The sequence below is a fragment of the Benincasa hispida genome, chromosome 1 (genome assembly GCF_009727055.1).
Source record: "Benincasa hispida cultivar B227 chromosome 1, ASM972705v1, whole genome shotgun sequence".
Taxonomy (NCBI): domain Eukaryota; kingdom Viridiplantae; phylum Streptophyta; class Magnoliopsida; order Cucurbitales; family Cucurbitaceae; genus Benincasa; species Benincasa hispida.
In genome coordinates, this window is record NC_052349.1 from 33,332,506 (window position 1) to 33,387,814 (window position 55,309).

General features: G+C 34.8%; 1 protein-coding gene and 1 long non-coding RNA gene across 2 annotated transcripts; one reads left to right on the top strand and one right to left on the bottom strand.

The window, feature by feature from the left end:
• Nucleotides 1-2,418: 2,418 nt before the first annotated feature.
• On the bottom strand, nt 2,419-10,186 carry LOC120085543 (importin-4). The gene is made up of 21 exons (XM_039041571.1): nt 9,792-10,186; nt 9,348-9,480; nt 8,954-9,090; nt 8,827-8,872; nt 8,352-8,564; nt 7,705-8,208; nt 7,484-7,618; nt 7,144-7,359; nt 6,970-7,059; nt 6,643-6,887; nt 6,443-6,531; nt 5,889-5,929; nt 5,581-5,611; nt 5,369-5,491; nt 5,054-5,271; nt 4,868-4,963; nt 4,389-4,501; nt 4,037-4,172; nt 3,835-3,939; nt 2,880-3,204; nt 2,419-2,786 (listed from the first exon to the last, which is right to left on the bottom strand). The coding sequence occupies exons 1-20, from the start codon at nt 10,064-10,066 to the stop codon at nt 3,004-3,006; spliced, it is 3,147 nt and encodes a 1,048-aa protein (XP_038897499.1). The 5' UTR covers nt 10,067-10,186; the 3' UTR covers nt 2,419-2,786; nt 2,880-3,003.
• A 5,121-nt stretch (nt 10,187-15,307) lies between these two features.
• LOC120088577 lies at nt 15,308-19,736 on the top strand. Its single transcript, XR_005484967.1, has 8 exons — nt 15,308-15,395; nt 15,520-15,580; nt 16,750-16,863; nt 17,055-17,087; nt 17,197-17,402; nt 17,497-18,565; nt 18,797-18,911; nt 19,508-19,736. It is a non-coding gene; the product is annotated as an uncharacterized LOC120088577 (long non-coding RNA).
• The last annotated feature ends 35,573 nt before the right edge of the window (nt 19,737-55,309 follow it).

Consider the following 55,309-nt stretch of genomic DNA (forward strand, 5'->3'; position numbering starts at 1 on the left):
ATGATATTAAATTTTCGTTGAGACGTCGATATTTTCATCAATATTTCTATGTTTCCATGAGTTCGATATTGACATGAAGGGTGAATTGATATTTCCATTATATCATAGAAAAATCCACTAAACATAATAATTAAACGATAAAATATCACTATGTAATATAATATAAATAACAGATATGTTCGGATATGTTAACTTGTTTAAAAATTATTAAATATTTATTTACTAATTTAAATTTAATTTTTTAATTTTTTGTTTTTATAATTTTTTTTGGAAATATTTATCAAAATTAACCTTTTATTACATCGAAATTTTCATAAAATTAAGACTTTAATATTTGTGGCGACATCGATATGTTTGATAGAAAATACTTTAGACTGAGCCGTACAATTAAGGTATTCCATTGCCAAAGTTCCTCGACTGCAACAGACTTGCAAACTAGTGTGATCTACGGCAGCCCTACAAAGCTTCCATCGACGGTGATATATGGAAAGATTTGCTCACCAACTCATTATATATGTAATTTAAATCTCTATCTTTTAAATATTTTCCAATTTTTAAGGTCCCGTTCGTAACTATTTGAATTTTTGTTTTTGTTTTTGTTTTTTAAAGTTAAGTCTATATCATCAACATTTCTTATAATGATTTGCAAAACAACTTAAACTATTTTTTTAGTTCTCAAAATTTGGCTTGGTGTTTTAAACTATTGGTAAAAAGTAGATAACAAATGAAGAAATTTGGAGGTGAAAGTAATGTCTGTAGGCTTAATTTTTAAAAATAAAAATAAAAAATAAAATAATTATCAAACGGAATTTAAAGAATCAAATAATAGATTAGGACATTTTTTAACCAAAATCTATTTAATCTCCTAGCTTCAAAAGAAACGTTTAGAGTGGCGATTGGAGTAATCAAGGGCCAATCATACTCAAACCACGAGGTACCTTTTTTGTTTCCTTTATTGATGATCGTCTTTGAAATCCATAACAATGTCAATCTTGTATCTAAACTAGGGGACAAAAGAGACAATGACAAATGACGAATGGCTATGTTAAAAATGACACTCCAAAAAGTGGTACCAAAAAGAGGAATAAAGATGATTCTATGTAGATGTGAAAGTGCAATAAAAAAAAAAAAAAAGGTAAAATATGTTTGTATTTTAAAATTTTTTATAGTAAATAGTACTAGTAATTAAATATCTAAAGCATAATGCAAGAGGTGAAAATGATGATGGACCCTCAAAATAAAAAGGTAAAACAAGTAGAGGTCGAACAACAATATGATGACATCGAAGAGAAAAATGTAATTGATATGACGAATATTCGTTCTTATTATAAAATAAAATACAATGTACTTGTGTCATATGTATAGTATCTAATAAACTAACAAATGGACATGATGAAGCAACAAGTAAACATTATGAGGAGGATGAAGCTAATATTGAAGAGACAAAGAAAACATAGAAGATGAAAGCAGTTATACGGGCACAAATGATTCAAACATAGAAAAAAATAAAACTGAATCTGATATTAACAAATGAAAAAAAGAACTTACATGCACAAATTGAAAAAACAGAAAATATGAAAAAGATAAAATTAATTTGATAACCATATGTATAAAATAATGGATTTTTTTTATACAACTTAACCTATAAACAAATATTTAAACAAATAAAAATTAATTAGATAAAATCAAATTTAATAATAAAAAATAATTTTGATTATAAATTGGAGGAGAAAATTCAAGAAAGATCGTTTATTAAATCAATTAGGTTATATTTGATAACGAGATTTTAACAATTATTCATAACTTCATCCCAAGTTGAACTACAAAACTCGTAAAGGACAAATCAAACTTTTGAAAAATGACCACATGATCTGCACGTAATTTGTCAAAATTCTTATTAATTTTGAATTCTACCAAATATATCCAAACAAAACCTAAAACTTTATTTTATCTTCTAATTTCTCAAAGATATATCGGACAAAATTATGAAAGTCCATAAAAGAAAATTGAAATTTGACTTTTCAAAAAGAATTTTTTTTTTTTCCGAATTAATGACACTTTCATGTTTATATTAACATGATTTCAAACCTTATAAGTTAGAGATAAGGAAGACGAGTGAATATTAATTAGAAAAATAAAATAAAACTAAAACCGTAAATTTTTAAATGTTGAGACTTAATGGGCTATTTTCAAATATAGTAAAATGATTTAAAATATAATAAAATGTCACTGTTTAACACAAATAATGGTCTATTAGTGATATTTTGCTATTATTTATAAATATTTTCAGCAATTTGTTCTTTAAAACAACTTCTACCTATTTTACTCAATATAATACAAATAAATCAACATGAACGACCATCGTTCTTGCTTGCTAAACCACAAATTTCAAGGAAAAGTAGAAAACAAGATAAAATATACAAGAAGCAAAGCACAACCATATATTTTCTTTAACTCAATCTCAATGTAAACATAAACATTGCTTAACCACGAAGGGAGGAAAAAAAAGACAAAATCACTATGACTGTGGATGCATTGCAAAATTCACATCCACCCAAGAAAAACAAAAAACAAAAAACAAAAAACAAATAAATAAAACCTCTTCTCTAAACCACTTCACACCCTAAACTGGGAAGTACACACCATGGTAAAAAATTATTGAATCTAAGAATAGGGAAGAATATAATAGAACATGATATTAAAACAAATGAATCTAAACAAAAATCGGTATTGTCTCCAGGGGGAGAAAAAGAAAAAAAATGGCACCCCGAGTGCCAACGACCGACCTGTACAATCAAGCGATGATATTAATGTTAAGGAAACAACATATAAGGTAGCAGAAAAATAAGCAAAAGATAGATGAAGATATTTCAGCATACCTGATGGGCAACTTTTCATCTTACAGAGTTCGTTCTCGAAACTATCAGACTCTATCTGGGAAAGAAGGCTTGTTGAGCAAACAAGTTAGATAAGGGAAGAGGAAAATGCAGTCTGATGTGATCGTTAGCATTTAGGTGCATATGCAGCTAAGGCATTTGCATGTGCGGGTGGGAGATTGCTCAAAAGAGGTTGCATTTGTTGGCCATAGAGTGAAAGTAGATGTGAGAAAGCTCTGCCTACTTGAGCTTTTACTTCTGACGTTTCGATAGGCGAAGCCACAACATGAGCAAAGATATTAACCAGCTCCGGAACCAAAGAAAGGATCTGCAGTTGGCACACTAATTAGCAGAACTATATTCAACCAGATTTCTTTTTCAATACTGAACAAACTTAGTTTGTGCCTTTTAGTTAATCTCAAATTCGATTACCCCTCTGCCTTTTCTCCTCGCTTTCCCGTTTCATACCTCCCTAACTTACTCGGTTAAACATTATGTTAGGCATTAAGGTTTAATTAGGGCACTTAAACTTCTTCCCCCATGCCGTCCAATACATATACAATTTGGGTCCTATAACATAGATCAAGTAAAAGGTTTATGACCCCAAATGTATGTAAACCGGGAAAATACTGGTAAAATTTTAACAAAAATGAACATTTTTCCACCAAGGTTTCATGTAAATTTTGGAAAGTAATGAAGTATGCATAATGTCCCTCGCACACTACAACCTTTCCCCCAGTGTTACTGTGCACTACGGGAGACTTCGGAGTCAGAAATCAACATGATATGAATTCCCGTAACAATCAATCACAGTATCAAATGTTACAGAGTTATCCTCACAATGTAATTGGGACGCTAACAAAAAGTGTATATTCCTGAATTATCTCCAAAAACAAAACTATGCTCTCCATAAATAAGCATTTTCAAAATTCGTGCTAAAGACCAACAGAACAAATACCTGGGGATTAGATGACAAAACAAGAGTAGACACACAACCATAGACAGACATGGACTCCTCGTGATCTTCTTTTAAGGGTAGAGCTTTCAGAAAAACTTGGAGGACCTAGGTAACAAGATCAAAATAAACGGTTGAGCCAGGACCTACGGATACAGAAGGAAGAAAACTGGGGGGAGAGAAGAGTAACTAGAGACAAACTAACCTGATTCAATGGGACAGCTTCAGGGTGCACCATTATCATTCTTGCGACTGCACCAGCTGCATTATCCCTAACAGCATTGTCTGACTCAGATTCCCCAAATAATGGGTAGAGTCCCCGAAAAATATCATTATAATATCTGATACCGATTAAGAAAAAGGGTGGTGTTGACTATAAAGAAAGTTCAAAGCAAAAGTTAAATGTGAAAAATAATATAAAAGCATATGATCAGTACATCATAACAATATTAGGTTCCTAGGCAGGCAACACAACAACTCTAATGCCAATAAAATGATCAAGAAGAGAGCAACAGATGAAAGTAAATAAACTAATAAAATTGCATAGATAAGGATACTTCAAAGTAGACTCGCCCCCATTCTTGCAGAACTCTCCAACACAAAATGCAGCATTCCTTCTATTAGTTGCCTCTGATGACGCCAATTCTTTGAGAACCAAAGGCATTACTTTCTGAAAGTTATGCATACAGCATTAGAAAAAAAGCCACTTGAAATGTTCTCAATCGTTTACATGTCTTTTGAGAAAAATATTTTATGTGAAGTTGGGAAGGATACTTAAATGTTTTCCCTAAACATACTATTAAGTATTTTTATAACTATTCTTAGAGAATTTCAAACCACTCCCATTATTGAAATCTTGGATTTTTGAACACTTCTAATTAGCGAGACGCACTTTTATATCACAATTTAGATCTTTTAACCAAACACTGTCGAATTTTTTAGATCACTTAAAAAGGTATAGTGAAAACGCTTCTAAAATAGTTGGTAAAGAACACGAGGAAGCAAAAATAAATTATCTGCGGTAATGAATACTTACATCAACATAAGCAGCAATTGGAGCTCCCATGTCCTGAGCTACTTCGGCAAGACAGGCGACCACCATCGTTCGATCTTGAGGAGGTCGTGAGGCTCTCTGGATGGACATGAGGGAAAGTGAGGCAACAGTTCATAAGTTACTCTCTTGTAAATCTTGAAGTACTATCAAGCCCAGTCGCTTACTCACCGAAAATTTCATTAATGGTTCAAATAGCTTTGCAAAGATGGGTGCAAAATAAGAGCCCATGGCCTTTGCGAATGCAGGAAGCAGATCAGACACTGCATCCATAAGTACTTCATCATGTTCAGTATCATCCTCATCAATTTCACCATCAGATTCCACTTGCTGACAAGCAGATTCCTCACGAAGCAGAACTAATGTTGCATCAATTAGCCGAGGCATATCTAATGTTTAGACCATAACAGCATACCATAAGATTCGAATAGAATAGTTGAATAAAATCCATTTCACAGTGATCTGAAACTTAATATCAAAACTTACAAGGTTCCACTGCAACATAGCCATAGTCCTTGATAATGTCAGCCATGCTTGTACAAGCTTGAGCAACTGCTTCTTTGTCATCATCTTCAACCATGGTCTTGATATAAATATTCATCACAGTATCTAAAACAAATGAAGTGCTCAATAACCACCACTTAAAATAAAAATTAAACATGTACATAGAGTCCTATAACATGTTCTTCCAGTCTTACCAAAAATTTCTTTTGCCCTTGTCGATGCATCCTGAACAATGGGAAAAAAGAAGGGAAAAGTGAGAATGCAAATAACACATCAGGTAAAAATAAAATTTTCCTCTAAAAAGAAGGTAAGCAATATCCTGTTGAGGGAAGAAGGGCCATAAATTCATACAAGTATATGTCAAAAACAAGTATACATAAAATTTAAGAATTTATAATTCACCAATAATCATTCATTGGATATTCAATTAAGAAATTAACAGGAAACATGGGGCATGACAACCGCTCCAAATGCAAGAAGAATTGTGTTAATAAGTACTCACGTTGTAACTTTGGGAGACTGCATGAGCTGCCTTCAGAATATCTGCAGTTGCATTCAATGAAAAATGTATAAAGACGTAGTTCCTAGAAAATTTCTTTTCTTCAAGTAAAAGTATGCACGGGGCGGGGCGGGGATATCTTCCAGAACGGCCAAAGGAAGGTTGCAGAAAATAGCACCAATTAATAATTCAATCTCCTAAGACTAATCTAAACGGCCCCAAACAAGTATAAGGATATCAAAATGAAATGTAAAATCGATCCAAAAATAAATAATAAATAATAAAAAATGATAATAGACAAGGCTACTGATTCCCTCACATTCTAATGCTAATAAAATAAGCGGAAAACATAACAAATAAAAGCACATTAAAAAGTTTATGAGTTTAACGCTATTAATGCTCCCTCAGCATTCATTGTTTATTATAAATGAGTTGCACCGATAATAAAGTCTAAGAAAAGAAAAGGTCGATTTACCAATCATAAAGAATAACTTGAAAAAGACGAGCTATCCAGTGGCTAAAGAATAATTTCAAAGAAAGAAGTGCTAGCAACTCACGTTCCAAAGAAATGATTGCTTGAAGTCGGACATCTTCATGAAAATATCCTGAATGTTGAACCAAAATCTTTAATGTTTCCTCCAAATAGCTTAGTATAGTTAAAGAACCTAAAATAGTAATTGATGACGCTGGGGTTCGAGGGGGAATCCAAAATAATAATAATAATAATAATAATAATAAAATCTATGGCAAGGGATACGGTGCATAAGAACTCTTTGTGTGCAGTGCAAACAAGCCAAGAGCTTGTGTTGCAGCTGCCTTTTCATCCAGCACCCCTGTCCTGATACTTATGTTTCGAACTCTGGGCTCATCATGAGCTTCATCATCAGATGAAACTCCTCCAAACCCATTTATATTTTCATCATCCGATTCATCTATATCCACAGCAGAGCCATCATCCAGATTGCAAGAAGAGAATGCAAGGGGTACAACATGAGGAAGATACTGTTTACAGAACAAATTTTAACATCAAAGATGCTGTAACTATGAGAAAATGATTGACGATGAACCATACAAAGATCATTACCTTCACAAATCCATCATCCAAAATTTCCGCTACGTTGCTGAAGAATCCATGAGTATACTCACGCAATTCACTGAAGTCCAAGCCAAAACCCTAAGAGAAGAGGAGGAATGGATCAAGTCTTGGAAGGTAAAACTAGAAATCAAGACCAGCCAAAGACAAGAGCTTAGGCATTACAGCAATTGCCGCCTCAATAAAAGGAGGTAGAATCTGTTCCATCCGAGTTCTCCCAACAGACATGGCAACTATTCCAACCAACTCGGTTGCTCTTGCTCGGGAACAAAGCTCCTCATCCTTGGTAAGAACCATAAATATTTTCATCAACTCCAACACTCTCTCAGCATAAGGCAAGAAAGCTTGTTCTGCAGCAGCTGCTACTGAACCGATTGCGGACTGTAATTCATTTGACAATTTTCAAGTCATGGGAATACATTTGGTGCATAGAAGATTAAGAATTCATCTCAAAGTTTAGATGGCCAGGTGGAAGAAATTTTTTGAAAGAGAGTATATGCTGTACCATGCATGTTTCCTGCAGATTCCGGGGGCTTGTCTGAAGGGCAGACAGCAGTTTACCCATCAAAGGATCAAGAAAAGGAAGAATTTCCTCACCCATGTTCTCACAAAATGCAGCCAATGCATAGTATGATTTTTCCTGCAAATGAAAATTCACCACTAAAAACTTCTGCACAATCCATTATTTAATCATGACATCATTTCTCCTCCACGGATCCACCATACCTTCACTTCATCAGAATTATCTTCAAGGGCATTTAAAATGCAAGGAAGCACAGTCTCATAGAGTGACACTATTTCTGGCTGTAAATGCTCAGCAAATTGACCCAGGGCAAAAGATGCAGCCCCTCTTACCATTTGTTCAGGGTCCATTAATGCTCCAAGGACAATATGAAGAACTGGTTCTAACTTACCCTTTACATGTTCTGAACAACCTTCTGATATGACCCCTAAAGATGTTACAGAAGCTTCACGGAACTTTGGATTTGCACTTTGACTGCTAAGAGAAGCAAATTCAAGCACGGGAGGAAAAACGTGCTTTGATAGATTTAAGGCCATTGTATCAATAACCTCAGCAGCAGCTCGATCAGAAGCAAGATCATCGTCTCCATCTCCATCAGATGACTCTGCAAGTAATGGGCACATAACTTGTAGAACAGGGACAATCAATTTATGCTTTTTCAGGGAATTGGGCTTGTACTTTGCCAGCCACGAGATTATCTGAATTGCCTGGATTGAACAGGGAAAAGAGAAGGAAAGATTAGGAAAGAAAAAGGGAAAGAAAGAAAATTATCACTATTTCTTGAAAAGGAAATTCCAAATATTTGTAATATATATATTTTTTTAAAAGAAAGTTAGACATACAGCCCTACCTGATGACGAGTGCTAGATTCCAAATTTTGGCTAGAACAAACTTCAAGTGAAAATTGAACAATTGATCTAACAGATTCCCCAAGAAGCGGAGCAGGAGATTCAATCAGTTCATCAAATATCTCAAAAGCTATTATTGCAACATCCTCCTCGCCGTTAGCAAGGCACTGCCTGGCAACATTTAGAATGCTGGGAATGAACTCACGAAATTTGGCCTGCATTAATAGATATGAGTGAATGATTGTTGCATAAGCTGGAACAAAATAATATAGAAGAGCCCAGGAAACATTGGTATTAGACAGGACCACCTGAAGGAAATGATAAAACAACTTGAAAGCTGAGGCACCGAGCAGACCTAGTTAGCTATAGTAACATATTTATATGCCATCAACAGGAGGGGAAAAAATCCCATCACACAAGGAGCTCAAAATAAATAAACCATAAATTCCATTCTAACATAGTCATATTCGGGCTTACCACTTCAGGTCCATCATTAGTAAATTCCAGAAAAGATCCCACTGCCCTGAACATTAGAAGAAAATATTCACGTAAATAACAAAGCTATTTAATGGTAAGGAGAGTGAGTAAAAAACAAAAACATTACTTCAAAGCTGCAACTCTGACACGGCTGCTAGTCTCGTCCTGCAAGCACTTAAGTAGGAGAGTTTGCAAATCTGTAAAATGTGGTAGGAAGGTATTTCCAATCGTTTCTGTCAGGGAGCTGAATAGAATCAAAGCCACCTACTAACACCAGGGGAATCATACATTTTAGCCAGTGAAACAATTGGGTTTAGTCCTACCAATTACAGCGTTTAATAAGACTTCAAATCTTCAACGAACATGTACCGCCAGTTAAAGTACATGAAGAAGATAGAAAAAAATGCACATTCTAAAATTATTTAGTCATGTTGTGAATTATCTGGTGTCACTACTGTACAAGTACATTCACACCGATTGATTACAGATTAGTAAAAATTTCTTGTCGGGTATGAACTTACTTCTCTATGATCTTCCTGAGAACTCTGACTACATTGGAACAGAAAAGGCAGCAAGTCCGGCCAATCCCCTGCTGGAACAGCATATTTTGCAACAATACTTACAACATTCGCACTTGCTCTTCTCACAGGTGGACTGCAAGATCACAAGTATACATATTTGTTAATAATAGAACACACAAAGAATCAATAGCAACATATACGAAAAAAATTCTACACCCTCAACGAAGTAATGACCAATAAAATTTCGATAATAAAAGCTAAGTAATGCTAGGAAGAGACCAAAGACGTAATTCCACGAATTGGAACACACCCAATTCCCTTTACACCGAATCATTTGAACTCATTCCAAGCATTCATCTCATTCCACACCATGATAAAGAGAAAGAGCTCAAAACCAAAATACAATTCAGAATTCACAAGGAAGAATGAAAAATCCGAGAAGACCTGTGCTCCATAGTGATGCTCTCAATCAATGACTGCTTAACAAGCTGCTTGAGTTCAGGAGAAAGCTTAGCCCAATGACCGGTGATCTTCTTGCGGAGCAAAACAGCAGCTAACTGGCGGACGTTGGGAGTCTTGGCGGTGCGGAGATGCTGAATAAGAGCAGGCACCACCTGCGGATCCTTGGCTAAACGCTTAATCTGCTCTTCCGCTTGCCGCCGGGCATCATTGTCGGGCATAAGGAATTGAATGAGTAAAAGCTCCAACGACTGCGACATGGTGATTGGAGAAAGAGAATTCCGATGACCGTCGCAGAAATTCTCCGGCAACAGAAGCGGAGGGGAGAGTGGAGCAGATGTGGGTATTCCAATGGAGGCTCTTTTCCGAGGGTTTTTGGGTTTTGCTTCATATCTAAGATTTTATAGTATACGAAAGTTTCGGCGTTGAACTGTACTGTACTCAAACACCGTAATGTTGGACTCACGCGCTTTTTTTCACGCGCTTCAAAATGGGAATTACGATTTGTCCGTTTTAATGCAACAGAAGGAGATCCGGGACGTTATCGTTAGACCATTTTTTCCCCTTTTCTTTTTGCAAACGTTAATTTATAACCAAATTATTTTCAAATATAGAAAAATGAATAGGTTTATTTAATAAATAAATAAATTATTTTAAATTATAAAATTAGTAAAAATATTTACAAGATAGAGTGAAATTTTAGAAATATCAATAATAGATACTAATAGACATTGATTGATTTCTATCCGTGTCTATCAATGTCACTGATAGACGCCGATAAAAATAGTTCTAAAATTTTGTTATATTTTATAAATATTTTGATTTATTTTTCTATATTTGAAAATAACCCTAATAAATATAGTATATTATCACTACCTATTGATGATAGATCGCAATAGACATTTATCGCAGTCCATTGATTATCCGTATTACTAATAGATATCTATCATGGTCTATCATTGATAGACAATCACATTTTACTATATTTAGTAAATATTTTCAACAGTTTTATAATTTAAATAATTATCCTTTTTTAATACAAATTGGAGTGAAAATTTTGAACTAAAGACGTCCTAGTTGAGCTAAGCTCTTATGGACCAATTTATAACAATTTAAACCTTCACAACTCAATAAATTTAATTTAGGTCATTCATTAGAATTTTGTTATATTCTTAGATGTAGGTATAATTGTAAATTAAGTGGGAATGAATATATAATATTAGCTTTTCATTAAATTGGAATGATTGAATCGACTTATTTTCTTCTAATTTCTTTACTTTATTTAAAAATAATTACATAGGATTTTTTAGGATGGTTTTCAAATAAAGAAAATGAGTTAATTTATTTATAAATATAAAAAAAATGTTACTATCTATCCGTGATAGATCACAATAGATTGCGATAGACATCTATCACGGTCCATCAGTATCTATCAGTGTTAGTGATAGATGTCTATCGTGGTTTATCGCTAATAGATAGTGACATTTTGCTATATTTGTAAATATTTTCAATAATTTAATGGTTTAAAAGAATTACACCAATTTTTATTGCTACCTTAGTATAATTTTGTGGAGAATAATATTTTTATTTAAGTAATTTTGAATTTATTTTAAATAGAATCAAAGTGAAAGAAAACTATAAGGGGACGTTTGGGGCAAGGACTATCCCAAACTATAATAATCATCTCTTGCTATAGTAAATACTATTGTGTAGTACCTAATTAGCTACAGTTAACCCTATTTCAAAACCCCAATTTACTATCGTATTTGTTACAGTTTTTACTATTTTAGATTCATCATTTTTTTTATCTTTTGCTACCATGTTTACTATTTTTTTCTTAAACTAAAATATGATTATAATAACCAACTCTTACCCAAACGCCCCCTAAATTACTAACAAAGTAATTAAATGTTTCAGTTATAGAAGTTTAGACTTTTGAATTAATTACTTAATTGATTTAGAATTTTAATCAATACAACCTAAAATTTAGAAATGTAAATAGTTAAAACTCTATAATTTACTATTAGTTAACCAATTTTTGAGGTGGTTTAGATCTCTAAAGGTAAGAAGATAGATTAAGGCCAAGACAATTCACCCTCTCATTATTAAACTAAATGAAGAGTTATAAACCAAAGCGAATAACTTAACATATGAATAAGAGGTTTATGTTTTAAATCTCTATTTGTATTAAAAAAAAAAAAGATATAATGATAATAATGAGAAATTGTATAACCCAAATTTTAAGATATATGTTATATTTTATAAACTAAGTGATACCTATTCTTAAAAAAAAAAAAAAAAAAGTGAGCTATTCTAAGATTAGATCTAATAGCTATTCTAAGATTAGATCTATCATGCTTTTATATACATTTAGGTTAAAATCGAAAGCCAACCTAATTCAAGTCAAATTTTTTCACATGAAAAAAAAAACACCTAATTCAAGGATTTTTTTTAAGAAATAATGTTATTTAATTAAATATTAACAAAAATAGGATTACCAATGTGTGGATGGGATACACTTTTACATACAATTGTATACCGTCCATGTATTAAGCAAATGAAACGTGGATGGGGTATGTGACTTTGCCAAAATTACATACCCTATTCACAAGTTAAGTCTACATGGGGCACTCAAAATAGTGAACTGTACCAGGTAATTTTGAGGGAACCGGTAGGTACTCATGAGGTGTTGTCTATTTTGCATGGTTATACAAAGAATTATGTCGAGCTAGTCATGCAACAACTTTGGAAATACCAAGCCCATTGATACTACTACAAATATGAGCTTTTGATTAGTTTTATACTTCACACCACAATGCGAGTTAGAGAATTTTGATCATTTTGTTGAACATCCACTCAGCATGTCAAGTATTAGACGTATACACCAAATATTATGACATTGTTGCCTAAATATTGCCATGATGATCAAAACATTTGGTTGACGATGAGCCCTTTTAATGCTTTCATATCATAGAGTGACATCACCTAGATCAAGTGTTCAAACAATTCGACATGCGACAAATGGTGCTATCGTTGTGTTAAACAACCATCAACTTGAAGGAACTCATATGGAAGAGATCCTTGAGTGGAAGCAGATCGTCCAAATTTCATTAATTATTGAAAACATAATTTACAGTACACATACAAGATATGCATTCAAAATAACAACATGCTTGATATAAGAAATAAAGGGTTCAAGATACATTACCCTTGAAGAACCTGTCTTCACATAAAACTCCCTTGAACAATCATGAGCCTCGAAAAGAAACAACAACTCTTGAAGACCTTCTTCAAGATACCTCATATTAAACAAGGTGGACACTACCACAAAGAGCCTTTGATATTCTCAGGGTGAGAACCCAGGACTGGTGGGATCTGACTATTTTGGTTAGGAGGGAAAGTTTGAGTGGAGGAGGTAGAAGATTGAGGAAACACACAAAACTTTTTTGCAACTCTCAATCGTTTGGCAATCTCAAAATTGCTAGTCGTAAAGGAAGAAAGAAAACACTTTTCTTTTACTCCTCTTGCCACAAAATCAATAACCACCCACTAAGGTGGTTGGAGAGAAAAGAGGGAAGATATTATTCAAGTAATAATAAAATAATATAAATAAATATGATAACTAACTTATTATATTATATTTATATTAAATTATATGTTATATCAAATATAACTTATAACCTATAGTTTTAATATTGTATCACATACAATATAAACTATAGTTTCTTTTCTCTATTTTATGACATTTAATATAAATCATATTTATATTAAATTTAACAACTATGAACCACATTCATAGAAAATATATTTGAATCTCATTCAAATATTTATTTCCTCCCATTAAACTATAATGTATCAAATACATTATGANATTAAACTATAATGTATCAAATACATTATGACAATTATATCATATATAATTGAAACAATTTAATTATATCATATATAATTGAAACAATTTAATTATATCATATATAATTAAATCCCTCTTATTAATTTCAACAATTCAAATTAACCCAAAAACTAATTCTCAACTAAATCCTTTTGAGCTATCAAGGGGATCTTATGGACCTGAAACTCCAACGGTATATGAACAATTAAATAAACTCTTTAATTACATTATCCACCATCCGTTAGATACTCCACTAACCAATTAACAGTACGATGACCCTTCACAAATTGCTCGTAAGTATAACTAGGCCAAATTACCGTTTTGCCCTTATAGTTACATTTAACTTCTTAAGTACCATTGATTCCTCTAATGAACAATAGATCATAGTACTACTATGACTAAACCCCTCTCGGGCCAGGAGAGGATGTGGTGCCACATTGTTCAAGACCTGAAATCAGTCTTTAAGGGAACAATTTATCTACTTACCCTTGCTTCGGGAAAAGAGTGAAGTCCATCTTGTGTAGCTGTGTTCCCAGCTCCCCAATCAGACAAATCTCCAAAATGGTAGGCTTGTTGAGTCGGCGATCTGGCCATTCTCACCCATACAAATCAAAGGACCGCTCTCATAGGCAAGAGTTCATAACTCACTCAGGATTTAGATCATGTTACCTATGGTCATCCTGGTGAAATGTAAGTCTCTATTATGAATGGTGTTATATAATGATACCGAACATTTTGTGGTCCGGTCTTATACAAACTCCTTTGTATAGAATATCTCCACTCACATGTCTAATACATGAATGATCAGGATCAGATCATTTGTAGCACTTTACAACAATTGTAACACCTACAAAGTGGGCCATACTCGTAGTGTCACCAAGATAAGGTACCCAACCTTATCCATCTACTACAGACCATTTAGGTTATCACTTAATTATGATCCACTTGTATGTCTCCACATACATGTTTAAGTTACAATAATAACCTTGGATGTTAGATTATTGGTTTGTGGTTAATGCAACTAAAATATCACATATATTTATAGACAAAGTGAATAAAATATAATATATTATTAATCATATAAGAGTTTGTTCATACAATATTACAAACTATAGAACCTTACGAGATTTAGGGCATCAACCCCAACAATCTCCCACTTGTCCTAAAGCTAGTGGGGTGTACAATATAATAAAGTACAATATAATTATCATTCTCCACTAAACAAGAAAATTTGGCTACTGATTTTATCTAAGTGTTTGTTTAATTTGCTAAAAAAGAACTCTTGTCTTTGATGATTAAACAACTTTGGTTCAAGTCTTATTAAACTCTTTAACAAAATTTCATCAAATTTGTATGCATGTAATAAATCTATCTAATTCACCTTTCCAGGTAGGTTCACTACAAGAATTTTTGGTTTTAATGTCGGTTGGAAAAAGTGAAACCGGATGTATAATGAGTTTTGTTTTTTTTAAAAAAGCGGATCTTTAATGTCTGTTTTAAACCGATATTATAGGTATACCTTTAATGTCGATTTAAACCGACATTAAAGATCCACTTTTCTTTTTTTTTTCTAAAAAAAACAAAACCCATTCCCTTTTTTTTTTTTTTTTCATTTCCCGCTTCACCCCCCTCCACGCGAAACCCACAACCCGGCCAAGCATCCGGCCATGGATTTGGTCATGGATTCAACTGTTCAGGTGCTGTTTTGATAAGAAGTCTGAGAAGAAATCCGGCTTATTCAAGTTTACTTTCTGTTAATCTCTTTTTTTATATATAATTTTTCTAACTGATTACTTGATTATTATTTATAATGCTTTGTAGACTATTGTTGTAGTAGCAGTTGTTCCGCATGGGGTTTTACAGCTTGGATCTTTAGATAAGAGTAAGAGCATTTCCTTGCGGTAGATTGTGAAAGTTTGTGAATTATGTTCCTTGCTGAACATCAACTTTTTGTTTTGGGATGCCGTATACATAATTGTTTTCAATACTAACTGTTTCTGAACTTGTTACATGTAATACTATTTTAATAATAGGCCTTCTCTGATATTATAATTTATTGTAATTTCTTGTAGCCTGACATTCCCTACAATTGTTTTAGTATTTGACTGTTAGGTTTAGTAGCTTTTGGTACAATGTCTAAAAAAATAGGTTTCAAAACCTTTATGTTTTTCTATTTGTGAATTGGAACAGCAAAGATAGTCTGGGACCTATATTTTATTTCCATTATTCGTATTGTTAAATGTTAATATGTATTTATTTCAGTAATTTTTACCCATGCTTTGAATAATGGGTTAAAATACAGGTGATTTTTTTATTTGTAAATTGGAGCTGGAGACCTCATTTTTGTTTCATCACATTTTAGTACTTTCATTAAGTTCACAAATGAAGTATACTTGAGAAATCTAAGGAGACTACTTATCGACAATTTTTTTGATAATGTTCTCTTAATTGCTTTTTCTTGGTGTAAAAGTAAATTCACTTTTTTCCTCTTATACACTTTCCTCTCTTTTGTCCAATTGGAGAAGTTTTATTGTAACTCCTTTGGATTTGGGATCTCTCTTTTCCCTTCTTTTGTAATTTCACTCATCAATGTAATTGTTTCTTGTCTTAAAAAAAAGTTCACAAATAAAGTATACTCGTGATGCTTTGGGTTTTTTGATGGGTGTCCTTTTGTTCTTCATCTTCACTAATGATTTTCCTTTTTATTCTGCTGACCTCAATTTATAAAGTTGTGTGCTTTTCAGATATTTTCAAATTTTAGGTTTATCTTCGATGCTCTTGTATTGCTGATGGATTTCTTCCTAGACAGTCAACCTGTGCATTCTATTTGGGCTTCTTATATTAGAATTTTCTTTCTGATATATTTTACAGTTTTGATCTCATATAACTGGAATACCAATTTCTGGCTCACTGTCTAGATTTAGGGTTACTTGGTTTAACTTGCATGGATCAGTGCAGAGATTATCCATAAATATTCTGTTCATTCCTTAGATATAAATGTTATCTAACTTTTGTTTATTGTATCCATGTTCATTTTATTATTGGAATTAGGTAACTGAGGATGTCAATCTTGTGGCTCGCATCAGAAATGTTTTTCTAACTCTCCAGGAGTCATCAGCAGGGCATATTAAGCCAATGCAGTCATGTAAAAGCTCAGGATACGTGGTAATTGTCTTTCTGTGTCTCTTTATCTTTCCTCTCTCTCTTTTTCTGTTGTTTAGACAATTAAAGAATTTGTTGGCATATCAAAAAGATTGACATCAAAAAAAGCAATTAAAGAATTTGTCTGTGTTGGTTTGATATGCTAGGGTATGTACTAGTTACACTAATCATATCAAAATTTCCTTTTTCTGTAGGCAGACATTCCATCTAGAAGCTTAGCAACACAGGTGAGTGAGTTGTTGGTTGTTTTAACAACTTAGACACTTTTGAAAATTACCTTAATTTTCCTTCCTGTGATAAAAACAGGGATTTTTCTTAAATCTACTTCCTGTACAGAAAAGTGAAGATGAAAATGTCAGCAAGAATGTGGGGATAGAGTTGTCACGATCTGAGGGCACTGAATCTCTAAAAACAAAGCCAGATGCTATCAATGTGGAGAGTTTTAAATCACAAGTGAGATTGCTTGATGACAGGATATGTGGAGGGGAGTCTAGTGGGTGCAAAGAAGCAAAATTCTGCCATGGATATGGTTAATATATGTGGTAATTTACTTCCACCTGAAAAGATAGTGACAAATGATGCATACTTCCCTATGAATACTCACGCCTCTTCTGTATTTGTTGGAATTAATCACAGTGGGACGTTTAGCCGAACCAATCCTACAGAAATGTACTTTCAAAATGATATGGAAGCATCAGAAACTATTGATATGTATCCGTCAAACACATCGTTGAAGTTCCCTGCTGGTTATGAGCTGCATGAAGTACTTGGTCCTGCTTTTCTGAAAGATGCTCTTTATCTTGACTGGCAAACAGAGTATGTTTTTGGTGGTAAAGCTTTTGAGTTATATGAGAGAATGAGTGGTAGCCAGTTGACATCTGATTCACCGACAGAGCGTCTTCTAGAAGCTGTAGTCGCTGATGTTTGTCACAGTGGTTCTGATATTAAAAGTGACACATCCCTGTGCAAGTCTGGACAGTCTCTGTCAACTTGTGTTTGAATAGTAGTTTCCTATTAAATGAAAAGAAGATGTTGAGATCATAATTGATTTGTTTGCTGGTGATTCTATCTTGTGTTTGAATGTTGAGGAAAAATGAAATTATTTTGTACAAAGAAGGAAGAGAAAGGTTGAGAGCGCTCAATGCTTAGCAATAATGGCGATTTTTTTAAGATCAAAAGACTTATAATGCAGATTTACGCATGCAAGGTAAGGGATGAGAAGTAGACAACAAGATTTTAACATGGTTTGGCAAGAGGTGCCTACGTCCACGAGAAGAGCTGAGATTTCTTGAGAAGTAGAAAGGGAAAAATATTACAGATAAATTCGTCTAACTCATTGATTTTTCTCTTAATTCGTCTAACTCATTGATTTCTCTCTTAATTCGTCTAACTCATTGATTTCTCTCTTTTTTTTTATCTCTCTCTTTTAAATCTTTTATATATAGGATGTTTACAATTTTGTTGAGAGATAAAAGTAAGATAAAATGTCTGTTTCACTTTAAATAGTTACTGTTTTAACACTTTTCAATATATATGAGGAAGAACGGTATGTCATAATCAAGCATGGAACACAATCATGAGAGAGTCAGTGTGCTGCAACACATGGGATGCAAATATCTCAGTTCAAGAAGGTACTTTGTTATGCTCACAATTGCTATTCTTCTGAGGTTGGGAAAGAAGTGAGTTACTAAACCAACTCAAGAAGGTACTTTGTTGTTTACTCAAGTCCCTTTATGAAAAATATAATATTCTTATGCTTTGAGTGTTAAATTGCAACTAGATAAACTAGCTATTTCAGAGTAAGATTCTTTTGGAAACTGGTCGAATTAGAATTTGGGAGCTAACTCATTTGAGTAATAATGAAATGACTTTGAGTGAAGTTTTTCATTTTGTTAGGTTCAAGTTTGATGTATAAGGTTAAATTTTGATTCTTAAGGATTTGGAAGGAAGATAGGAAGATTGCATTGGACATATTTTAAGAAGGTTGATAAGTGGAGAAGATGCACCAAACACAAAAAGGACTTCATAACAACATTAATAACAAGTACAAGGTAATATTTATAAGATGCTTATCTTAAAAGTCTATTTGTTCTAAAGTTTTGGAATAGATTCTTAGGCATCCTTTGGTAGTTTATAGTTTGGTTGGTTTATGGTAGTAGAATTTCTTAGGCATCCTTTGGTAGTTTATATTTAAGCATTATTTGTCTAAATGAATCCGGTTGCACTATGGTAGTTTGTGGGTTATTCATGCATTGTGGGTTAGGTTAATTCTTCATTATCATTGTCGAATCTTTTGTTACCTCTTGTTTAACCATTTATTGTGCTTCTTCGTCAATTTGAATCAAATTCTTCATTATCTAGGATTGACCCTCGATAGCATCTTTTAGTTGGAGATGTTTTTTGTGGTTTCATTTGATTGAAGTCTTGTATCCATTAGTTGCTTTTTTAGATGCTTGAAGTTTTGGTGTTGCTTTAGGGGGCTTTTTACTTTTTAGTTATATGGATAATGTAAAACTTTTTAGTTGAATATGCCAGCCTCGTACGTAAATTATTATTTTTTATATAGTACTAGCTTTAATTTAATAAATGGACGTAAACTTATGTTGAATTATCTTTTTTTTTTTTTTTTTTTTTTTCCTTTTTGTAGTTCAATACAAAAGATGCATATACGCAAGGAGAGATCGACGTAATTCGGACCCAATGGGCAAGTTGTATTGGCCGATTTGTGTAAGGATGTAATTCTTGTTTTTTATCTCAATAGAATGTAAATGCTAGCTTAGAATGAATGTAAATTTATTTAACTATGATCTTTGTGAATGGAATTAGTACTAATATGATATTTGTGAATGAGAGAAATGATGGCTTGATGTAAGTATTTTATGAAAGTCTGGTTCTGGTATTGTGATTCTTGTTTGTGGATAAATTCATAGGTGGAAGACATGATCTGTTTATTATTGGAAGCTGTATTCATGGTATTGTGATTCTTGTTTATTCATGGAATTAGTACTAATTGATATTTGTGAATGTGAGAAATGATGGCTTTGGTATAAGTATTCTATGAAAATCTGGTTCTGGTATTGTGATTTGTTTGTGGATAAATTCATAGGTGGAAGACATGATTTTTTTTATTATTGGAAGCTGTATTCATGGTATTGTGATTCTTGTTTATTCATGGAATTAGTACTAATTGATATTTGTGAATGTGAGAAATGATGGCTTTGGTATAAGTTGTATTCTATGAAAGTTTGGTTATGGTATTGTTTTGCAAATTTTGGTGGATAAATTCATAGGTGGAAGACAAATATTGATGAGTATATGTAATGGATTGGAAATATTGATTCTTGTTTGTGGATAAATTCATAGGTGGAAGACAAATATTGATGGGCTCGCCATGCAAATTTTTTTTTTAATACTTTTTAATATAAAACACGGACATTTCCTGACCCAAACACGAGACATATAATGTCGTTTTTAACTTATTTGACCAAAAAAATGGATTCGGCAATGAAATTTTAAAAGAAGGGACAGATTCGGGCTTTAATGTCGGTTAAGAATTAAAAAAAAGGCTTTAATGTCGGTTGCAACCGACATTGAAGGCTGTGTTATTGGTGTTATTGAAGGCTTTAATAACACTATCAACCGACATTAAAGCCCAAATTTCTTCTAGTGGTTCTCAGGTAGGGGTACGACATTTCCATCGACTTAAGTACCCTAGCCTAGCCAGAACCAGCCTTAGACAAAAGGTCCTTTATAGATACATTTCTTACAAATTTAATATTTTATCACGAATCAATTTAATCCTATTAAATCGATTTAAAAAATTAAACTTAGATTTCTAATCTCATTAGAAACGTGATCATAGGTCTATCTCAATCAAATTTTAAAATAATTTAAAAAAAAGATTATAGCCTAAGGTTTGCATTCAACTCTTTATTATTGATTTTAATTCTAATTTCATTTATTATAATAATTATAAATAAATGAAACAATTAAAATCAACCATTACATGAATGATATACATAAGTTAATTGTAACATTTATAATTTAACCTAAGGTAGTGGCATGTTTCATGCAATGTTCATTCATTACTAATATATAAATTTTATATAACTAAGTAATGAACTATGCTATAACATACACTCCATACAACTATTCAACCTTATATTATAACATTTATAATATAAATCATGCATGGATATGCTATAATGCATGCATACATATACTATAACTCTTATATTATATGATACATGAGTATGCTTTATGTAATTTAAATCATGCATACTAATATATTATAACATTTATAATATAAAATGATGCATGAAAATAAATGCATAACCTATGGTGGGTTTTAAAACTATATGACATACATTATGACAATAAAATAAACATACATCACATGTATATTTAAACTAAAGTTAATGGACCAGGATAGAACATCTCTAAAACGGAAATTAAAAGGCTGTTCTATTACAAAATTGAGTCCACCGGTTCGAAACAAGTGACTTGGGTCTTGAACCGCTCGCCTCGAACTACTCCACAAAAGAACCCTTGCAGCTGATCCTATAGCAAATGTCTGATCATCGAGCAGCAAGGCATCGAGTATAGATGATCGTTTATATGCGATCACACAGCTTATGACTATGTGATGAGCATGAAAGTCTACGCGATAGTGTTGTTAACATCCATGTGTCGAGTATCATATACTGCGCAATCGTGTAGCTAATGACTATGCAATAAGCATGATAGTCTACACGATCGTTTAGAATGCAAGGATGCGTCGAGTATCTAATACCCCACAATCGTCTGCCAAGTGAGCGCCTGCGTGATCATGCAACCAATGTAACACGATTGTGTAGCAAACTCTACACAATCGCGTAGCATTAGCTATGCGATCATTTAGCAAATGCTACATGATCTTGTAGTAAAATCTACACAATCGCATAACAAAAACTAAACGATCCTTGAGCGAAACCTGGCTCTGATATCAAATAAAGGAACTCCTATTGAAGAGATCCTTGAGCGGAAGCGGATCATCCAAATTCCATTAATTATTGAAAACATAATTTATATTATACATACAAGATATGCATTCAAAATAAATTACAGCTCTGGTGCAAGAAATAAAGGGTTCAAGATACATTACCATTGAAGAACTTTTCTTCACGTAAAACTCCCTTGAACAGTCACGAGCCTCGAACAAAAACAGGAACTCTTGAATGAAGGAAATTGAACACAAGGATTTTCATGAGCAACGGAAAGATCATTCCAAATTAGAATCATATATGAACTTTACAATTACAGTCATAAACAGAAACATACGGTTATGCATTAATTATAGAAATTATAGCATGATAATACAAAAGATCAAGGACAAATGCTATACACTTTTATAGACTCATTGCCAAGATCCTTGATCACAAACGCTCGATCATAGCAACACAACAACCACGAACGTTCGTCCAACACGACCGCTACACTACACGAACACCGTGCACTCGAACTCGCCTAGGTAACAAACAACTCGAACAACGCGAACGACCTCCACAGAACCTCGACAATGTCGAGTTGAGTATGATACCACCAAGAAGGCTACCTTGGTATTCTGGGTATGAGAATCCAAAGGGTGGGCTCTGTGTGGGCTTGGTTTGACGCAGAACAACAGAGAAAACAACAATCGTGTAAACGATTGAGCAAGTGGGAGATGACAGAACCTATCGTATAGGTCGATGCCCAATCGTTTAGCAAAAGCTATACGATCGTCTAGCAAAAGCTATGCGATCGTTTAGCTCATCGCTTAGCTGAGTGTCTGTCGCTTACTAACACTCCACACTCGTTTACCTCATCCAATCTGTCACTTAGTAAATCCCATTTACTTGACAACTTCCGTGAGAATATTTCTGAGAGAGGAAATCTCAAATTCACAAAATTCAATATTTATAAAATTAGGAAAATATTTTTCCTTTTATCTCACGGTTATCATGAAACCACCAATAACCTCTCACTCAATTGGTTATTAGAGAAAAATAGTTAATTATCCAATAATTAATATTATTATAAATATGAATGATAACTAATTTACCATAATATATTTATATCCTATAGTTTTAATATTTCATCTCATGAAACATATAAACTATAACTCTTTTTTCTATTCCATGGTATTTAATGTAAATCTCATTTACATTAATCCTCCACTAGATGTATCTCATACATCATATCGATCATATCATATATAATCGAATTACCTCTTGTTAATTTGAATATTTCAAATCAACACCAAGAACTGATCCTCAACTGAATCCATTGAGCTACCAAGGGGACCTTATGGACCTGTAGCTTGAAGCTTTGACGGTACGTGAATAACTGACTAAACTTTTTAGTCATGGGATCCACCATCCATTAACTGCCAGGCACTCCACGAAAGATCGACAACTGAACTCTCCTTACCACAAATATATTATGTGTCCATCTTAACCAATCAACAGTACGACAACCCTTCACAGATCGCTTGTAAGTACAGCTCGACCAATTAACCATTATGCCCCTGTAGTTACATTTAACTCCTTAAGTACCACTGAATTCTTTAATGAACATAAGTCATAGTTCTATTGACCGAGTCCTCTCTTCCAAAGAGAAGTTGTGGCCATTATGTTCAAGCCTTGGAATCAACCCTTAAGGGAGCAATCTTTCTACTTACCCCTGCTTTCGGGAAGGAGTGAATTCCATCTTGTGTATTGAGTTCCCAGCTCCCAAATCAGACAAGTCCTCAAAAGAGTAGGCTGTTGAGGTCGTGTCACCTATGGTCGTTTAGGTGAGATGTAAGTCTCTAGTATCAACGACGTTATATACAGAGTCTAGTCATCTCATGGTCCGACCTTATACAAACTCTTTGTATAGGACACCCCCGCTCGCACGTCTCCACATGAATGGTCAGGATCTACCATCTGTAGTAGTTTACAATACTTGCAAACCTCTACAAAGCGGGCCGTATCCATAGTGTCACTAGGATCAAGTATCCCATCTTAATCCTTATACTACCTGTCTCTTATACACATCTAGATGTGTATAAGAGACAGGTTGTGCTCCGTTGCGATCTTCGTGACTATCACATCACCACGATGCACAATCTCCCTGATCAAGTGGTATTTTCGCTCTATGTGCTTACCCCGACGATGACTCTGAGGCTCCTTTGAATTTGCCACAACCCCTTGTTATCACAATAAAGAGTGATAGACAAATCCATATTTGGAACAACTTCCAAATCTGAAAGAAATTTCCTTAGCCAAACAGCCTTCTTAGCTGCTTCACAAGTGGCTACGTATTCGGCTTCCATAGTGGAGTCTGTGATGCATCCTTGCTTGATGCTTTTTTAGACTACAACCCCTTCATTCAGAGTGAAAACTGATCCCGATGTCGATTTGCAAGAATCTCTATCAGTCCGAATGTCAGAGTCCGTGTATCTTGTAAGGATCAGATCCTTATCTCCATACACAAGCATGTAGTCTCTCATTCTCCAAAGATTCTTGAGGATCATCTTGACCACCATCCAGTGGTCAAATCCTGGATTGGACTGATACCGATTGACAATCCCTACTGCATAGCAAATATCGGGTCTGGTACACAACATTGCAAACATTAAGCTTCATACAGCTGAAGCATAGGGAATCCGTCTCATCTCCTTAACCTCTTGAGGTGTCTTAGGACATTGATCCTTAGACAAAACGATTCCATGCCTGAAGAGTAATAAACCCCTCTTGGAATCTTGCATCCTGTACCTGATCAACATTTGATCGATGTACGATGCCTGAGGCAGGGCTAACCGTTTGTTCTTATGATCCCGAATGATCTGGATCCCTAGAACATACTGTGCCTCACCCAAATCTTTCATTTGGAACTGGGCAGCTAGCCATTTCTTAATGTCAGTCAGATACCTTACATCATTCCTAATGAGTAGGATATCATCCACAGATAGTACCAAGAAAGGTACTAAGCTATTGATGATCTTCTTGTAAACACAAGGCCCAAAACGTTATTAAAGTACGTAGACTTCATTTCCTGGTTCATGGCCTTAATCCATTCATCTTTGTCAACATCCTCCATTGCTTTCTTAAAAGACAATGGATCCTCGACCCCATCATTTGAAATGACGTTTTGGGCTTCAGTCAAACCCATGTAGCGATCCGGTGGGTTCATAACCCTCCCACTACATCGAGACAGTCTCAACTCTTGAGCTGGTTGACTAGATGTTCCGACCTCAACAACTCTTGTTGATCTATCGGCCTATTCAAAAACTCTTGTTGAACCCTCAATAATCTCAGTCTCACTAGAAATCTCACGCAAAACGAGCTTACTTTGTGGCTTATGATCCCAGATGTGGTCTTCTTCTAAGAAGATAGCATTTGTAGAAATAAACACTTTGTTCTCATTCGGATCATAGAAGTATCCACCTCTCATTTCCTTGGGGTAGCCTACAAAGAGTCAAACCTTCGAACGCGGTTCCAACTTCTTTGGGTTAGTCACGAGCACATGTGCGAGACAGCCCCAAATCCTGAAGTGGCATAAACTACCTTTACGGCCTCTCCACAGCTCAAAAGGTGTTTCAGAAACACTTTTCAAAGGAATGTTGTTCAGGATATAACATGTAGTCTGCACTGCAAAACCCCCAAAAAGAGTCTGAAAGATGAACATAATTCATCATAGATTGAACCATGTCCAATAAGGTTCTGTTTCTCCTTTCTAATACACCATTCTGCTGAGGTGTACTAAGGGCCAAGAGTTGGGACGCAATTTCATGTTCTATCACATAGTTCTGGAATTGGAGGTCCATATACTCTCCAACATGATCAGATCGTAGTGTTTTTATCTTCTTACCTAACAAGTTTTCATCTTCAGCCTTATACTCCTTGAACTTGTCAAGGGCTTCAGACTTATGTTGCATTAGATAGAAATACCCGAACCTCGAATAATCATCTATAAAAGAGATGAAATATTCATACCCACCCCGAGCTCTAACATTCATCGGACCACAGAGGTCTGAATGTATAAGCTCCAAGGCTTCCTTGGCTCTGTAACCTTTTCCAATAAAAGGTCGTTTGCTCATCTTGCCTTTGAGGCATGATTCACATACCGGCAAGGAGTTTTCTTCTAAACTCTTTAGAAGTCCACTTTTCACCAACTTCTCAATCCTATTGAGGTTGATGTGACCTAACCTTAGATGCCAAAGATGAGCGTTTTCCTTAGGAGAAACATTTGGTCTTTTAGCTGTTGTTGTCGTACTGAACATTTCAGTGTTAAACAAGGCTTTTATGCTAACGACCTTAGTACATATAAGTTACTTTTCATTGAACCATAACCAATCTCCATTCCATTCTTGAAAATAAACACTTTATTCTCAGAAAAGGAGACGGTATACCTTTGTTCAATGAGACAAGAAATCGAGATTAAGTTTCTCTTAATATGAGGAACTACGAAAACATTATCTAGTAACAGATAACGTTTCTTGTCAACAAATAACTTCAGCTTGCCTATATCAACAGCTGAAACAACCTCACCAGTACTGACTTGTAGAGTCATCTCTCCTTGTGGCAACTTTTGCCAGGAACTGAATCCTTGGTAAGAGGAACTGACATGGTTGGTAGCACCCGAATCTAAGATCCAGGCAGAATCATCATTCTCTACCAAACACGTCTCTAAGACCAATAAATCAGATTTACGGTCTTGTCTCCTCTTTTGGAGAGTAGTGGGATCAGTGTCAGAACAACTGACACTACTGGTTTCATCATCCATCCCTTTATGCTTGAAAAGTAAGAGCTGACATTCAAACATATCTTGCAACGAGTCCATGATCTCACGTGCAATGACCATGTTCTCAACCCTTTTGGCCAAAACATCAGGTATGTTAGCCAAAATGTGAAGTCTAGCCAATGAATTAGCCTTCATCCATATCTCATATGCATTGCGAACACTTCGTGATGCATCAAGGGTCGGGACTTGAGGACATTCCTCAACCATGAAAAATTTGAGGTCGTTTGCCACGAAATACGTTTCACACGATTCTTTCCACTGTATGTAGTCAGTCATATTAAAAACACTAAATGGAAATACTAACGAGTTGCTGAAAAGGAAAAACACATTGACCTACGTTAGGTTTTTAAACAAATACTCGTTGTAAAACAAACAACATCTAATAAGGTTTTAGCAAAACTAATATGAACCCTGTGTGGCATCTAGTTTTTCAATGACGCTTCAAAGGTTTAGGATAAAAGCCGCCGAAGGGAGGTCAATTATCCCTCCTTTGAATTGAGAAATTCTCAACCAGTCATTAATACCAGAACAACTCTTGCTCCTATAATGACTAGCCATCATTGATTTGGCCAAGAGATCATTAACTTACTCAACAATTTCCCATAAGTGTGACCTGCCATTTTAGGCCCTAGAGATCTGCCCCAAGCAGCCAATCTGAAGGGAAAAAATCTGATTGGGGTAAAACCTAAAACGACTCTATCCATTTCTGGAGTTCACCTTGATCTTGACCAGCTGCACAAAACCCATATGGATGGGGACGCTCCAAGGCGCCACGAGGGAGTACAGAATGATCTCACGGTGTGATCCAATGACAGAGACCATAGGACGTGTTGACACACACCCTTCACCCACTTACTATAAACACTCTCTCCGTCCACCTTGATATTGACTCATGAAAACACCATTCGAAGGAGGAAGCCTGTCTCTTATACACATCTAGATGTGTATAAGAGACAGGTTATACAGTGTTGACAGAGACCATAGGACGTGTTGACACACACCCTTCACTCACTTACTATAAACACTCTCTCCGTCCACCTTGATATTGACTCATGAAAACACCATTCGAAGCAGGATGCTCCCAGGGCACCACGAGGCCAAGCATGAATCTCACGGTGAGAACGTTCAGAGAGAAACGTGAGTGGAATCATAGACATATCAGATACATCTCTTCCTCTTATTGAGTATTTTATAATCTTGGGTATAGCTTACTTAGAAAAAAAACGGCTAAGGATTTTAACTAAGTGACTTTTAGGTTTGCTTAAGAGTAACTTTTACCTTGGATAGTTAAACAACTTTTGATCATCATCCATTAAAATCTTTAACGGAGTCTTTGACCAAATTGTCGCATGCTTGTTGAAAATCTATCTAATTCACCTTTCCATGTAGGTTCCCAGGTAGGGGTGTTACGTTTCCGTTAACTTATGAACCCCAGCCTAGCCAGAACCCGCCTTAGACAAAAGGTCCCTTATAGATAGATTTAAAACAAATTTAATCTTTTATGCCAACCAATTTAATCCTATTAAACTGATTTTAAAAGATTAATCTAGGTTACTAAACTCTTTAGAACCATTTGAACTTAGGTCTATCTCAATCCAATTTTAAAAAACTTGAGTTCACCTTAAATCCGCATGTAACTTTTTCTTATGGATTTTAGTTCTAATTTCCTTTATAACACTTATAAACGGAAACAACCAAAATCACAATGCTAAGCTAACACATGCAAGACATTCATAGCGATTATAAATAGCCTAAGTGTCATGCTCAATGCATTATTCATTCATTGCTACTTCTTTTATATAACACTTATATAAAACAACAATGAAACAAGCACAACATGCTTCCATTCACCCTTAGGCTATAACACTTATAATAAAAGGATGATGCATGAGGATTTCCATGACTCGGGTGCAGAAGATAACACACTTCTTTCCCGATTGTTTAGCATTAGCTAAACGATCATTTAGTAAATACTACACAATTACACAACTGGGCTTTGATACCATTTGAAGGAAATCGAACATGAGGATTTCCATGAGCAACGGAAAGATCATTCCAAATTACAATCATATATGAACTTTACAATTACAGTCATAAACAGAAACATACGATTATGCATTAATTACATAAATTACAGCATGATAATAAAAAAGATCAAGGACAAATGCTACACACTTTTGTAGAATCATCGCCAAGCTCCTTGATCATGAACGCTCGATCACAGCAACACAGCAACCACGAACGTTCATCCAACACGACCACTACAATGCACGAACATCGCACAATCGAACTCAACGATTGCCTAAGTCACGAACAACCCGAACAACACGAACAGCCTCCACAGAACCTCGACAATGTCGAGTTGAGTATGACACCACCAAGAAATCTACCTTGGTATTCTCAGTGTGAGAATCTAGAGCGTGGGCTCTGTGTGGACTTGGTTTGAGGCAAAACAACAGAGAAAACAACAATCGTGTAAACAATTGAGTAAGTGGGAGATGGCAGAACCTATCGTATAGGTCAATGCCCAATCTTTTAGCAAAAGCTATACGATCGTCTAGCAAAAACTATGCGATCATTTAGCTCATCGCTTAGCTGAGTGTCTGCTGCTTACTAACACTCCACGATCGTTTACCTCATCCAAGCTGTCGCTTAGTAAATCACATTTACTTGACAACTTCCGTGAGAATATTTCCGAGAGAGGAAATCTAAAATTCACTAAATTCAACATTACTAAAATTAGAAAAACATTTTTCCTTTTATCTCACGGCTACCATGAAACAACCAATAACCTCTCACTCAATTGGTTATTAGAGAAAAAGAGTTAATTATCCAATAACGAACAATAGATCATAGTCCTACTATGACTAAACCTCTCTCGGGTTTGGAGAGGGTTTGGTGCCACATTGTTCAAGAACCAGAATTAGCCTTTAAAGGAGCAATTTATCTACTTACCCCTGTTTTAGGGAATGAGTGAATTCTATCTTGTGTAGTTGTATTCCCAACTCCCCAATCAGACGAATCTCCAAAATGGTAGGCTTGTTGAGTTGGCGATCTGGCCACTCTCACCCATATAAATCAAAGGACTGCCTTCGTAGGCAGGAGTTCACAACTCACTCAGGATTCAAGTCATGTTACTTATGGTCATCTTGGTGAAATGTAAGTATCTATTATTAACGGTGTTATATAATGAGACTAAACATTTCGCGGTCCGGTCTTATACAAACTCCTTCGTATAGAATATCCTCACTCGCATGTCTAATACATGAATGATCAGGATCAAATCATTTGTAGTATTTTACAACAATTGTAACACCTACAAAGTGGGCCATACTCGAAGTGTCACAAGGATAAGGTACCCAGTCTTATCCATCTACTACAGACCATTTAGGTTATCACTTAAACATGATCCACCTGTATGTCTCCACATACATGTTTAAGTTACAATGATAACGTTGGATGTTAGTTTATTGATTTATGGTTAATGCAACTAAAATATCACATATTTTATAGATAAAGTGAATAAAATATCATATATTATTAATCACATAAGAGTTTGTTCATGCAATGCTTACAAACTATAGAACCCTACGAGATTTAGGGCATCAACCCCAACACAACTACACCAGTTGACTTAAGAGATAAGCATGACAAAGACTGACGATGACTTCATGTGGGCTATATATTGTTGTGATGTGCATGTCATGATCATTGTGCACAAGGGGATATAATAGATGAGCTAGTTGAAGGATCGAATCTCCAGTGGAAATGTTTAATCGCCTTTTCTTTGACTTTCTGTTAGATGAAAAAGATCAAAAAAATAAAAACTAAAATACAGAACAATCAACATGTTGTATTATCAAGGTTAAACATAAAATAGAAAGGAAAAATACCTCTGAATAACTCTCATTTCCAATAATTTGCAGTAGTCTCCTTTGTGAATCTCCTTCGTAAATTCTTCCTTATGTCTATCGGCAAGGTACGGAATGGTGGGAGTCCTTCTTGAAAGAGAGGAAAATTTTAATGAGAGAGGAAGAAGAAGCAGTGAAGAAAACTTTTCTTTGTATTCTTGTGTTAAGAGAGTGTATATAAAAACCTAACCCTCAGAGAAAAACCCTTTTTCTTTTTGTAATACGTTGTATTGTTTTTAATGTTTAGTTACCGCTATCCCACTCCTCTTTAAGAAAATGAAGTTTAATTAATTAATAACTTTAATGAAATAAATATTTGAATAATATTCAAATGCCAATTCTTTTGTTAACCTATAGTTTTAATGTGAATGTTATTCGTATTAATTCCAATTCATTTCTTAACCTATAGTTTTAATATGAATGTTATTCGTATTAATTTACTAACCTATAGTTCTAATACGAATCTCATTCATATTAATTTATTATTTGAATTATTCAAATTATTCTTTCAATGCCTTGGTCCTTGTTGATCCGTCTTATGAGCTAGCAAGGAGACCTTAGAGATTTACATATTATAAGCTTCAATGATTTGAGATTAATTAATGAACCTCCATTTATTAACTATGGAGTGAACCACTATAAACCCGTAGTTGCACTCTTATGCATTGTAGGACAAGTTTTTTCCATGGATATAATCACTAAACGCAAGTCGATCCTTCATGAGTTGTTCATAATTACAGTTGAATTAAATGTCCATTTTATCCCTGTAATCACCTCTGTGTTCTTAAATACTACTGATCCTCTAATGAACAATTTGTTTATGATCGAATCATAAACTAAGTCATTCTTAGGCCAATGAAAGGGTGGGGCCCCATTGTTCAAGTCCCAAAATCAACGTTTAAGAGAACTACTCATCTACGTACTCAATGTGGGAAGGAGTGAGTTCCATCTTATGGAATTATGTTCCCAACTCCCTATTCAATAAAGTTCTCAAAATGGTAGGCTTATTGAGTTGGTGGCTTGAGTCATTCTCACTCATGTAAATCAATGGACAAACCCTTATAAGCAGGATTTCATAATTCACTCCGGAAGTTCGAGTTACTTATGATCATCCTTTGAAATATTAATCTCTTTAATTAACGGATTTACAAAGAGAGATTAATTAGTTCATGGTCTAGTCTTATACAAACTTTTTATATAGTATACCCCCACTCACATGTCTCCACATGAACGGTTTAGATCATATCATCTATAACTAGGGGTGTGCTGGTTTAGTTTGGTCCGATTTTGAGCAAAACTAGTGACCGAACCGAACTAATTGATTTTCAATACCTTTGAACTGCCAAAAACCAGATTTGCTCGATTTTTATTTTTGAACCGCACCAATCTGGTTCGGTTAAGATTGATTCGATTAGGTTAAAACCATTATTTTTTCTATCTTGTTTACATGGTATCGCACCCTAAATACAATCTCACTTTTGTATTTCCTTTTAAAAAAAATGTATAAACTCAATACACAAATCCTACACAGCCATGGAAGGTGGAGGTGGAGCATCGTGTTGCCTTGCTGTGGATTCGTGCGTGCTGTTGTGGATTGTGGTAAAAAAAGGTGAAGGTTGTCTAGTAGAAGAAGAAGAAGAAGAAGAAGAAGGTGAATGTAACAACCCAAATTTGTACGCATACACTACAAGAAATTAGATGTTAAATGTTAAGAAGGACGAAATTTTATTTAAAGGGATGGTAAATGTAATACCCTAACCCTAATTTAGAAAGTAGGAAAACAAATAAAATATATAATTAAGAATGAAAAATATATAAACTTAATAGGAAAGTTGGGTGAAAATTTAGAATTGGGAAAAAAATAAGAAATTTATTAATTATCTAAAAATAATGAATAAGAGGGCAGAATCAGGGAGGATTAATTAGAAGCTGGACGCTAGCTAATTCAGGAGACAAAGGGAAGTAGATAACTTTTTGTTTGAGCACTGCTCATTGAAAGAATTGGAGATGAATTAATTGCCCTTAAAATTTGAAAGAGTTAAAAAGGGGAAGTGGAATCCACAAGCAGTGAAGGCAACCACGCGTGAAAACTAGAGAGATTGGAGAGAAAATTGGAGAGAGCGAGATTCTCAGTGAGACAGTGGAAAGAGAGGGAGCGAGAGCGAGAGTCACAAGAGCCAAACCAGCGAGAAAGCTCGAGAGAGCGAGATTCTGAGAACAAAGAGAGCGAGATTTGGACAGAAGCATGGATTATGCGTTGAATTTGGCCACGATCTTATAGATTATACATGGAAAACCCTAAAATTGAATACAAACAAAGGTTGAAGACGTAAAGGCAAACATTAGCCAAAATTAGGTGTCTTATTAAGAGAAATTCTTAAACCTAAGTAATTTTAAAGAAGACATTTGTAGGATGAGTTGTCACACTGAGAACCACTATAAATAGAACCCTTTGCCTGAAGATTTAACCTATTCTCAAACAAATCTCAGTAACAAAGAATCGTGTGAAAGAGTAAGTGTGAGTGAGGAAGTTCTGTGAGGTTAGAAGAGATAAAGCTGGGGTGAAGTGCTACCCAAATTTCCTTCTAGTTTAAGAGGGAAAGCTCTACTGATCAAACCATAAGGTATAATAAGGAATAACTAGGATCGCAGTCAAGGTAAGTAGTTATCTTACCAGTGTTTCATGGTAGTGTACCTTTAATATGTTACATAATTATGTTATTGTTATGTTGCATTACATGTTTAAAATACGTTTATCGACAAGGGACCCCATGCATTATGTTTGTTCATAAGATTAAATTTTAATTAGATAAAGGTTATGCTTCTAGGGCTAGTAGAGCATGTATGGTTGCACCCCTCTAGACCCAATTCTATGTCAAGATTATTCTAGGGCTAGCAGGGCATGTATGGTTGCACCCCTCTAGACCCAATTCTATGTCAAGTTTATGCTAGGGACTAACAGGGTATGTATGGTTGCACCCCTCAAGTTCAATCTTACGTTTATGTTAATGGTTGATGTTGGATGCGACTCTGGCTCTACTGAGTGCATAACCCGCTAATCATCAGATGTGCTAGTTTTCGCCTAAGTCCTTATCTTTCTATCAGGGCGGAGAAATTTACGTTAGTGATGTTGGTTGTGACTCTGGCCCTACTGACTGCATGACCCGCTAATCATTAGATGGGTTAGTTTCCGCCTAAGTCCTCATCTTTCTATCAGGGCGGAGAAATTTTCGTTAGAAGCATAACTGACCACCACATGTTATTATATGTTTTCGGTCCCAATCATATGTTTTCAGGACATGTTGCATGTGATTGTGCATTTGGTCACTACCTTATGTGAGAACTACTTACTGGGTATATTATATACTCATTCTATTTTTACAGACTTTGTAGGTAAGGACACATCGTAGGTGGCAGAACTGGACGTCGCTCAAATGGCCAACCATCAAACTCATTATTATAGGCATATGAATTTTTGTATCACTACGTTAGTGTTTTATGGATCCTGGTGTTTTGTAAAATAAATTTTTTATATATTTTTCTACCTAATTAATAAAATCTTATGTTCTTTTGAGATTTTTGTCTAAAACTCATCTCATAATAGAAAAGTCTAAGCATGCATGTCGTAGCGGTCGGACCGCAGTATGTAAGGATCCGATCGTTATAGTGACAGTGTGTCCAAAAGAAGAAGAAGAAGAAGAAAAAGGTTGCACGGAGAAGGTTACTTAGTGTGGGTGGTGATATAATGGAATGATGGGCGACTACCTTTTTTTAGAGAAAAGATGGGATGGGTGGCTACACTTAATACCTAGGGTTTTCTTTTGTTTAATTCTTTTCTCAGTTGAGCTAGCTTGGGAATTTGGGCTAATGGGCTTTTAAAAAAACATGGGTTGTTGGAATTTTTAATATATATATATATAAAATTTGGTTTGGTTCGATTTTTTATGATTTTTTATTCCATTGAATTGAGAATCAGACTAAAAATCAGTTCTTTCAGGCAGCAATAGAGAAGTCCAAAAAGTTAGTTGGTTCGGCTTAATTCGTCGGTTTGGACCGAAATTTGCACACTCGTGGTTTGTAACAATTAGAAAGTGGATTGTATCCATAATATCACCAAGATTCTACCCAACCTTATCCTTATACTATAAACCTGTCACACCCCACATCAGATTACCCTCCTAACCTGGATGGAATGATGACTGCAGCAGTTACCAACCCTTTTGCTGGCACTTACTGCCTATCTTACTTGTTAAAGTTTGCTCAAACCTTGAATACATACATATTAACTCAGAACTTAACACATTTACATTATAGGGTTTCGCAACATTGTTTATACATGGATATTACAACTTAGTGAGCCCTATCAAGAATACTAGTCACTAGATAGACACATGTGTACTAACTAATATAGGTCTTCAATTATGCTTCCTTCAACCTGTTTCTTTGAGTGGTAGAGCAGCAACAAAAAAGTCTTTTGGGAACTGGCCGCTACCTGAAAAGGAAAACATTTGAAAACGTGAGCTAGAAGCTCAGTGAGTGACTTAATAAAAATATAAATCTCATGCTTAAACTAAAAACTTGAAAACATAACATTGGAACTAAAATATACCAAGCAAACGTGTACAAAAAACCTTTAAAACCATTGGATCTGAAACCTAAATCTTAGTTGAGAATGAACATTCATTGCTCTAATTCCCAACGGCAAGCCATGGCCAGATGAGACCTCTACTTCGACCTGTTCACACTAAACTATGGCTAGGAGAGATCCTTACGTCGATCTCTTTAAATATATCGATGGGCATCTCAAGCAACTTCCTTTAAACATAAACATTGATAACAACTCTTAAACACCAATCATTATTCCCTAGTTAAGAACGAGCATACATCACTCTAGCTCCCAACGTCTGTTATCGGCCAAGAGACCCATACTTTAGCCTCTCATTCAGACCTGCCTACGTGCACATGGAGTTTTCTATGTACCGTCAACACCTTAGGTACATTTATTGAGATACCTTCTTTACCTTCGGTATCTGGCTCACTTATACTATCAAGTTCTTGAAGAGCATTAAAAGAATATCTCTCAAATATAGCATAGAAAACTCTTTAGGATACCTTCTCTACCTTCAGTATCCCTTTTCATTATATTTAGGAATACCAACGCATGTACTTTGACAACCTCAGGTATTTAGAACATAGTACATCAAGCTTCATTCAACCTTAGCTTTAACCCTAACGCATGCTTCATACTTGGTAAAATAAGTTGGCTTAAATCGTGTTGAACTAACTTGTAAAAACCATTAGCATGCGTTAGACATGGAAGACATACTTGGAAAACTCATACATTAATAACATTATGCGTTGATAAACATTCATAAGCATTAACAATTCCAAACTATCCTTCTAGCCTAGGAGAAGATATGACTGCCTTTATCCTTAGTTGAGAGTGAACTACTAGATCTAACCCTCAACGTCAACCTTAGTTGGGGAGAACCCTTTTGCTCAATCCCTCGACGTCGTATTACCTACGTGAATGTGGTTATAATTGAGTACCGTCGTACCTTAGGTACTTAACTAGGATACTTTTTCATTGTCCTTCAGTATCCTTAGGTACTTATCTAGGATACTTTCTCATTGTCCTTCAGTATCCTTAGGATACCTTCTCATTGTCTTTTAGTATCCGTCATATAACTAGTCATAAACATTTAGTTGAACACTAAGGCTTAGTGCTCAAATCATCATACTAGTTCAACCATCATACTAGTTCATCATAAAAATGGAGTTACTAAAATATTCTGAAAGTATTTGGACAAGATAACATATTTAAATCATGTCAATTTCCATGGAAAACATGCTTTACTTAGCATGAGAAATAACTTCAAACATATGTTGCTTGGCACTTCATTTAAACACTTAGCATGAGAATTAACTTCAAAGAAATCATAGTTTCTAAATCACTAAAACATTAAATCATCACATAGTCATTCACAGCTCGTTGGGGCTCTTAATGGGTTATACACCTCTCCTAGCTCTTCTTGGTCTGAAAGGACATAATTCTCGGTTAAATTTCTTAGAATTCTTAGCAAAATACCTCAAATAGTTCATTTACTAATGGAACTTTCATCAACAAGGACAACATTACTAGCGAGATACTCATCATGAGTGAATTCTTCCTCATGAGCGAGATCCTCATTATGAGCAAGATCAAGCTTTTCTTTAACAAACTTCCATTCTAGTGATACTCACCTCTTCTAACAAACTTGGCTTCCTCACAAGCAAGATTCAGCCCTCATCTCTAGCGAGATTTCCTCCTTGGGTGAGATCCTCATCATAAAATCAGTGAGATTATCATCCTGAGCGAGATCCTTATCCTCCACATCTCGCTCTCGCTCTTCACGGTGAGCTGTTTGCTTGTTCTTCCCAAGCAGGTATTTGCTTATGCACAGACTCTCTGTTTCAACTTAAAAAATTCATAACTCAAAAATCCTGAACTCTTTTCAAGAAACTTCCTTCTACAAACTTGTTTAAAATTGAGTTAATTTCATACTAAAAATTTCAGCCGAAAATTCCTTTTGGTTTGGCCTGGAGCTTCCAATCTTCACCTCAGGCCCTGATTAATCCGAGATTCTGCCTCTTCTGCAAATTCCTCACTTTTTTTTTTCTTCTTCTCCTGCAATCTTTCTCTAAAAAGACAACTTCGAAAACTAGATTCTTCCAGCTTTCAAAAGACATTGATTTTACTAAATTTGCTCATGTAGATTGCCGAAACCAAGCTTTCAAAGTTTCTCTTCTTTTTAATCTTCCTGCCACCTCCCGAGTTCAAGGATTAACAGCCACGTCACCCCATATTTAGTGCCTCCAGCCAAGCCAATAAGTGAGCTTCCCTATTTAATATGTTTTTCTTTTCCTTTCTCCACAACTCCTATAAATAACATGGATTTTCACTTATTAGATATTTAATATATCATTCCTTTAGCTAAACATACTTGTCTAGGAAATTTAGAATTCGGAGCTTACAAAACCCTTTAGGTTATTACTTGAACATGACCCACTTATTGAAGGAGTCAAATTCCCAGCAGAAGTGATCAATCATCCATGCCTTTAATTATGGTTTTGTATTTACAGAAATACAGAGAAGAATTAAACATAAACTTAAGCATGCTTTTCCTACACTTGTAACAAATATAGAGATGTAGAAAACTTACCCTTGAAGACCAATTCTTCAAGAAATCCTCCAGCAAATTCCTCCAACGAATAAATTAACTCTTTCTGTCAATAAAAACACTACCGCTAAGCCTTTCCCGCTATTCTTCGGCAAGGATATGGTTTGTGGGAACCAATTTTTTGGAATATTAAGGGGAAAGAATGGTTTTATAGAGAAACACTTTCTCTGTGTTGTGTGAGAGAATTGAGAGAGTGAGAGAGATAATTAAGAGAGAGTGAAGAATTTCAACCACACCTTTCAAAATCAGAGCTCTTTGCATATCATGAGAGAGGGGAGTTAACTCCCTTCACCACTCTCTTCAACTCCTCTGTAATTGCATGGAAGCTATTATTTAAATAAAATAAAATAAAATATAATTTAAATAAATTAAATCAAATTTAATATAAATAAATAAAATAAATATTAATTACTATAATTGATTAGTCTTAATTAATTAAATGTCATATATTTATTTAATATTACATTTGAATCATATTCAAATGTATATCTTGCTCATAACCTATGGTTTTAATGTGTATACCATTCATATTAAATTTAACCTATAATTTTAATATTGAGTCTCATTCATATTAAATTTAACATATAGTTTTTAAAGGAACTCGATTGAGGAGAACCTTGAGCAAAAACGGATTGACCAAATTCCATTAATTATCAAATACTAAATTTATAGCAAACATACAAACAGATATGCATTTAAATTAAACTACGACATGCTTTTCAAGAAAAAGGGTTTCAAGAATTTCATCTTTAAAGAACCTTTCTTTGCGTTTCCCTCCCTTGATCAGCCACGTACAACTTCAAGACCTTCTTCAAGAATTTCTCGAATCAAAACCCGGACACAACCACAATAGAATCCTTGGTATTCTCAGGGTGAGAACCCTGGAGTGGTGGGCTCTAACTATTTTGGTTAGGAGGGAAAAGTCTTAAGGTGGAGGAAGAAGAAGATTAAGAGCTTTCACACTAGGCAAACTTACAAAACTTTTCTGTAACTTTCTCAATGTTCAACACATTGGCAGAACCTTGAAGAAGAAGAAAAATCATTTTTCTTTCTTTCCTCTTTCCATAAAAGAATAACCATCCCACTAAAGTAGGTGGAGAGAAAAGATGGTAACTCCCTTCCTTATTATTCAAATAATAGTGACATAATATAAATAAGTGTGATAACTAACTTATCATATTATATTTATATTAAATTATATGTTATATCAAATATAACATATAACCTATAGTTTTAATATTGTATCACATACAATATAAACTATAGTTTATTTTCTCTATTTTATGGCATTTAATATAAATCTCATTTATATTAAATTTAACAAATATAAATCTCATTTATATTAAATTTAACAACTATGAATCCAATTCATTGAAAATATATTTGAATCTCATTCAAATATTTATTTCCTCCCATTAAGCTATAATGTATCAAATACATTATGACAATTATATCACATATAATTGAAATAATTTAATTATATCATATATAATTAAATCCCTCTATTAGTTTGAACAATTCAAATTAATCCAAAAACTGATTCAAAACTAAATCATTTTGAGCTACCAAGGAGACCTCATGGACCTGTAGCTTAAAGCTCCAACGGACATGAATAATTAATTAAACTCTTTAATTACATTATTCACCATCTGTTAACTGTTGAGCACTCTCTAAAGACCGACAACTGCACTCTTCGCACTACAGATATATTTTTGTGTCCATTAGATATAACCAATCAATAGCACAATGACCCTTCACAAATTGTTCATAAGTACAACTGGGCCAAATTACCGTTTTGTCCCTGTAGTTACATCTAACTTCTTAAGTACCACTAATCCCTCTAATGAACAATAGATCATAGTCCCACTATGACTAAACCCCTCTTGGGCCAGGAGAGGGTGTGACTTCACATTGTTCAAGACTCGGAATCAGCTCTTAAGGGAGCAATTTATCTACTTACTCCTGCTTTGGGGGAAGGAGTGAATTCCATCTTGTGTAGCTCTGTTTCCAGCTCCCCAATCAGACGAATCCCTAAAATGGTAGGCTTGTTGAATCGGCAATCTGGCCACTCTCACCCATACAAATCAGAGGATCGTCTTCATAGGCAGGAGTTCACAACTCACTCAGGATTCAGGTCATGTTATCTATGGTCATCCTGGTGAAATGTAAGTCTCTATTATGAATGGTGTTATATAATGAGACCAAACATTTTATGGTTTGGTCTTATACAAACTCCTTTGCATAGAATATCCTCGCTCGCATGTCTAATATATGAATGAACAGGATTAGATCATTTGTAGCACTTTACAAGAATTGTAACACCTACAAAGCGAGCCATACTCGTAGTGTTACCAGGATAAGGTACCTAGCCTTATCTATCTCCTACATACCATTTAGGTTATCACTTAAACATGATCCACCTTGTCTCCACATACATACTTAAGTTACAAAGATAACCTTGGATGTTAGTTTATTAGTTTGTGGTTAATGTAACTAAAATATCACATATTTTATAGACAATGAAGAAAATATCACAGATTTTATTAAATACAAAATGAGTTTGTTTAAGCAATGTTTATAAACTATATGACCCTACGAGATTTAGGGCATCAACCCCAATAGTTTTAATATGAATCTCATTCATATTATTTAATATTTGAATCTTATTTAAGTATATTGCTTTATCATATTACATACTTTAATTTTGAATCTAATTCAAAAGTAACTTTATAATATAATGTATCTATATACATTATAGTAATTGCATCACATATAATTAACATATATTCCCTTATAATCCGAATAATTCAAATTCTTCTAAAACTAGTTAATCCTTATTTTACCTTTAATGAGTTAGTAAAGAGACCTAATGAACCTACTGATTAGAAGTTCCAAAAGTTTGAGATTAGTTAATTAAACTCTTTAATTAAATTAAACAACATTCATTAACTATGAGTCACTCCACCAAAGACATATAGTTGCACTCTTCACACTGTAGAATATTTGTGTGTCGATCAATATAACAATAAGTAACTTGATCCTTCACGAGTCATTTATAATTACAATTGGGTTAAATTATTGTTTTACTCCTGTATTTACCTCTTGCTCCTTAAGTCTTATTGATCCTCTAATGAATAACCTGTTTATAGTCCAACTATAAACAAAATCCCTTTTGGGCCAATGAGAGGGAGGGGCCCCATTATTCACCCAAATTTAACACTTAAGGAAACAATTCATCTACTTACACAAAGTCAGGAATGAGTGAATTCAATCTTATGTAGCTATGTTCCCAGTTCTTCACTTGGTTAAGTCTCCAAAATGATAGGCTTATTGAGTCGGCAGTCAGGGCCACTCTCACCTAAACGAATCAAAGGACAAGCCCTCACAGGCAAAAGTCCATAGCTCATTCAAGATTGAGATCAAGTTACATATGGTCATTCTATGAAATATTAATCTCTTTAATCAACGTATTACAAAGAGAGATTAATTATTTTGCGATTCAGTCTTATACAGATTCTTTGTATAGGATACATTCACTCGCATGTCTATACATGAATGAATTGGATCAAATTATTTGTAACACTTACAATACTTGTAATACTTACAAAGTAGGTTGCTGATGCGTTGTAATTGTGATGTGATTATGATGTATATTTGCGGTGATGAGTTATGCATTGCCCATGCAAGTTTTCCTAATAAGATCCAAGTATAAATCTTACTAGATTTCCTGGTAAGTCCAGGGTTGAACACAGGGACTACTAAGTTACTATTCGACAGTAAATTTGATTCCTTTGCGGTGGCAAAAACAAATAAGTTGGTTGGTGTTTTGTTCAAGTATAAATCCTATGCGACGGGTTCAAGTAAAGAGTTGATGAAGTTGAGAATTACAATGAGTATGTGATGAACGAGTTGAGAAGGGATTTAGCTAACACTTCCTAAGATTGCGTTCAAGTTATGCGATCATGCTACACACACACAACAACATGTCATCTCTCAATGCAAATGCCAGAGTTCCTATTTCTAGGACGCATGCGATGTATACGATAATGTTGATAGGACTTATGTCTAAGCCTCTATTCTTGTCTATGCGATGACGAATGATGCATACTTACACAAGGCGACCGCATACTATCATATCCTATTTCTAGGGTGCATGGGATGCATAATAGCAAACAGAACTTATGTCTAAGTTTCTATCTCTTGCTTATGCGGTTCTAATCTGACTTTCTTAAGCCTAGATTCTAATCTGACTCTCTCAAGTCTAGATTCTTTCTTTAGACTACTCTCTCAAGTATCTCTAAAGGGTGAATGACGCATACATAAGACAAGATGATCATATAAAGTGAAGATCTTAGGTCATGCTAGCTAAGTACTTCTCAACCCATTCGGAAATTTAGCTACTCATGCGAAATGTGGAGAGACTGAACATATATTGAAATGAGGATTCCATTTTCTATAAATAAAGTGCAAAATAAAAAACAACAATGGAAAGTAGGGATAAGAAGCTCGATAGCAATGTATTGCTTCCCGTGGCTTTTACACTGTCTTTTCACTCCAACTCTGCTTAGAAGAATATCTTTGCTTCCGCAAGTGTCAACCCTCTTTCCTTTTATAATGCTTCCTGGCAGTCTTTTGATTTGTCCAGGATGTCCTCTTGACATCTTCTTTTCTTCGCCCGCCTCCGCCTTCTAATTATAAGAATAACTACAGACTAACGACTATCTATTTTGTATATGATATTTCTTCTATATGGCGAACTCCTTTAACAATGGTGGCCTTCGGTATTTATAGAGCTCAAGGTGAAGAAGATTTTCTCTCTAATGATTGCAATGATGGACAGTCATTAAATTTTCTGCTCTGATGCACCGATTAATGGTCACCAAAAAGTTGAGTGTACTTGCTACAATGTGTCGTTAACGACTTGTCAACTAAATTCAGATTCGACCGTCATCAGCTTTCCATCCTATCATGAATTATTAAGCTTTCACCTTTATGCACTGTCTTTATGTGGCCACCTTCTTGAGCAACTTCTCGCGAGCGCATACGATCGCATGACTATGCGGTCACAATCTTGGATCGCAATTTTACTTGCACCAACACATTTTTCCTGCACAAAATAAGTAAATTAGTTGCTTTTATGCGATGGGCGCATGCGATCGCAATATTCTCAGTTTACCGCTTTTGGACATGATTTTGTATATTTTTACCATTGCATTCCTTCATTGTTTTACTTATTTGCATTGTAATAACGTGCATTTCTACCCGTTATCAGTTGCATCCATTGTGTTATTAGGATAAGATACCTAACTTTATCCATATACTGTAGACTTTTTTAGTTATTACTTGAACATGATCCATCTGTATGTCAGCCACATACTATTCAAGTTACATAAAATAATCTTCGATCTTAGTTTATTGGATTGAGTTACACAAGTCTAAATGTAAAATAAATAACTCCTTATTTTATTAAATAAATAATTTTTTTTATATATTATAAACCTCGAGATTTAGGGCATAAATCTCCACATCTATATGTAAACTACATGCTGTTCGAGTTTTCACAAAATAACCTTGGATTTTATTTTATTGGATTTAGGTTATGAAAAATTAAATAAACAACCATTTATTTTTTTTAATCAACAATAAATAGTTTATTTACAAACCGCGAGCTTAAAGCACAAAAAACAACACCAGTTATGTTAGAGAACTATTTTTCATGGTACAACTTAATTAGGAGAGGATATACCACACTTGACGATGCTTTATTACTATTATAGCAACATAGGGTAAGAATTTTATTTTCTAACTTTTTTCAATTATAGTATATGATAAGAGAAATTTTTACAAATAGAAAAAATGACAAACTATTTACAGAAATAGCAAAAAAAAAAAAAAAAAAAAAATTGATAGACACCAATAGACTTCTATCTAGAGATGTCCACGGGGCGGGGCGGGGCCGGGGATGCTATTCCCCATCCCCATGAAATTCCCCACAGGGATTGGGGCGGGGATTCCCTGCGGGAAATTTTTCCCCGTTACCTTTTTTTTTTTGTAAAATGCCAATTAATTTAAATCACTAATGTAAGAAAATTTTAATTAAATAATTAACTTTATCACTAAATTTTTTATTATGGTTAGTTTTTATATGACAATTTGAATTTAAAGATAAATTACTCAAATTTTTGCCTAAAAAAGCTAATTAATTTTTTAGTAGAAAGAAATAAATATAAATCAAATTATTCACATATATAATCTAAATTTAAACATATTCATTAACTTTCCCGATAAATAATCAAATTTAAAATTTAAAGGTAATATTTATATATAATAATAACATAAAATTAGATAACTATACTAAATAAATATGTAAAAACTAATCGGGGCGGGGATGGGGAACGGGGTGGCGGCGGCGGGTCGGGGTCGGGCGGAATGCATTCCCCGTCCTCGTCCTCGTTTAGCTCATGGGGAATTTTTTCCTCGGGACCCCGTTCCCGTGGGGAAATTGGACATCTCCAGTTCTATCAACTTCTATCAATGACAGACTTCTATCAGTTTCTATCACCGATAGTACCAATGGCGGAAACTGATACAAGTCTATCACTGATAGACGCTGATAGAAGTCTATCAATGCCTATCAGGGATAGAAACCGATAGAAGTTATCAACGTCTATCTGTAATAGACATTGTTAACAATGCCTATCAAAACTATTTAAAAGCAACCCAATTTTCAATAACAGTGTCTAGTGTATGTATTAGAAACTTTCTAAAAACAAAAAAGACTACCAACAACTAGCAACAACAAAATGATTATCTATTGATAGGAAATTGATAGTTTCTATCTATGATGGATAATGATAGTGTTCTATCACTTGGTTTATCACTTGACGTTCCATTGTCTGTGATTATCATTCTAATTACTATTTTCGAACTAGCCAAAAAACCACAAAAAACTACTATCACTTGGTCTATAATTTGGCATTCCATTGTCTATTATTGTCATTCTAATTAACATTTTTGAACTAGGGAGGAGGAGTAGGAGGAGGAGGAAGAGGATATAATTAAATTTTGCTATTTGTGTAAATATTTTCCCTCCTTTTCTATTTTTGAAAATCCCCCATATGATAATGCTACATCTCTTCCCATATTACATTTTTAACCTAAGAAGAGGTGTGAAGACAACAGATGCCAACCCTCTTATGGCATCTACGCAAATTGAATCTTTTAACCTCATTGTTTGGGTTGATGCCCTAAATCTCATGAAGGAAATCAAACACGAGGATTTCCATGAGCAGCAGAAAGATCATTCCAAATTACAATCATATATGAACTTTACAATTACAGTCATAAACAAAAACATACGGTTATGCATTAATCATAGAAATTACAGCATGATAATACAAAAGATCAAGGACAAATGCTACACACTCTTGTAGACAATGCTCATTTCACAAACGCTCGATCACAGTAACACCCAAACACTTATCCAACACAATCGCTACACTGCACAAACACCGCGCACTCGAACTCAGCGATCGCCTTGGTCACGAATAGCCTAACAGCACGAACGACCTTCTATCGCATAGGTCGATGCTCTTTGAGTATGACACTACCAAGAAGGCTACCTTGGTATTCTCGATGTGAGAATCCAGAGGGTAGGCTCTATGTGGACTTGGTTTGAGGCAGAAGACGAAGGAAACAACAATCGTGTAAACGATTGAGCAATTGGGAGATGGCAAAACCTATCGCATAGGTTGATGCCCAATCGTTTAGCAATAAGCTAAGCGATCGTCTAGCAAAAACTATGCGATCGTTTAGCTCATCGCTTAGCTGAGTATCAATCGCCTACTAACACTCCATGATCGTTTACCTTATCCAAGTTGTCGCTTAGTAAATCTTATTTACTTGACAACTTGGGTGAGAATATTTCCGAGAGAGAAAATCTCAAAAAACAATTTTACAAAAACTTATTAAAATTAGGAAAATTTTTTTTCTTTTATCTCACGGTTACCATGAAACCACCAATATCCTCCCACTCAATTGGTTATTAGAGAAAAAGATACAATTATCCAATAATTAATATTATTATAAATATAAATGATAACTAGCTTATCATACTATATTTATAATCTATAGTTTTAATATTTCATTTCATGAAACATATAAACCATAGCTCTTTTTCTATTCCATGGTACTTAATGTAAATCTCATTTACATTTATCGTCCACTAGATGTATCTCATACATCATACCAATCATATCATATATAATTGAATTACCTCTTGTCAATTTGAACATTTCAAATCAACACCAAGAACTGATCTTCAACTGAATCCATTGAGCTACCAAAGGGACCTTATGGACTTGTAGCTCGAAGCTCCGACAGTATGTGAATAACTGACTAAACTCTTTAGTCACGAGATCCACCATCCATTAACTGCCAGCCACTCCACAAAAGACCGACAACTGAACTCTTCTTACCACAGATATATTATATGTCCATCTTAACCAATCAACAGTACGAAAATCCTTCACAGATCTCTCGTAAGTACAGCTCGACCAATTAACCATTATGCCCCTGTAGTTACATCTAACTCCTTAAGTACCACTGAATTCTTTAATGAACATAAGTCATAGTCCTACTATGACTGAGTCCTCTCTTCCATAGAGAAGTTGTGGCCACTATGTTCAAGCCCTGTAATCAACCCTTAAGGGAGCAATCTCTCTACTTATCCCTGCTTTGGGAAAGGAATGAATTCCATCTTGTGTAAGTGAGTTTCCAGCTCCCAGATCAGACAAGTCCCAAAAAATGTAGGTATGTTGAGTTGGCAATCTGGCCACTCTCACCCATACTAATCAAAGGACCGCCTTCAAAGGTAGGAGTTCCCAAAACACTCAAGATTGAGGTCGTGTCACCTATGGTCGTCTAGGTGAGATGTAAGTCTCTAGTATCAACGGTGTTATATACAGAGTCTAGTCATCTCGTGGTCCGGTCTTATACAAACTCTTTATATAGGACACCCCCACTCGCACATCTCCATATGAATGGTCAGGATCTATCATCTGTAGTAGTTTACAACACTTGCAAACCTCTACAAAGCGGGCCGTATCTGTAGTGTCACCAGGATCAGGTATCCCACCTTAATCCTTATACTACAAAACTATTTAGGTTATCACTTGAGGCATGATCCACTTGTATATCACATATACATGCTTAAGTTTACATAAGATAACCATGGAGCTTTGTTTATTGGATATGAGTAAATGCCTGAATGAAATAACAGTTATTTTATTCATCAAACAATGTGAATCATTATAAACAATGAGACTCCGGGAGAATTAGGAAACCAATTCCAACAATCTCCCATTTGTCCTAATGCCTCGAGAGGCTAATGTACAATATACAATAGACTAGGGCATACCCCAGTATCATCTCCCACTTGCCCTAGACAAGATGCCACATGTCCCGTAGACCCAGGCTCTCCAGGTGATCCTTGAACACTTTAGTCGTGAGAGCCTTTGTAAAGGGATCAACAACGTTGTGCTCCGATGCGATTTTCGTGACTATCACATCACCACGATGCACAATCTCTCTGATCAAGTGGTATTTTTGCTCTGTGTGCTTACCTCGACGATGACTCTGAGGTTCCTTTGAATTTACCACAGCCCCGCTGTTATCACAATAAAGTGTGATAGACAAATCCATATTTGGAACAACTTCCAAATCTGAAAGGAATTTTCTCAGCCAAATAGCTTTCTTAGCTACTTCACAAGTGGCTACGTATTCGACTTCCATAGTGGAGTCTGCGGTGCATCCTTGCTTGATGCTTTGCCAGACTGCAACCCCTTCATTCAGAGTGAAAACTGACCCTGATATCGATTTGCGAGAATCTCTATCGGTCTGAAATTCAGAGTCCATGTATCCTATAAGGATCAGATCCTTATCTTCATACACGAGCATGTAGTCCCTTTTCTCCGAAGATACTTGAGGATCGTCTTGACCTTCGTCCAGTGATCAAATCCTAGATTGAACTGATACCGACTGACAATTCCTACTGCATAGAAATGTCGGGTCTGGTACATAACATTACATACATTAAGCTTCCTACAGCTGAAGCATAGGGAATCCGTCTCATCTCTTCAACCACTTGAGGTATTTTAGTACATTGATCCTTAGACAAAACGATTCCATGCCTGAAGGGTAACAAACCCCTCTTGGAATCCTGCATCTTGTACCTGATCAACATTTGATCGATGTACAATGCCTGAGATAGGGCTAACCGTTTTTTCTTACGATCCCGAATGATCTGGATCCCTAGAACATACTGTGCCTCACCCAAATCTTTCATTTGGAACTGGGCAACTAGCCATTTCTTAATGTCAGTAAAATACCTTACATCATTCTCGATGAGTAGGATATCATCCATATACAGTACCAGGAAAGCTACTGAGCTGTTGATGATCTTCTTGTATACACAAGGATAATCAACATTCTGATCAAAGCCAAATGACTTCACCGCAGTGTCAAATATGATGTTCCAAAGATCTAGATGCTTGTTTCAGCTCATAAATGGACCTATTAAGTTTGCAAACTTTTTGCTCTTGATCTGGAACTATGAACCCCTCTGATTGAGTCATATAGATGGTCTCCTCAAGATTACCATTAAGAAAGGAAATCTTGACGTCCATTTTCCATATTTCATAACCATAAAACGTGCCTATGGATAGGAGAATCGTGATAGACTTAAGCATGACACTAGGTGAGAAAGTTTCCTCATAGTCAACTCTCTTAACCTAGGTATAACCCTTTGCCACGAGTCTAGCCTTAAAGGTTTGCACCTTTCCATCTACACCCCTCTTTTGCTTATAGATCCATTTACACCCAATATGTCTTACCCTATCAGGTGGATCAAAAAGCTCCCAAATGTTATTGAAGTACATAGACTCCATTTCCTGGTTCATGGCCTTAACCCATTTATCTTTGTCAACATCCTCTATTGCTTTATTAAAAGATAACGAATCCTCGACCTCATCATTTGAAATGATGTTTTGGGCTTCATTCAAACCCATATAGCGATCCAGTGGGTTCATAACCCTCCCACTACATTGAGGTAGTCTTAACTCTTGAACTGGTTGACTAGATGTTCGGACCTCAACAACTCTTGTTGTTCTGTCGGCCTGTTCAATAACTCTTGTTGAACCCTCAACAGTCTCAGTCTCACTAGAGATCTCACGCAAAACGATCTTACTTTGTGGCTTATGATCCCTCATGTGGTCTTCTTCCAAGAAGATAGCATTTGTAGAAACAAACACTTTGTTCTCACTCAGATCATAGAAGTATCCACCTCTCGTTTCCAAGAAGATAGCATTTGTAGAAACAAACACTTTGTTCTCACTCGGATCATAGAAGTATCCATCTCTCGTTTCCTTGGTGGATCATGTTTAAGTGATAACTTAAATGGTCTGTAGTAGATGGACAAGGCTGGATACTTTATCTTGGTGACACTACGAGTATGGCCCGCTTTGTAAATGTTACAATTATTGTAAAGTGCTATAAATGATCTAATCCTAATTATTCATGTGGAGACATGTGAATGGTGATATTCTATACAAAGGAGTTTGTATAAGACTAAACCACGAAATATTTTGTCTCACTATATAACGCCGTTCATAATAGAGACTTACATTTCACCAGGATGACCATAGGTAACATAACCTGAGTCCTGAGTGAGTTGTAAATCCTACTTATGAAGGCAGTCCTTTGATTTGTATGGGTGAGAGTGGCCAGATCGTCAACTCAACAAGCCTACCATTTTGGGGATTCTTCTGATTAGGGATCTGCGAACACAACTACACAAGAAGGAATTTACTCCTTCCCCAATGTTGGGGCAAGTAGATAAATTACCCCTTTAAGGATTGATTCCAGAGCTTGAATAATGTGGCATCACCACTTCTTCTGGCCCGAATGGGGTTTGGTCATAGTTGGACTATGATTTATTGTTTATTAGAGGAATCAGTAGTACTTAAGAAGTTAGATGTAACTACAGGGGAAAAACGCTAATTTTGGCCCAACTGTACTTATGAGCAATTTGTGAAGAGTGCAACTGTCGGTCTTTAGTGGAGTGTCTGACAGTTAATGAATGGTGAATAATTTAATTAAAGAGTTTAATTAATTATTCACGTACCGTTGGAGCTTTAAACTACAGGTCCATGAGGTCCTCTCGGTAGCTCAACGAGATTTAATGAGAATCAGTTTTTTGATTAATTTGAATTGTTCAAATTAATTGAGAGAATTAATTATATATGATATAATTAATTTAATTTAATTATATATGATATAATTACTATAATGTATTTACATTATATTTTTATGAGAGAGATAAATATTGATATGATTCATAATATTAATTATGTGAATTAAGATTCTTATTGTTAAATTTAATTGTTAAAATGTGATTTAATATTAAATGTCATTAGTGAGAGAAAAAGAAACTATAGGTTTAATTGTTATGGTAATACAAATTAAAATTATATATAATTTATTATTGATAATACAATATTTATTAATAATATATAAAAGGTAGTTAATCATATTAATATAATAATTTATTTATTAAATAAATAAATAAATAATATATATTTATTTAATTTAATTATTAATTTTGAATTAATTAATGGGAGGAAGTTACCCCATTTTTCTCTCCTGATGGTGTGAATGGGTTGGTTGCTTCTTCTTCGGTGAGAATTAACACACAAAACTATTCTGAGAAATTCCAAAATTTTTTCCCTCTCCTCTAAAATTCCCTTCCCTCACCAAATTCATCGGATTACCACAAACTCCTAGATTCTCACCAAAGAATACCAAGATCATCTTGTGGTTTTGCCCTTTCCAGTTTTGGGATTTTGTTTGAAGAATGTCTTCAAAGGTACGGGTTTTCTAAACCCATATTAATTTTCTACAAATTCATTATTAGCATGTTGTAATTTTTTGGGATAAATGCATATGTTCTTGTTCTCTCTGTAAAATTTTGTATTTTGTAAAATTGAGAAGATTGGGATGATCCTTCGCTTCCGTTCAAGGACCCTTCAAAGGGATCCTTCAATTGGTATTAGAGCCTTTAGTTTTTTATCCTTATTTTTCCTTAATTTTCAGAATTTTTTCTATAGTGCACTTGTGGGATTTTTTTTTATGCATTTTGTTCATATGATGAATGTTTGTGTTATGGTTTGCATTAATGGATAATTTCAAGTTTGGACTGTATAATTTATAGCTTTCTATTGTGAATTTGGTTCTGTAAAGGCCCATGTTTTGGGGCATAATTTTTGTTTATAGTCTGAAAATTCATATGTTGAGTCGTTCGTGGTTGTTCCTGACTGGTTCTGGAGAATTCGAGGTGAAAATCTATGGAAGTTTTGATGCAGTTCGAAACTGTACAGTGGCGACTATATAGTATCATTGCGACGCTACGGTGCAGTGGATGAAGAAATTCTTTGTAGTGTCACGATGCTAGGGCACGACGTCGTGATGCTCTGAGACGGAGATTTCACGTGGTTCTACTTCGGTTCGTGCATGGTTTGTGGTCTGCCAGTTTGGTTTGGTCCGTGGATTCTCTGGTCGAATTGTTTGGGTTCATCTGGATCGGTTCTTAGTCTGGTTCAAGCAGTTCAAGGCCCGATTCACCTGTTTTGAACCTGAGTTTTTTTTTTTTTTTTTTTTCGTAATAATTAGCCTTTTATTTATGTTTTTAGGAGTTAAATCCAGGTCCGTTAATTGCTTTTATTATTATACATGTGATATATGATTTAGTCTTACATATATGTCATATTGTATGTTATATTGTATGTCATATAGTATTAAATCCCACTATAGGTTATGCATTTAATTTCATGCATCATTTATATCATAAGTGTTATAATATACGTATATGTATGATTTAATTAATAAACCATGCTCATGTATCATATAGTATAATTATTATAATATATGCATGCATGCATTAATAGCATATTCATGCATAATTTATATTATAATTGTTATAATATATGGTTCAATATATGTATGGATGTATGCTATTGTATGTTTCATTACATTATTATATAAATGTTATATATGTTAGTAATGAAATGAAATTGCATGAAGTATGAAACTACTTTAGGTTAATTTATAAATTTTATAATTTACTAAAGTATGTCAAAGCATGCAATGTTTGGTTTTAATTTATTTCTTTTGTTTATAATTGTTATAACAAAATGAAATTAGAAATTAAAATATATAATTAAGAGTTGCATGCAAATCTTAGGTTAATAATCATCTTTTAAAATTGTTTTAAAATATGATTCACATAGACCTAAGATTACTTTTCTAATGAGATTAGAAATTTTAGTTTAATATTTTAATTAGTTAAATAGGATTAAATTGATCTTAATTAAAAGATTAAATATTTTAACAAATGTATCTATCAGGGACTTTTTGATTAAGGCTAGTTCTATATAGGCTGGGGTATTTAAGTTGACGGGAACGTAACACCCCTACCTGGGAACTTACCTGGAAAGGTGAATTAGGTAGATTGTTATAAGCATGCAAGTTTGATTAAAGTTTGTTAAAGTTTTTAATGAACCTTAATAAAAAATGTTTAACTATCCATAGACAAATGTCGTTTTTGGGCAAATTAAACAATCACTTAGATAAAATCAGTAGCCGGATTTTCCCAAGTTAATTAACCCTAGATAAAATGCTTAGTAGGACGAAAATGGGGTATATGATACTTCATTTTATCCTCTTCACGTTTCTCCTTGAAGTTTACACCGTTTGATCTATACTCAGCCTTGAGGCACCATGGGTGTCCTCTTACGGGTGGCATTTGTATAAATCAATATCAAGGTGAATGGAGAGAGTGTTTATAGTAAGTGGGAGCAAGATGTGTGACAACACATCCCTTGGTCTCTCTCATTAGTTTAAAGTAAAGTTTCATGCATAGATTTGTGGCACCGTGGGTGTCCCCCTAAAGGATGGCATTTTTGCATGACGCTTTATTCTAACTCCAGAAATGGATAAGGTTGCTTTAGTTTCATGTCTCAATCGGCTTTTCCCTATGGTTGGCTTATTGGGGGCGGAACTCTAGGACCTAAAATGAGGGGTTACACTGACAAGAATTTTTAAATGAGTTTAACAAATTCTTGACCGAACAATGGTGACTGATAGTTACAGTAACAAGGTGTTTTTCTATCTATTGGTTGAGAATGTCTCATTTTAGTGAAGGGCACTTGATCACCACCCTATGGTGACTTTTATCCTGCCTCACTGAAATATCATTGCAAAATAGATGTCACTTAGGGTACACTAGACTATTTTGGTAAAATTGATTGGTTGTCATATTGGTTTAATGCAAATAAACTAATAATAAATAATTTGTATGGTTTCAGCAAATTTATTTGAGAATGACTTCCTTAACCTTAAATCTACTTGCTGCTGAGAAATTAACAAGCAAAAATTACACCTCATGGAAAAACACGATCAACAAAATACTTATAATCGATGACCTTCATTTTGTCTTGATGGAGGATTGTCCTCCCATTCCAGCTCCCAATGCTGCTCAAAATGTTCGAGAAGCATATGAGCATTGGACACAGACAAACAAAAAGGTCTGAGCGTACTTCTTGGTGAGCTTTTCTGAAGTCTTGGCCAAGAAGCATGAGCCAATGCCCACAACCATGAAATCATGGAGTCCCTGAGGGGAATGTTTGGACAACCGTCCGCACAGCTCAGGCATGACACTCTCAAACACATCTTCAATGCCCACGTATGCAAGAAGGGGCATTTGTTCAAGAACATGTTCGCAACTTGATGCTCCACTTCAACATGGTAGAGATGAATGGATTCGTCATAGATGAAGCCAACCCAGTTAACTTCATTTTGGAATCTTTACCTGAAAGTTTCCTACACTTCCGTAGCAATGCTGCTTTGAATAGGATTGACTACAACATAACCACCCTTCTCAACAAGCTACAAACCTTCCAATCCTTGATGAAAAGCAAGGAACAAAAGGGTGAGGCAAACGTTGCTTCATCGTCTAAGAAGTTCTACAGAGGTTCGACCTTTAGGACAAAGTATGTACCTTCTTCCTCCGGCACCAAAAATGGAAGAAGAAAAATGATGGAAAGGGGAAAGCTAACCCACCAGCTGCTGCTCAAAAGGGCAAGAAAGCCAAGGTTGCAAAGGGAATCTGTTTCCATTACAACCAGGAGGGACATTGGAAGAGGAACTGTCCAAAGTACTTGGCAAAAAAAAAAAAGAAGGCCAAGCAAGATTTGCTTGTTTTGGAAACATGTTTAGTGGAGAATGATGATTATGGATGGATTACAGATTCTGGTGCCACTAACTACCTTTTTTCTTCATTTTAGGGAATTAGTTCCTGGAAGCAACTAGAAACTGGTGAGATGACGATGTGGGTTGGAGCTGGGCACGTCGTCTTAGTTGTGGCAATGAAAGGTCTCTAGTTAACTTTACAGAATAAATTCATTTTACTAGAAAATGCGTATATAGTTCCTAGTTTAAAAAGGAACCTAATTTCTATAAAGTGTTTATTTGAACAATCTTATTCTATCAACTTCCATGTAAATAAAGCGTTTATTCCAAAAATGGTGTTGATATTTGTTCTGCTAAATTGGAAAGCAACCTTTATGTGCAAAGATCGTTAGCAGCTAAGGTACTCCATAACACTGGAATGTTTAAAACTACAGTAACTCAACATAAAAGGCTTAAAAGAAAATGCCCAACTTTGGCACTTAAGACTAGGACACATCAATCCAAATAGGATCGAGAGATTGGTGAAGAATAGACTTCTAAGTGAGTTAGAAAAAAATTATTTACTTGTGTGTGAGTTATGCCTTGAAGGAAAAATAACTAAAAGACCTTTTAATGGAAAAGGTCATAGGGCCAAAGAACCTCTAGAATTGGTACATTCAGACCTCTATGGTCCAATGAATGTCAAAGTAAGGGGAGGTTTTGAGTATTTCATCACTTTTTCTGATGATTATTCAAGATATGGGTATGTTTATTTAATGCAACATAAGTTTGAATCTTTTGAAAAGTTCAAAGAATTCAAGGCTGAAGTTGAAAATGCATTAAATAAAATAATTAAGACATTTCGATCTGATCGAGGTGGAGAGTTTATGGATCTGACATTCCAAAACTATTTGATAGAACATGGAATTGTATCTCAACTCTCAGCACTTGGTACACCTCAGCAGAATGATGTATCAGAAAGAAGAAATCGAACCTTGTTGGACATGGTTCGGTCTATGATGAGTTACGCTTCCTTACTTGACTCGTTTTGGGTTTATGCAGTGGAGACTGTAACGTATATTTTGAACCGTGTTCCATCCAAAAGTGTTACTAAAACACCTTTGAAGTTATGGAATGGTCGTAAAGCTAGTTTACGTCATTGCAGAATCAGGGGTTATCCAACACATGTGCTTGAGGAAAATCCTAAGAAACTGGAATCTTGTGCTACCTGGG

Excerpts from the sequence above, each read along its gene's own strand:
- LOC120085543 (XM_039041571.1), bottom strand. The coding sequence starts at position 10,066 with ATGTCGCAGTCGTTGGAGCTTTTACTCATTCAATTCCTTATGCCCGAC. Across the intron at positions 9,481-9,791 it reads AGCATCACTATGGAGCACAG|TCCACCTGTGAGAAGAGCAA; the intron begins GTCTTCTCGGAT and ends GTGATCTTGCAG. Across the intron at positions 6,888-6,969 it reads TGGATGATGGATTTGTGAAG|TATCTTCCTCATGTTGTACC; the intron begins GTAATGATCTTT and ends TTCTGTAAACAG.